Below are 72,089 nucleotides of genomic sequence, written 5' to 3' on the forward strand. Positions count from 1 at the left end.
TAAAACCTTTAAAATACACCACCTTTCTAAATTACATATATATTTTAGATTCACCGCTGTTCAGGTGCATCTGGTGCATAAGCTATTGATCACGGGTGAGAAATGTTCTGCTATCGCAGTTCTCCGATTTGGTGCAATGTGTGGCACTTCAATGGCATTGGGGGTCAGGAGCTTAATATGGCTGAGAGCAGGCAGCTAAGATTGCTGCCTTGTGAAAGAGATATCCGCAGCCGTGTTTTTATATCACCAGAATCGTAAATTGCTCGAAATATTCTGGGCTATTTTTTGTTGAGGAGTGATTCTACGGTGAAAAGGTTAGCATTTATTTAGCTTGACAAATAGTTTTGAGTTTCCTAAGGCTCGCCATTTAAAACTATGTACCTACTTAATATTTGATCTTAAATCCCAAGTTAAGTCCCTTGATGATTAGATGTTCTAGGACTGTAAGAAATAGTTCTGTGTCTGGGTAGAAATATATAGTCTGTCAGGACGAAAATTATGCTCGGAGGGACAAGCACTCAGCCTAGCTTTATATTTGCAGAGCAGCCAGCACAGCAGGGTCCCTATCTTGATTTGAGACCTCTAGGAACTACTACAAGATAAATATCAGATGATAACTCATGCCATTCTGCAAGAGGACTACAGATTTTCAAGGAACACCAGGGAGTTTTGATTTTTATGACCCCAAGAGGAATAGCACAGACTTTTCTCTCCATATAATGGACAGGGTTGGTTGGGCTTTCTTGTTCAGTGACAGGCCAGCAGGCAATGCCGACCCGTGCATCTGACCTGTTAGCAAAATTCCTCCATCTCCTCCAGTACCCTGATTGCAGAGCGAATGAAAGGAGGTTCAATGGCACTCTGTAAAAGGTAGGACATTCATACCTGTTGCTGGGATGCAGGCAGAAAGCGTCACAGCTCATGAGTTCTGCAGTAAAAGGCAATTAATTATCACCTCGATGACCTCCTTTGCTATCAAATCGCTACTCAAATGATTTTACTACTATTTATAATGAGGCAAGATCCATACTATTTTATCCAGTGATTTCAGTGGAGGCTGATGGGTGCTCAGCACATTAGAAAACCTCGTATTTTATAGTTCTGCCACATGACTTCACAGATCTGCTTTTATACTTGTACATGAATTTTAGTGCTGCTCTCCTGCTTCTCTCTGCCTGTGTGTTATTTAGGAATCCTAGTGCTTAATGTGATCCAGTGAATATAAGGCTCAGAACGGATCAGTATATTCTGATCTCCAGCTGTGTGGCTGGAGATCTGAGTAAAACCCTGCTTTTGTACTCTCAAGCGCTTCTGGAAATCAGATATTTGTTTGTTTGTTTTCCATTTTCAAGGAAATCACTTATCCATTGCTCACCTCCCCCAACCTCTCTGTCTAAAGCAGTCAGGTGGAAGTGCGAGTGCTGATAGGTACAGTATAAGGCTTGTAAAGCTCTAGTTCTTAACCTTGTAGGGTTCACCTTTGTGATGAGGTGTGGGACTACGAGCAGCAGCTTCACAGATTCCCTCCCTCTGCCCTCTCCTTTTCAGGAGAATAAAGCAGTGCCCCTTCTACCAGGTTTCAGTGTCAGCTCTGAGCTCTCTGGAGCTTTGCACACCCTGGAGAACCTTTTTGCTTCAGCTGCTCCTCCTGCCTCTGTTGCAAGTCCCAAGGGCAGAAGAGTTTGAAAGGAGGGGAGAGCAATCGCTCAGGCCAAGGAATCCTGTTTCCCAGAGCAGTTTAAGAGTAAGGGAAGAAGGGGAACAAAAAGCTATGGAAAACACAGGTAAAAAAGCTGGCGATTCGGTGTCAGATTCAGAGGGGAGAGAAAGGACAAGAGAACAGAGAAAGGTTGGTTGCAGACATGTGGACAAGGCAGAAGAAATAATGTTCTCTCCAAAAAAAGCTCGGAATCAAAAGATCCATTCCTGACAGTTGTGTTTTGTCTGTATCTGTGGCTGAAGCAAACAATTAGGGGAAAAAAAAAACAACAAAATGAAGCAAACAAAAAAAATCTTAACTTCATAGCATCATTGCAGTGCAAGAAGGAGCAAAAAACTTCTAAGGGATGACAGGAAGGCCACATGAGGGAAAGAGACAAGACCTGTTCTATCTCTGCTGAGCCCATGCTCTGTACAAGCTAAGGAGAAACCAAATTTGCCTTTTCTTTCCTGTTAGTGAAGTAGGGTCTGAAAGCAACATCTCCTGCAGTTGTTAGTGCTGCCAGTCTTCTGGTTTCTGTACCACCTGTAGTGTTCAAGGTCTGCTTGCATGGTCTGGAGGGGAAGGGATATGCCCTAGTGAACATGCTTTGCCCACAGTCATCATTCTGCGATCTACTGAGGAAGAAGGATTGGGTTCCATGGCTCCTTAGGTCATCAGCAGTCAAACAACAGAAAGCTCAAGTCAGTGTCACCTCTTGTGCAAGGAGCAGCCTTGACTGAAGTCCCAGCATCATTTCTATCTTTCTGCGCTTTAAATGCACTTCCTTTTTCTTTCAGATTTTCTCAGCCCTTCCAACTGTACCTGGTAGCTTTGTTAATGTTGGGTTGGGTTGAGAGAGCTCTCTGCATGGGGAATATGCATTCCTTCTTCAAATGTAATTTTGGGTTGGAGATGAGGGTTGGTTGGTTTGTTTTTCCATTTTCTGTGTTCCTGAGCTGTTGTAGTAGTCCCACTAACAGCTGTCAACGCCCTCAACAGAGAGACAGACAGAGCAACCAGAAAACAAACAACACACAAAAGGAAATTCAAAATGTGTTCAGAGAAACACACTACTTCAAAGGCGAGAGTAGAAGTCCCCCCGGAGCTCATTACTATAGTCAGTGGAAGGGAGGGGTTTGGGAGAGCACAGAATGGGAAACTGTTTTCTTTCCCAGCAACTGCAGCAAACATCACAGCTTGCAGATATCCCCCCATCTCTTCCATCAGCCCATGCACCCTGGTTTCTTCTTCATCTCTGCGCCTCTGTCTCTTCAGATCTTGGCTGACACAAATCCTCCTCCAGTAAAGCGTGCTTCATGTAGACAGTCTTCTTCCTGGGAGCCCTTGTCAGATTTATGTGCATGAGAAGCCTCACCACCAGTAGGGGAGGACAGAGTCTGTGATCTTTTTGCTTCTTGGTCTACCCGGGACTGCCAGCTTGAGAAACTGGGAAAGTCTATGGTTGTAGATGGTGCGAGGGGACCACTGGCCGCTGGGAGTTGGTTTGTGAGACCTGTCAAAACCTGAAACCGGTCCGTTTCAGCCTAACTGCTGTCTTGGAAACGTAGGCTTTCTCTGAGCTTCTTTAGCCAGTGAGCTCACAGGTTTCTCTCCAAAAACAGAGGTTATTCTAAAATGACCTGCACTTTTGTAACACTCTGCTGGCTCCTGTTTCATGACTCGAGACTGTCACTTCAGTCTGGCCAGTCTGTCTTTCATGACATCTCAAAAGGATGGTGAGGTAATGGGTCATCTCAGAAAAATTAGCTCTGATCACAGGAATATCCTGCATTGGGAAGGGACCCAAAGGGACTGTCGAGTCCAACTCCTGGCTCCATACAGCACCATCCAAATCTAAACCCCGTGTCTGAGAGCGGTGTCCAAACACCCCCTGAACTCAGGCACCCAGTGCTGTGCCCACAGCCCTGGGCAGGCTGTTCCATGCCCAGCGCCCTGAGGTGCAGCCCCTGTCCCTCACCCCCAGCTGCCCTCCCCTGACAGCTCCATGCCGTTCGCTGTCCTGTTGCTGTCACACAGAGCAGAGCTCAGCGCTGCCCCTCCACTCCCTGTGAGGAGCTGCAGCCACCATCAGGCCTCCCCTCAGCCCCTCTGCTCCAGTTCCTACTGAGGTAGTGTCTCACCGTACACAGTAGTTGCAGCCACGTGAGGGCTCTGTGAGGGGTGTACATTTTTTATTTATCAGGCGCAGAGGAGAGGGGACTTGCAGAAAGATAAGCCGTGCATGGACTGTGTGCCAGCATTGCAGCATGTTCCGTTTGGTCTTTGTTGGTTGCCTGGTATGCTGTACAGAGGTGGCTCTGAGTAGAATGATGAAATACTATTATTGGGATGCCGCAGAGAGGCAGAAGAACAGTGGCATTGTATGCAGGTTTTATTTACAGAAGGAGTGTTAATGGAGAGCATCTGAATTACTGCATGCAGAACTGCATGAGCTGGTGGGCCTACAATAACAAAATAAGTGTTTGTAGCACCGTGCTCAGGCTGCACTGGGAAAGCAGGAGGATGGTAGCATAGAAAGGCTACATGATCTTATGTGCCGTGGTGCGGTAGTGAAAAGCATCTTGTACATTAGAGCCTTTCCTCAGAGGTAGTGAGTAGATAGTGGGTGTGATAAGGTGCACAGTGTGAGAAGTCAACATGCTGGATACCTCACAAAGCAGACAGTGCGAGGCTGTTCATCAGTGGAGAGATTACAACAGAGCCAGCCCATGTTTGAAGGCTTCCAAAAGCCTTCCCTTGACTTTGATCATTTGCAACTCATTCTCCCAGTACACAGCCAAGACCCACTGATCTGGGAAAGTATTGCAGCTGTTGCTGTAAACCTCCAGAAGGATCTAAAAAGCTAATTGCAACAGCCAAACCAGCTGTTAGAATAAGGGCTACATTCTCAGTCCTCAGATCCCAGCATGTCCCTGTGGGATGGAGTTTCTTCTTCAGCTCTAGGAAGCTGAGGGGAAGCAGCTGGGCTCTTTGCTGAAGCTGCATTAACGAGGCTGGGAGAGACTGTTCTGCCAATCAGGAGACTAAAATCTTAACAGCTGCTGTCATTTTGGGCCAGAGTGTGGAAGCTTTTATAAGGGACAGGATTTTTGTGTTCACTTGAGACATAGGGGAGTTTGTCTTTCTTTTAACTGTTTCCTTCCTCAAACACAGTAGAGACTGACCTGACTGAACCCTGATGGGTTGTGCTATGCATTTCAGCTCCCATCTTTCCTTTCACAGCCGGGAAGGAATTTCTGCCCACAGCATCCTGGCTTTGCTGCAGCAAGACTGCTGAAGTGCGTGAGCAAGACAAGGGAGACAACAGAAAGCTTTTACAGGATAATACCAGTAATGGTGGGGAGTTTGATGCTCACTCTTGCGTTAAAACACTAGCTTGTGTATTTTTATGTAGTTTTTCCCAAGTGTGATAAACTGGGAGTGATTTTTTATCCCCATTCCTTGGCAGAAGCATTTCGTGTGTTACAGGGGAATATTCTTTGTTACAGGGTGGAGGAGGAACAGTGAGCTAAGGATAGTGAACGATAGCACCCTGTTGTGTGGTCATCTCTGACAACCAGGCAATCACATGCAATCACTAGATTCAGTAGCACATCTTGCTCTGCAGCCTGGTTAAAGCACAGAGTCCAGGTGGGTTTATTATGGAGGCACTGGAGTGTGTCTGCTCCATAGTCCCTAGGATGATCCACTTACTCAAATTATCCATTTTTTCCTCGTCCTGTAGGGCATCCCTGTTATCTTCCCTCCCTATTATCCAAGATAATAGAGAGCTGACTTGCAATAATGCAGTCACAATGGCTCCATAGTGTCTGAATGATTCCCATGTGATTGACATTTTGTGTCTGTCTGAAGCTTCCTGAAGAGCAATTCTCCATCAACACTTCTTTCATCAGTAGGCATTAGGCAGAACAGGGTCCTATAGCACAAGTCTATTAAAGCCAAAAAAGAAATCTATTTCACTGTGACAAACAGGAGATGTGAATTATACAAATGGATACGGCGCTGCTTAGAGTGTCAATTCTGTGTGTTTGTATGACGTACTGTAGCTGGGCATCAAGGTCAAATAGAAGCTGAGGGTCTCTGTTTTTGGAAGCCAGGTTTCCTCAGCTGCCCAGGCTTAACAAAGAGGGCAGACAAGAAATGGGGGGAGTTGAAGCATCTCCATGTTTTTAAGTCTGCTATTAAGCAAGAGCAGACTGTTCATTTGGAAATGACAAAGTCCCAAACTATCATTATTCCACTGTGGGGTTTTCTTCAACATTTGGAGGTCCTAGCCCATACTAGATGTAGTATTTAGGAAGATATCGCCTTTCAGTGCTTTTGTGAGTCAAAGTTTTATTTCTTATTGTATCTCTAAGGCCAAGAAGCAGCTCTAGAAGTCTGTGAAAAAGATTACAAGCTTGGTTTTGCTAGCTCAGCAGAGATGGGTATTTATCAAATTCAAAGTTCTGGTCAGTCAAGGCTTATGAGATTCAGCACCTTTAATCACAATCCACTACCTTAGTGCGGTAGGTGGACTAATGTGGGAGTGAGAGCAGGTTCCATGTTCTTCTCAACTTTGCTCTTTGTTCAAAAGCAAAATCTGAATTCTGTATTTACTTCTCATGTTAAGGGGGGGTGAACCCAGAGCCCTTCGTAGTTTACAGAGCCCGAGGAGCTTCATTCCGGCTTTTCGCTTTGCTTTGGTATGAGAGAAACATGAGCGATGGCCCATCTGCATTGAAAACCCTGTAGGTGGAGATTATTTATGAACCTGGAAATGCAGCCAAAGGCCAGCCTCTCAGCTGGCATAAATCTAAATGCTGTTGACAAAGGTACACTCAATTACACCGGCTGACCTGATGGTTTAAAATTTCTTACAAATTCAATATACTTTGTTCTCAGCAAATGTTTTGTCACTAGACTTTGTTTTTTTGTAGGAATATTTTCAAAGTAACACCAGTGTAATTTTTCAGGCAGCGGGCTGCTTTAGCTTTGACTTCCTTTGCGTTGTGAGAGCATTTTGCAATATCCTTACCTTTATGTTGTGGCACTTGCGACTTAAGTAGGCCGTGGTGATCTCTGTGGTGTGAATGGATGACTGAAACTTTTTTTCCCTTCCCTTCCTCCTCCCCCCTCCCCCTCTTTTTTTTTTTAAGAAAGAAAAAAAAAAAAAAAAAAAAGAAAGAAAAAAGAAAAAGTGAATTATGCACTTTCCAGAACTAATCTTCAGGCACTTGATCTGTGCTAAAATGCATGAGGCTTTGGGGATTTGTGAACATTTTCATGAATAATAAGAACTTCACAAATAACAGGAAAGCAAGCTTACTGATCTTATTCCTAAATCTTTTATACGTAGAAGAGATATGAACAGTTTTCAGAAAGAGTATGGAGGCAGGTCACTTTTTTTCTGAAGTGGAAAAAAAAAAAGAGAAACAAAGAATGGGGCATGCGGGAAAAGAAAATGAACCACATTATTTGCAATGTTCCCACATCCATGAGTATTCCTTAACTTTTATAGATTTTCAATAAATTAGCGTAACTGCTGTATCCAGGGTTTCTTGTTGTTGTTTTTCCCTTCCAATGTTGATGTGACTGAGAGGGAATCTAAATGCAACAGCTTTAGAGAAGAAGAGAGGAAATTATCATATTTAATATTTTTTATACAGAAACTGGTGTACTTTATGATTAACTCTTTTCAGCTCTGCAATGTGTGTGTGTGAAAGTAGGGAGGAGAAATGAGAATTAGGCCATATTTTTCCTGGCATGAGGTACTGTTGCTGCAACACTTGTATGGCTGGCAGCGTGAGACATAATATTACCTAGAAGAAAACTTTCAAGTGTTGAATTAATTTCCCACCATCTGCAATCTGTCTGTACTGGAAATCTAGCTCTAAAGAGAGAGAGAAGAACTGGGGAACAGATCTGGATATTCAGCAATTAGGTTTGGAGAAATTAAAATTATTTTTAGGAACTGTTTTCTTGTCAGCTGTTTGGTGGCTGGAAGGGCTCAGTCAGCTGGGGAGCTGGGTTTGGAAAAAGCGCTTTTGCTTAAGTGGCCTGAGAGCATTGGAAGAGAGGAGCAGTGCTGTTTTGCAAAGCTGCTGCCAGTTGCAATTAGGGACAGACCATGGGTGCTGGCAAATGAGCCCTGAGAAAGCATACATGTAAATTTAGCTAGTAGTTATGTCCAAATGGGATTTGCTCAATAGGATGGTATTGGGTAGGGATGAAATCTTACCATGATGCAGCTGTAGATGTTGGGAGAGGAAGGAATGGATGGTAGATCAACACAGAAGGCCCTGGAAGGAAGAGGGAGCAGCAGAAAGGAGGATGTCAAGCGCCTGTCATTTCTTTGACTGCTGCCTACATCACTGAAGCATGGAGAGAAAAACCCTCACGGGAGAAGATGAGTCGCTGAATATTCAGTGGAACTGCCTTGTGCAGAGAGCCTGGAAAGGATGGCCCTATCTGTGCTGCTACTCTTGCAGCCGGAGCATGACGAGCCCTTCCCAACCTACAGAGTGACAGGGGATAGGAGACAGAGTGAAGATGTGATTGCTGGTGGAAGTTCTGTCTCCTGTAATATGCTTACGTTTCTGTGTTCTCTTCTAGGTAAGTGTGTAAAGTGCTTTTGAATGGTTCTAAGGAGCTCTGGCTGATGCTGTACAGGCATCGTTCTGGTTTCTTCAAGGAGAAGGAAAATATCGAACTCTCTGAAGTGGTAACGTGATAACCTGTGCTGCAGATGTGCCAATGGTCACTAAGGAGCAGAAGCATGGTGGGCCCATAACCCAGAGATCGATGGATGGAAACCATCCTCTGCTAGGCTCTCATTTGATGGTTGGACTGAACGATCTTAGTGGTCTTTTCCAAATTTAATGGTTCTATGAGTCTATGATTCCATCTATCAGTGTGTTATTTGTATTTAGTTGTAACCCACTGCCTGTCAGAATCAGTATTCTTGATTCCATAGTGCAGCTTGCAGGCCATGTCCTGCATCCCATTGTGTGCCACCTCTTGCTCAGTTTCCAGTCCTTCTGGGGCCCTCCCCAGAGGATTAGAGGGTGTTTTCTAGAAGAAGAGCTTAAATATCAGCCCAGAAATATTTGTGACCTTTGCTGCTCTTTCTGTCTTGAGATATTCTTGGATATTTGAGTGTTGCAGCAATCCATATAGTCAGTTCTCATAGCTTGCCACTTCAAGTGCAGAGATCTCCCAGGACGAGGTTTTCTAAATTTCTCTTTCTCTGGCTGACTTTTCATTCACCCAGTGGGGGATTGTTTTGAGAACACAGTGACAACTAAGCAAAAGAAAATTCACAGCAACACTTGGGGCAAAGCTCCTTGGCAGCGAGATGAATTGAGCTTCTCAGGGGAAGTCCCGGCAATGCTGTTGTTTGAGATGTTCAAAACTCTGTAGGTCAGAAATCGCAGGGAACTGTTCTTTGCTGGCATATGGACATAGTGGTGGAGATGATGGGTCTGTCTCCTCTCTGACAGCTTTTATTTTTTTGTTGTTATTTATTGTTTTATCAGCTTCAGATCATTGATTTCACCTCTATTTCAGTCTTGCTGTATATACAACGCAGTCCATAATAAGCATGGTACTAAATGATATGCTTTTGTGCTGATGTGGTGCTTGTTTGTTTCCCAGTGGAACAAGGTGATATAAGCACATACATTAAACATATTTATGATAAATTTCTCATCTATTACTTTTATTTAGAGTGGTTTTGAAGTAGTGCAGATTGTGCTGGAAAACAAACATCTTTTTAGAGGTAGACAGCAAATCCAAAAATATATTTGCATCCTTACTCCTTTTTTTATTATTATTATTATTATTATTTTACACAGACAACTACCTTGCAGGGTAAGGGAGAAAAAGAGCTCACTACTTTCATACAGTCAGGACAATAGATTCTGGCTCATCTCTACTTGCTGGAGAATCTCTCCTCAGTAAAGCAGAGAGACCACAGTAAACTGAAAACAGTGGCCGTGTCCTTTCTTTATTGCTTTGAGTTGGGACAGCTCTCCTGAAGCTGGGAAACTCTTTGCATCTATATCTTTAAGCTTAGTGCATAAAGCCAGCAGAGCAATTCAGTATTCATGCACATGGCTATTATTAAGCATCTGTTTTTTGTTTACAAATAGTCCCTACTCCAGCAAAAAGGGAGTAGGGAAAATGACCATGTTCAGAGGCCAGGGAAAATGTGTTGGGTGGTAAAGGCAACTGTCATCTACTTTCTGTGCCCTAGAAAGACCACAGATATATGTACCTGTACGTGTCACCTGAGAGCTACTGCAGTGTGGTAAAGGCTGAGCCCTTGTGTGTTTTAGGAAAGCGTGTTTCTAAAGTGGTCCATGAAAGGAAATTGATGCTTATATTAGATAATCATGTCAAATAAGAGATCCCTCTTGAAGTTGAGTGCCTCCGTTCTTGGCAAGCCTGCTACCTCTTGTCCTGACTTACTTGAGGGAATATTCTTGCCTCCAGCTTTTTAATCTTCACTGATGTCTATCATTTTTCTAGTTTTCCTACCCTCATAGATAGGCTTCAGCTGGACTTAGCCTAGGTTTCAAATGGTCTCATCTGGCTCAACCATGTAAAATGTAGCTCTGGTGTCCTGCTGTTGGACCATGTCTATCAACATACTAAGAAACTGAGATTCATAGGGAAGAAATGCTTTTCAGATGCACGATTCCTTCTTATAGATATAGATTAGTCTTATTATAATGAATACTATTAGACGTTTTCTCTTAGGCTTATCTTTCATATCTTCTTTAGCTCTGGTAACGACACTAAAATGGCCAAAAAGCCCCTGTAACTGGAAAATTGTTAGAATGCCTTCAGCAAAATACCTTTGATGCTCAATTTTTATTTTTTATTTTTATCTTTGTCAGCCAGACCTTTCTATACTTTTATTATGGTCCTTTTGAATCAGGTATTTGGCTTGGTTTGCTATTTCTGAGCCTCTTTCCCCAGAGACTGTAATTACCAAGTTGTATGGGAATCCTGGGGCCCTCAGGAAGCCTTTTTTCCTGATCTGTAACCTGCAGGAATTTAGTTAGCGTAATAATTTGTATCCACATTCAATGTAGTCAACTGACTTTATCTCTGATAGTGACCTTTCTAGTGAACTGAGCTGACATATGGTGTTCATGTATGCAGTTTGAGGCAGGGCTCTTGGAAAGCAGCAGTATGGAGCAGTCTTAAGTCCCTTATGGAGAAGAGTCATGAAGTAGCTTGGAAAATAGTGAACATTTCTATACCATAGTAAGAGCCAAAGGCTTGCAGCCATGTTAGAAAACGCTTCCAAATTTGGTTACAAGAATGAGAGGTTGCAAGCTTTTGAGCTTTCCCTCTTCATTCATTTCCCATTGTATCCACCAATTCATTTACTTTTTCTCCTTTTTCTCTGGCATTCTTCTTTGCTTTCACATTCTGTTCTTTGGTCTTCTGCCTCGAATACTAAGTGCCTCTTCTGCCCTGCATACTTCTGTGTGTTTGCAATCTTTTAAAATTTATATAAAGCCGAGGCCTGATTGTCTTTGAAAGTAGATTCTAGCTGGGTTATTTATCAGCTATGTAGATTGCATTTCCTTAATCTAGTTAGCTATTTGGTTTATAAAGACATATTGCATGCAGTCAGTGGATAATGCAGTTATAAACTATGTTGCATAGAACTTCCATTTCTTGTCTGCTGTTTTGGGAACAGATGTGAAAAATTTCATCCTGACCCAGTGGTTTTCACTGGTGATGTTTTCTCGTGAGTGTATTAGGCATTCTTTTCCCTATCTGGCTTTCTGTTTTCTAAATGCTCTTCTTTCATGGATCAGTTTAGTTAAATCCTTTGCTGTATGGATCTGCCGGCATGGGCCCTTTCGAAGTCACTAAGATGAGCACAGTGCTCCTGAGAATGAAGGACTGTTTGCATTGGCAGGTAACGCCAAACACTTATGACTGAGTGCAGTATGTAGTCCTACCCTAAATTATAGCAGCAGAGCCCTCTTAACACCTCCAAACTGAATTTAACTTGGCGATTACAGTCCAGCTTGGCTTCTAATATTTGCCAATAATCATGTGAACCTGATAGTGATTTTGTTTAGTATTTAATACACTAACTCACTAAATCCCCAGATTGTATGAAGATCTCAAGAAGAGAAGATAAAATGTTTTGAGCTTCTCGCCATGTAATTATCAGTTTTGTCCAGTGCTGTCAACATTACCAATAGAATGGGCTTGATGTGAGTCAAAAGGAGCCTAGTCTGTGGCACAGCATCAGAGCTTTTATGGGCCCCTAGAGAGGGTATTTTGAAACACTGGCAAGTCTCATCAGACAATGATATGCTGTCTTTCAAGTGCCTCTCTGCAGCAGTCTGTGTGCACTGGTGGAACAAATCCAGTCAGCAGCTCTCTTGCTACTGTCCTTTCATCTGGTGATAAAGTAACAGTCTCCAGATGTCTGCCATGATGGTGTTCAAGTAAGGGGGGAAAGGAACCAATGGACAAGAGGACCTTTGATACAGAGATGCTAAATTTAGGAGTGGGACCTTCATTCTTGTCTCCTGGGCATGGGTCCAGGTGAGCACACGTGGGTGGAGCAGAATGCAGATATGTCTGTGCAGGCAGGGCAGTGATCTGGATCTGAGATGATTTGGAGGAGGTGTGTTACAGCAGTTAAGCACAGGACATTTCTTTGCTGGGAGCTGACTTTGATCTTGGAACAGGACTTCTGTGTGAAATGAGTTCTGCTAGGTGCTGGTCTCTTTCCAATTGAGTGACTCCTGTATTTGGAGATGAATGAGGCTGGAATTCAGCCCACTTTGCAATTGGGCGCGTGTTAACCTATGTCCTCTCCGTGAGACAGATTTGCCTGGCGCTCGGGCTGTATCACCCAGTGCAACTGTGAAAGTGAGAAGAATTTGAGAATAAACCTAGAAACAGAGGGTATGCATACCTGACTGTAAAGGCACAACATCTGCCTGTTTGACTCACAAGCTGAAGTTTCTTTCACAAATTTATTTCCTACAGTCTTGTATCCTCTGATTTCTCTGACATGTATGTTTATATCAATCTATAGGTTGGGAAGAGATGATATCTCTTCCCATGCACCTGGTCCAAAAATGCCTCTCTACTTCTGTCTGCCTTGTGCCTTCTGGTATACACTTTTGGCTCACAGGTACAATAGATGTACCTCAATTAAGTGATTGGTCAGATAGAGAAATATCTGAGAATGCTTTTGACAAAAGTGTGAAATTTTCCAGTAGTCCTCTGATGCAATAGTGACTGTAACATGTGAACATGTGTCACACAAACTGCATTTATGTGGATCAAGCTGAATGGAAATACAGCCTCGCCACAAATTAGAGGACAGGGGACTCTCTTTTCCCCCTACATTCCTGCTCGCCTGACTCCCCTAGCTCTTCACTCTTTCTCTCATTGCTTGCCCTTTTAAAACTGCTCAGCAGCATTGTATAGGATGCTGGGACTGGGTGTTTGAGCCGTGGCCATCCATGCCTCTGTTTTACAGGTGAAGCCAGATAGACTCCACAGCATGCTAGGAATGATGAGCTGCTCTGTTGTGAGAGGCTGTGCTGTGCGAAGTACCTGCTTCTCTCTGATCCAAGCCCCTGCAAACTGTTGTGCCCACCACAATGCCACTGCCAAGAACTCACAGCAAGGTCATTCTGTGCTTGCATTGTCCTCCAGGGAGATCCAAATGCTGGCGGAGTTAATTACACTAACAGCCACAGAAATTATATTGGCCCACCACTGGCCTAGTGAGATGAATATCTCCATTTCTTAGTCACAGGGGGATGTTAATGGTATTTTTATTAACTGGTGACCTGTTGACTGCTATTAGAATATAGATTGTATGCATAAACCAGGTCAGGGTACTGAAGATATGATTATAGAGCAATTACTGTGTCAGCCAGTGTGGCTTCTAATCAGAGCTGGCAAAGAGTCTTTGGAAGCCTGAAAACTGTTTTTGGAGTCCAGCAAGAAGAAACAGCTTTGAATCAAAGTCTGTATTGTGCCCTTACATCTTTCTGGAATTATATGTCTGATTTTCTGCGATTAGGATGGGCAGTCGAGGCAGAAAGAAGTCTAAGAAGGACAGCTTTAGTGGAACACAACAGACTAAGGGAGTTCAAAGTGTGAAAACTTTTTTTCTTTTCTTTTTTTTTTTGTTATATGGTTTATGTTTATTCCACTGAGCTGTCTGGGGATGCTAATTCTGCTCTTGCCCTTTAAAATGAACTGCAAGGTCATATGGCTGAGTGTCTGGGATGTCAGTAAAAACGATTACACTAATACATGCATTTCATTTGATGAGGGCCATAGCTACACAACCAGATTTAGAAATGCTCCACGTTTGTCAGAACCATTAAAGGAAAAAAGAATTGATAAAATGGAGAGCTTGTGCTTTAGATACAGAATCAGGGGCTGACTCTTCTCTGAGATGCAGCTGCTCATTCAGAGGTTGAACCGGATGCCTCAGTTCCTAAAGAGTAGCTTTGTTCCACCAGCAGCACCACTGAGCCCAGTGAAACGATGGGAAGAGGCAGAGGAGCTGCTCTGCAGGAATGAGAATTTGAGACTCACGTGTGCCTGGGCTGACACCTGTAAACGTATTTGTATTCTCTCATTCACAGACTAGACTTGAACATGCTTGAGGTCACCAGTGCACCTGCCAAATACATTTTATATTTCATGTTTTTCTGTGGTGAACATTGGCTTTACTGGAGGGTAGGGCGCGACAATATTTGTATGTTTATGATTATCCCATTTCCAAAAAAAAAAAAAAAAAAAGCTCTAAGACAGCTGAGATCTGAGCAGCTGAATAATGCCACGGTAATCTGAGGCAAAAGCCAGATTTGTGTGTCTGGTTCGCAGGTTTATGGAAAGAAAAAAGTTGTTGTAATTCAGGAGGAAACAAAATGGTTATAGATTTCATTTGATGATTAACATATAATATGCAGCTTAGAGGATAAACTCTCTTCTAGTTTGGAGCTGGAATTGAGCTTCTATAGAAAAAATAAAATTTGAATGATGAGTCTGCCTCTAGACTTTCTGCACAGAGGGAGTTGAGTTGCATGCTGAACCTTGAGGAGGAGGCATGTTTCTGTTTTTTCCATCAGGTCTTCAAAGATCTCTGCAGTTGCCATTGTTATCAATGTGGTTAGTAAGTCCTGAGTATTCTTGAAAATTCATCCATTGATCTTTTGAGATTTGTTCCAATTCTGTCTCCTTTTTTAGCTTGTGAATGAAAAGGATGTATTCTGAGGGGGCAGAAAGAGAAGGTGGGAAGAGCAAGAGATTAATGCGCTTCTTGAGCCAAACTCCTCGTGAGAGTAAAGGGAAAAATGTTCTTTTGCTGCTGACAGAGCTTCAATCCACCATGAAATGGTGGCAATTCTTGACATACTTTTTGTAAGTCTTAAAGTTGATTTTGCGTAGTGTCCTCACGAGAGTGTTTGCTTCTGCTTAATAACTAAATAAAAGGATATCATCATTTGTAATCTGAAACATAAACCATCAAGAATTACAATGGCACTGAGAGGCCCGATAGCACTTATTCTTGCAAGTGTTAAAATTTTTTTAGCTAATGTCATGATTCTTTAGTGTTTGACTTATTATCTTTGAATACTGAAATATGCTACTAAGGCAGATTTTCTTTCTTAAACACTTTTTCTCTGACTAACTTCCCAATCCAGCAGCTTGGCATCTATTTAATACTCTGTGTGTCAGAAATTCCCATCTCGGAGATGACTCTATTTCCATCAAAGCAGCAGCCGTACTTTACAATTTCACTTATTAACAGCCTACTGAGATAATTGGGTCTGCCCAGCTCATTAAAAGTAAAATATTGATGTTTTCTTAGGGTGGATGTAATTATCTTGCCCCCCCAGGGAACAGAAGCATGGAGGAGGGAGGGTGTGGTCTAATACACATCCTGTTATGCACCTGCTTGTGCTTTGCAGAGGAGGAAATTAGGAACTCCTAGCACCGTTACATCGTTAACAATAGGTGAAGATGGGGAAATGCAAAGAAAAATATTTTCTTTCTAACCTGACAAACAAAAAACAAATCGACTTTTTCTTTTTCTTTTTTTTTTTTCTTTTTAAAATTCATTTCAATCCTGGTTTTAGCAGAAGTGTGTCACAGTGTTTCTGCGTGTGGTGGTTTCACGCTGATGGCAGCTCAGCTCTACCACTCCTCTCTCTCATTTCCCCTCTTCAGCGCAACGGGGAGAAAATATGATGAAAAAAGATTCATGAGCTTCTGGGCTCTGCTCATAGAGGCCACCACCACAGCCACCCCACCAAAACCTTGCCGCATAAACCCAATATACTAATGTATAATACTATACTATAGTATACTCTTTGTAATATACATCTGCAAACATTCCATTCCAGGGAGAGATGTCTCCTTTATCTCTCCTTCGTGAGGAACTGCTGGTGGTGCAGGTTTTTCTTTTCTGCCCCACTCGATGCTACTCAGATGAGATTGATGGAGCCAGTTGTACAGGTAAAAAAACTGTTCCAGCCTTTTATTTCTGAGGGTTTTTTTCCTCCAGCAATTGTTGATGTCCTGATGCCTCTGCGGGGTAGTAGATAGGTCACTCTCAAATCCAGTAGTACTGGTTATTAAGTGTAATATTAGACAGTAATGACGTATAGCTATCATAGATCCACTGGTGAACCAGGAGCACTTGTACTCCCTTGCCGTGAGTTACCCAGTTTGCCTTGTCCAGCTGCAATTGTGAGATGTTTCAAAGGTGCTGTACAGGCAGTGGACTTTATTTCCCATTGCTGAAAATGGACACAGAGGGATATCAGGATTAAAACAAACAACAAAAAAGGACTTTTTCCTTCCCTTTCTTTCTGGTTGTTTTTAATGAGTGGTAGAAGACCACTTCAAAAGAAGATCTGAAATATAGAACACCGAGCAAGACTTAGATGTTCCTATCTCATTGTCCTGTCTTTGGTGCACAGAATCGCACCTCTAATTGAAAATGTGATAAAGGCTCCTGAGTCATTTTGGTTGCCAGTGAAGGTATTTTATATAGCTCACATACTTGGTTGAGAAAGTGTTGCAGCATCCAAATCAGTGGAGACAAACTGCGGTTTTCATGCCTGGCTATGGTTAGGCTGTAAGATCACATCAGTTTGTTTCACTTCCAAGATGAGCTGCACCAGCTTAAAAGCTGCAAAAATCTTGATGTGCTCTCTCTTCTGTTAGCAGCACTGCAGAGGCATTTTCTTGTTTTGGAGAAAGCCTCCTGTTCTGCTATGCCACAAATGATGTATACAGCTCTGCAAAATGGCTGGAGGCAGCATTATAATTTTTCAGGTTGCTTTTGCAGTCAACTCTGGAGTGCTTCATATGAAGGTCAGTGATAGATGTCTCTTGAGTAAGAATTAGGAAAATGGTGTAAAACCAGCAGGGCTTGTTCCTCCTGTGCTTTAAGAGCACGCTGCCTCAGATTTGGTTAATACAAAAATGAGGCTCTCTCACCATCAGTGTGACTTAAAAATCAGCCGCTTCCAGGATGCCAGCCAAAAAAGAGAGACTTTTAAGCAGGCCAGTTCCTGCTTAGGCAGACTGCAAAATAAGTGGTCATGTTTCTGAAAGAGCTCACCATGTTCTGGCTGTAACTGTCACAGTAGGAATTGCTGGGCCCAGGGCACTTTGGTATATCTGGCCTTTATTTGGATAATGGGAGCTGAGCAGTTTGGAAAAATCTGTCCCTAATTATTGGTGCAGAGCCCTTGAAAATCTGGCCCTAAGCTCTTCTCAAATAAAAAATCTGGCCTCATGGGCACAACACTGTCAGAAGCAGTGCCTGGCATAAAGTGCTTCTTATCCTTTTCAGTGATTCTGTCCTCCTGTGAAGTTTCTAATTTATTTTAATTGCTTTAAAACTTTTTAAATGAGGCTATTTAATGGCTAGGATTTTGACTTATGGATCGAAGCTTCACTGCACTCCACATTAAATGGCGTGCATTTCGTTATGCCTAAATTCTATTGTTATGCCTGCCCTTTGTGCTGCCTTTTCATTTTCCAGTTTGGGGGTAGTTACGTTTCTAGGGCTCCCATCTGTCATAATTTAGTGTTTCTTCAGCACTTTTTCTCATCTTAGGAAGCCATTCAGCATGTCCAAATATTGCTTTATGCCTGCATGGACAATGCTCTCTATCTTTGGAGGCGTCTATTCTGTTTCACAAAGGGAAACATTGCCGTACATCTGACTGTGGACCGAATGCAACGACGTCTCTTTGAGCCACTGGGTTGTAAAGAGATGAACTCGCTGGCTGTCCTCTCTCAAAGCCTTTCATGAGCCTGACTGTTCCTGGGGGTTTCTTTGCATGGACCACAATTGAGCCTAGTTCTTCCTGTGATTGCTGTTTCACAGAGGGTAGTGCTACGCAGAGCTAAGAATGGAGTTTTGTTGCATTTAAATTCATGTCCCCAGTAGCCATTGGCTGGAGCTAAAAGGCTGAATCCACGTCTTGTTAATTAAGTCCTCCTGTCTTTCTTGTGAGAACTGTTTTGAATGGCGTTTCTCTTGCTCCTGTCTTCTACCTGGGGTGACAGTCTGCTCTGCTGTTCCTGGCAGCAGAAAGAAAGATCCCTTTGACAACATGCCTGTCTGAAAGTGGGGAAGGGGAATGGTGTCAAGAGAGCAAAGAGCTAAAAGTGAGATACAGGAAGCTAGAACTGGGCCAGGAGACTCATCATCCATCTCAGGTCTTAGAGAAAGTGGTTGGAGTCCATAGCAGCTGAAGAAGTTGGGACTTTTGCCTCTGTGCAGCTGAGGCCACTGTTGTCACAGAGTTTTTGTGCATCCCATGACAGACTGTGCAGCTGTTCCATGCCTCAATTTCTGTTTGTAGCACAGGAGTCACAAAGTCTGCTTGTCTTTCAGAGCCATTCTGAATGATTTTTGCAGCATTTTTTTCTCTTGTGTTTTTGTTTTGTTTTGTTTCTTTTTCCTTTGCATTTGTAAAATTAGCAGGGGCAATCTGATAAGAAGGCAGCTTTCACAAGGACCTTCAACTTTGTGTAGAAGACGGTATGATTTGCTTAATTATGAGAGCAGAGGGTTTCTTTGGTGCATAGAAGTCCATTGAGACCTATACCTGGAGTTGTTTTAGCAAAAGTGCCCCACATTTCCTGACCAGAGCTACTTCTTGTTTACTGACCTGGCCAGATGAGATTCCAGCATAGGTTTATACTGCTGCAGAAACTAACACTGAATTTCTTGCTCCAGGGAAATCAGCTGCTGCATTCTTCAGTTTCAATGAAACTGAAGTTTCAACTGAATTTCAAGGGAGAGATCCTTTGGGTTACATCTGCTTGTTTGTCAGATAGGTCTTTCTGGTGTTCTTGATTTTGGTGAGGGATTGATTTTCCCTTCTTGCACAGCCATTGTGCCACAAGTGGCAGAAGAGCAAATGCTCAGTAGGAACTGAGGTACCATTAATGCTCTGAAGCCAGTCAGAGGTGCACGGTAACACCTGGAGATGACTGAAATTTGGAAGAAGAGTGTGTGTCATTGAGGCAGAAGTGCTGTGTGCTTGCTGGAAAGGTGGCTTTAAGGAAGAGTGGTGGTCTCTGTATTTTCTCATTCAGTAGCAGTATCCAGTCACTCATATCCACAGTGGCAAGAAACCATGAGTAGAAAACAATCTGGAGATGTTTCTCTGCCAGCATCCTAGAAGTTTTCCTGGGGAAACAAGGTTTGCATGCTAGGTGAAATTCAGATAGGTAGGTGGTTAGCAGCCCATCAGATGCATTCACCCCATCCTGGTGCTTTTATTTATCTATTTATTTTAAAGGTATCCCCTTCTCCCCTCACCATTTAAAATACAAAATAATAATTAAGAGTTTCTGCAGAGGCTCCAGATGGATTAGGGATGTCTCCCCAGAGGTTGGCTGACATTTCTGTTCTCCGAGTGTCTCTGCTCCACTCTCTCTTCAAGCAGCAAACCTCAATTCCAGCGGCCATCTGATTAAACAACAAAGCATCAGCAAGTACTAAAAGTCACTTCTCTTGGGCCAGGCTGCGCTGACAGTAAGGGCAGAAAGAGAAAATGATGAAAGGGGAGGAAGTCTTTTGGTGCAAAACATGTCTCTTGCTACTGCATGGAGAGCTGGAAGATGAAATGTTTTCCTTCGTATGATCCTGGCTGGGCTGCTGCTTGCTGTGTCCTAATAGCCTGGATCCTGGCTGCAAGTAGACAGAGATTTGATTTGTATCCTGTGCGCCACTGTGTGTGTTTGTGTGAGGATGTGCAAATAAGGGCTGTTAACTCCATGATTAGACTCAGTTATCCAAACACTTCTCCACGTGAAACATTGTTTTACAGAATTTCCTCTGGAATACATTACCACACCTCCCTGCCACATCCTTGCCCCATTTCTCTCTGATAGTCCTCTCTGACTGCAAGCTGCAGAGTGCTCTGCCTCAGCTTGCTCTACAACCAAGCCAGTGCTCCCTTGCTGCTCTCCCAGGGCACCCCACACATAGCTCCGCCTCGATGTCACATTGCCAGACACCAGGCATCACCAAAACAGGCACTGCTTTTCCACACTTGATCACTGTGTGCTAAGGTGGTAACACTGCTTTCACAACTGAATTAGTATCCCTCCTAAGCAACGTGCTGGGGAGAGCAGTATGGGACAGGGAGCAGAAATACCTGCTTGAGTTGGTTCTTGATGTGCCTGCCCTGTGTGACATGCAGCTCTGGTAATGTGACCAATTTTAGGGCTTTTATCAAGAGTGTTGTTATAGTTGGTATATTTCTTAAAGCCACAGCTCTTGGTGACATGCTATTACACAAAAATCCAACCTGCTGTTATTTTCTTTTCAAAGGAAGTTTCTAGTCCTTCTGGGTGAAAAGGTGGACAGAAGAGATTTATATGAAAAGGAAGGAGAGAGGAAAGAAAATCTGCAATGTTCTTTTTAAAAAGAAGTTACACTTTTTAAGTCAAGCATCCTGCATTTGGAGGAATGTGATTTTTTTTTTTTTTTTTTAATAGTTAGAGCCCCCTATATTAAGACAGCTTTACCATTTCATCATAGCCCGCAGTAGTCTTTTATTTTGTGCTACATCTTGCAGTAATTGCCCCCCAAATGTGGATGTTACTGCATTCAGTCTTTGCTGATGCTAGATGGCTCTGGTTTAGGTAGCAAACTGCCTTGACTTTTGGTTTTGTAGCCCTCAGAGCAGGAAACACTTTTTAAGCCACAAGTGAGAGCCCATTCTTTGCTCATGGGAGGCGGTTACAGCCTTCATTGGGCGGGCTTTGGTCAGCAGGCTGAGCAAGCACACTTGCTCTGCTCCTTCTGCTCTCACATTTGACTTTTAATTTTTGCAACTGAATTATGAAATGCCATCTCCACTAGCCGCTGCCAGGAGCAAGGAGCATTAATATTGATGTTGGAAGGCCCTGCTGCAGAGCAGTAAGGTGATTTAAGGGTGAGAATTATCAGGGATAGCATCAGAGTAAATAAATTCAAGGTCCAATTTATTTTTTCTTTCATCTAGCTCTGTGTTTTTGTGTTGTTTTTTTCTTTCTTTCTCTTTTTTTTTTTTGTGTGTGTGTGTGTGTGTCAAGGCAGATTTAATAAAATAAAATAATTTAAAAGATGGAAGAAAAGGTGTATCGACAGATTCTGTAAGCTGCTGACTCAATTGGTTTATAGTGCTTGTGCCTTGTTCTTCCCATTGCTCTTCAGGAGAGAGGCAGCCCCGCGGAGCCCAGTGGCCAGAATCTGCCTGTTACTTTGTCAGAAAATGGAGTGAACTGGGCTTATTCTGGGCATTGTGGCGGAGGCTGTCACGTCTACTGCCATTACCTCTTCTGAGGCAAGGCTTCTAAGCTTCCAGCTGTGACAGAGATGGTGACATGTCCCTTGTGCTTCGCCTGTGCTGCCGTACAAGGCCCAAGCTGGGTAGTCAGGTGCACGGCGGGATGGGCAGTGCGGTGCCCACTGCACAGCCACTCTGCTCTGCAGGCAGGCAGAGCTGTCAGGCCAGCAGCTTTTACTTGTCTCTCCCCAGGGACCTCCCTGAGTCATTCCCTTTCCATGCCAAGCTGAAGAGTGAAGTGACTGCAGGACCCGCAGTGCTTTGTTTTTGCACTGAAGTGTGCAGACAGGGCAGCATCATGACACACTGTTCTGTAGAGTTAATGGCTCGTTTTGTTGCTGGTGACTGATGCCAACGCTGGGACATTTCCCTACAGAGAAGCTCTGCAGTAGTCAGGGCTCACCACCACAGTGCAGACCAGTATCATGCTCGTGGGCCTGCAGGAAATAAATATGACTCAGGTAGGATGGACTGTTTTTTTCTTTTTTCCCACAGCAGATGCCAACAATACACAGAATCATAGAGTAACGCAAGTTGAAGGGACTCATAAGGACCATCAAGTCCGATTCTTGGCTCCAGACAGCACCGCATGATGCAATTTCCGTTCAGGTTTTCTTCCCTTAGAAACCAGAGATTGCAACTGTGGTTCCCTAAGACACTCCTCTTTTCCAGAGGCCATCACACTGGCATTCCCTGACCTTCCCACATGGTAGCAATAACTACAAATGGATTGGAAATGACAGTTCATGGGGGATGCAGATATGTAAACTTGTTTTCCATGGCACTGTCCAGTTTGATATCAAGGCTTCTGCAGCTCTTGGAGAGCTTTACCTTTTTTTTCTTCTTAAGAAAACTGTGCTTACTACTGTGTCTGCCTCTAGCATCTTCCTTCCCTCTGAAGGTTCAGTTCGTTTGCCTTCCACAGCTAGGGCATCTCTGCCTCAGATGTTGCTTTTGATGGATTTTTTTTTCCCTTACCCATCTTAGTTTCTTCTGACCCCTATTCTGTTTTTATAATGAGGCCATGTTAATTCATGCTGAGTGCTTATGAGTTTTCTTTAAGCACAGGGAGAGGTCACTGAGAAATGTCTGGGAGTGTTTCTTTTCTTCCCATGGCTGCTGTTCAGAAGGTCTGATCAATTTATTTCCCTATCACCATCAAACCATTTCCTGGCACAATTAACAGCAGTGCCTTGTGCAGGCATTGTGAAGGGAGGGGAAGAAGGGAGCAAATAAACTGACAGAAGAGATAGGAATAGGAAGATAGGGTCTATGAGAAGATAGGTCTGCACCAACAAAGGTCTTTCTACGCAAATACCAAATGCTTTGCTGTTGTGTGGCAGAGGCCAATGATTTCACATAGTGTAACTGGTAAGGGAAAAGCAAATTAAACAGTTACTAGAGAGAGAGGCTGGTGGTTGGTACCTTGCAGCGGGCTATAAGCAGACCTGTCAATCTTCTTCATTAATTGAAGACAGGCCTTAAGGGGAGCACTTTTTCGGGATGTTTACTTAGTTACATAGAAGGCCCTGTCCCTTAGCGAGAGCCTTATCATCCTTATTAGTGGTAATACAATAATAATAATGCTGACAAATATTACTTCCTCTTGAATGAATCCTCTTGGAGTTGTTTTTATTATTATTATTGTTATAAAAAAAATCAGCCTCCTCATGCTGGGCTCTAATTACCATTTTTATGAGAACTGCATATTCTCCTATTTGTGCAAAAAGGTTTATCAAGAATTTCTCTTCCTGTACTGCATTTTTTAAGTTTTCCTCTTCAACCTGGGCAATAGGTGTTGGGATTTCAGGCTGCATGAGAGAGCTGGGTTGCTGGGATGGATGGAAAGCTGAAAGATCAGATTCCTGGTTAGGTTGAATTGGTACACATCCAGCAGAGGTTCTGTTGCTGCACTGCTTCCTGCCATTTGAAACTTTCACACAAATTGAGAAAAAGAGAGTGAAATAGTTAATCCCTGTGAAGCATTTATCCAGGCTCAGCAACAAACATCTCACTCCGATTTGGGGAGCTGTTTTGTAAATGAAAAATAAAACAAGCTCTTTTAGTCACCCTCTGAACTTCCTGTGCCTTGGCTTACTCAAGCAGAGCAGTTCAAATTAGAACAAAACCAGAGAAATTTCTCATGAAAGTGGGTAACCAGAATTGTGACTTCTTTCAGATGAGATCTGACCGGTGTTTTCTGTAATGACGTCTCCATTTCTTTGTCAGTACAGTTGCCCCATGAGGCATTCGTACTCCCAGCTCTGTCTTCTCCATTGTTCTTTCCTACTAACAAGCTCCCTGCTTGCATGACAAACTTCAGCTGTAGTTCTTGACCTTGCACTTCATACTTTTCTCATTTTTGTTTGTCCAGTCCTCAAGGTCAGGTGGTTCATTGTTTATATGTCTCAGTCTCCCTCTGCGCTGACAGTGTTTTCCAACTATGTGTCATCCGTTGACTTCAATAGCACGCTCTTACTTTTATGCTAAGATCAATCATGAAAATATTAAATAAAGTTGGTCTCAGTCCTTGAGGAGCTCTATTAATAAACTCCCCTTTCAGCCTGACCGGTTGTCATCTCTTTCATCAATTTCTTATTTGCCTTACAATTCTTTACTAATGCCATAATCTGCATCATAACTAATAATTCTCTTTAAGACACTGGATCCAACATTTTACTTAAACTGTGATAGATTAGTTTACTACTGTTAGTCTCTTTTGTTTAAAAAATCAGTTATCAGAAAAGGCAGTCGGTTTGTTTAGAGCTTTCACAGAAACTATACAGCATTTTATCCTATTTTCCGCTCACCTTGATGTCTTTAATTACTTCAGCTTGTATTCCAAAGCCTTGCGTACTGTTGGGATCATGTAAATAAATCTGTAGTTGCCCAAATCACTTTCTCTTTTTTTTCTTGCATTTATGCTTTAAATTGAGTATTTTGCAGTAACATAAGACCCTTCAATTTTGATCAGTGTACTGAGATCCTTGCAGCTTACCCTGCAGTGTTCCTTATCAGTTCTTCAAATGTTCTGGGGTGAAAGTTCTCTTATTCCACCTACTTGTGTGCGCTATGAACTCAGAGTTTTGCTCCACTCCAGGAATTATTATTTCCATTTTCTCATTCCCATTAGCTATACTGCCCTTGTTCTGTACGCAGTATCACCATTCGTATTAAAACATTAAGCCAAGTCTTCATTTATTTTTTGGCATACGCACAGATCTTCCTCATTCTCTACACTATGCTGACTGCATGCTGACTGTACTCCTGCTTAGTTTTTCTTTGCTGTCCTTTTATTAATATGACCAAGGAATCTTTCTACTACTACTGTTAATATAATTTGTGAGGTCTTAGCATACCCTGACTTTTGGCAATCATCACCTTATTTGTATGCTTCTGGACCACAAGAAATATTCATTTGTTGATTCTTTCTTCCTTTCCTTTCACATTTTACCCCCTCACCAATATCCTTTTTACAGGCATTTCTTGTTCCCGGAGCTCTGCTCTATCATTCATGAGAGAGAACATACAAAGTTTGCACAGGACATCAATGCCTGAGTATATTAAAATAAAATTGCAAATTCCCATCAACTTTTCATTACTTCCATTTCATGTTTTAAAAAGAGGGCATAAGCTTCCATATTTTAATAAGCAAGCTTAAGCCATAGGTACAAAGTCAGCCTCTACATCTGAAATGTGGAGAAACTTCCATCAAAATTCCCAACACAGAAGCTTGAATTTGTGTGTATTTTGAGTATTTGTGGACTCAATGATACAGAAATAAATTTTGCCTCTGCTGCTCCAGTAATAGGTGGGTGGAGTTGTCTCATTGTGAATGATACTTCCTGGGACAGATTATAGCTATTGAGGTAGTGAAGAGTCAGGAGACCTTGAGATGTGAACAGGTGAGATCAATCCAGACTTCACTAATACTGGCACTGTGGCTTGCTCTCCTTCCATACGAAATGAGAGCAAGGAAGGTGCCTCCCAGATTACTGCTCAGTGAAGATTAGACAAGATGGAGTTTGCTTGGATTTGAGCTTATTTGTATTCATTGGAGTCCTCGACGCCCACCTCAATTCCAGCAACCTAAAAAATAATGGTTACGTTAAAGCTTTCCAGCAAATGCCCACAACACAGATCATTATCATCTGAGTGACAGAAGGGAAAGAGATGAGGGGGAGGAGAGGCAAAGGGAAGCAGTACCCTGCTGCTGCTGTCTGGATTCACATTGTGCAACACCCCAATAGTCACAAAGGGAGAGTGTTTTTTCCGATAGAAATTGCATGCATCTGCCCTAATAGTGAAAGCAGAGACTTGCAGCTCCACACAAACATTCAGGTGTTCACAAACACTGAATTTAATGGAACAGCACACAACTACCACAGAATCTGCAGTCACTGTTGTCATCCAGACACACTCATGCAATTAAAATAATAATAATCATTACTATAACAAAACTGTGCTTTCATATCTATTACCTATGGGTTAACCATTTAAAAAGAAAAAAAAAATAAAAATAAAAATAAAAGAAACAAAAACCCAAATCCTCAAGAACAGAAAGATTTAACATCAATACAGGATACATGCACAAGAGCTGAACCTTACATCTCATCTCCCCAGATACTTTTCCTTTCTTTAATTCTTCATGGTCTGCTCTTTGCTCTTCCATGACTTGAAGTAACTTGAGGCTATGTATTACATGGGTACAGGGTCAACTAGGGAGCTGTGTCTTTTGAATTACTGAGGGTTATCTGTCTGAGTTGTAAGTTGTAATGTGAAAAAGTACATGGACAATTGTGCATTGATCGATATGGACCCATCTGGGCATACAGAGTTTGTTCTGTCCTTCACCTTTACCCCAAAGTCTTATGCTATTCTCAGTTTAATGGTAGCTATTCCCCTCGCTTGTCCTTAGTTAATCAGGTAAAGGCAGGTGTAGGATATCCATGACAAAGAGCTGTATTCTGGTGCTTGTCTCCTGAAAGGATCAGTACCTACATGGCTGGGTTGTCTATGTATGGGAACCTAGTACTGGTTTATGCTCTTGTGTGTGTGCCGTATGCAGTGAAGGCTGCACATGTAACGTAGGGCCTGTGCCCTTCAGGAGAGCCAGGCAGCGTACACTGGGGTCCCTTAGATGGCATCAGCTGCCTGTATTTACAAAACTGAATCACACCCTGTTTGATTCACGGGAAGACAATGTAACGGTTTACTATTAGATTTCAACAAAGCCCGAGTACACTGCGATGAAAAATGTTTTATAGGGTTAATAGCTGATATCTGTGCTTGCACAGAGACAGACGTATAACTGCAATAAAAGCCAACCAAACAGGCAGCACATGAAGGCTAATTATCTAAATGCATTTTCCCCTTCTCTGTTTTTATTTGCTACACTTTCAAATAGCAGAGAGAAAAACTGTACATAGAGCAGTTGTTTTGACCAGGTTTTGTATCTTCCAGATTTGAGCATGTTGGGCTTTATAGCAATGCTATTTCATTGTCTCAAGCTTCAGTGCCAGTTTATTTGCTTTGCTACACATTTTGAGGGGCTGTTCTTAATCTCAGAGGCAACGTGTGTGTTGTTGTAGGTAACAGTGCCAGGGGACCTTTCCAGCTGCCCCTGGATGTAGCAGTGACAGAACAGTTAGTCACTACTTGATATTAGCATGTTTTTAAGAAATTTGAGGAGATTTATGCACCTATGCATGAAATTGTTTGAATGTCTTTTGGCAGTTTGGGAATGAAAAGTCACAAACTAGATGTGAGATGTAGAATGCTTGGCACAACTCATATCACTTCAACTTGCTTTGCTTTTGTATGGCATCAGCCCATCACTGACTTTTTAAATGGGAAGAAAGAGATGTTGGGAAAGTTGAGCTATCTCACCAACGATGGGAACTGATGTGCAGTATTTCTGAGAAATGTTCTTTGTTGAGAAAAAGGCTAATAAACAGCAGGCCTGTGACATCCACTGCTAGAACATCCATGAAGACTGGCATTCCTCCCACTGTGTAACTTCTGAGGGATGGACAGAGGAAAGAATTCAGGTCTTTGGAGCATCATTTACACAGGCGGTTTTTTTGTTTGTTTGTTTGAGGGTTTTTTTTACAGTTTTTTGTTTGTTTCTTTGCTTCTTTTTTGAAAGAGCTCCTGCAGTCTCCCTTAAAAGCAGTTTTCTCCTGGTTGGTGTCACCTCTGCCCACCACCAGCAGAGTGTGTATGCTGGAATGAACAAATGCTCTTCCATCATCTGCCCCTCTAGAGGGATGGTGCAGTCCTTAACTTCAGCTGGAACAACATGGTTCTTCAGCTCTCTTAGCTCTAGGAGATCCGTAATGCAGCCTCAATCAATTGGCCATTTTGTAGTAATTTTTAAGACTCTAACCTATTCTGTGACTGAACTTGAACGTAATTTCGTAGCCTCTGAAGGTGGAAAGCAGGAACATTTAAAACTGATCTTAGAAGATGTAGTTCAGGGAGTTTCCCTTGAGGAAGGGAGGAAGGAAGGGAGGGAAAAGGGTAAGAACATACAGTAAGATCATGACTAAAGGAAGTGGGGCTTCTCTTGTGCTGTGTAAGACTCTGATAGTTGTATTTAGTTAGCCTTTATTCCTTCAGCTTTCCCTCATAATGGCAATATGAAAGAAATGACACTTATCAACAAGTATGCGGTGTGAGCTATGTTTGGCAAACTTCAATGTAGGGTAACAAATGCAAGAGAGGATAGCAGATTTTCTTCAAAGAGGACAATGTGTGTGTTTGTATGAATATCTTAGGATATCTCCTCTCAATACATATTGTTCTCTTCAACGTCAAGAACATCATTTTCAGTGAAAGTTTATTGAATGCATGAGAGTGCAAGGGAAGCAGCACAGTCATAATGCTGATGTCAGCAGCAGGACTGCCACTGTTCCGATCCTGCCCTTGCTAAGCACCTGTTCAGGCATCCATGGAAATTAGAGTCTCTGAGTTGACTGCATTTCTTTACGTGACATCTCTTCCTGTTACTGTTATCTTACACAAATATCAAAGATCCCAGCGGTGTGAGACTACCCTGTATGTTGAATGTACACAGTGCCCCCACAGTTTGACTGGAACAGCTATCCCAATTTATAATTAGGATGTTCCAGTCAAGGAGTTAAAAGAGTAATGATATGGCTTTGTCTACATAGGCAATATAGCAGACCTATTGGAGAAGATCTGTAGAATGAAATGTCAGGACCTGTCTGCAAAAATTTCAAGGCTAGGAAATGTGTTTTGAATTAGATCTGCCTGTAAATTAAATACCTACTAGCATCTGCATCTTATTTTCAGCAGAAAGAAATCCAGTCTGTGCACTCCTAGAGTACTTTGTAGTCCAGACTCAGGGAATGGGGATGACCTAGAGATGCACTTCAAAATCTCATTTATGCCGTGAACTGAAACACTGCTTCCTTGAATTCCTGGGAGATCTTTCCATTCAAGAGAAATATGGGGAAAGCTGGCTCCTGGAAAGGGGAAGTTCTTCAGTATTGTCATTCCTGTATTGTCATTCGTCACTATCAGTAAATATGTTTCTTGGCATTATAAATTTAATTATAGATTTCTAGTGATGGTGACCAGGTTTCTTGGGTTTCAGAGGAAACATAGTACTTGAAATTAATGGCCCCACTGGATTTCACTTCATCACTAATGATGAGTTCATGAAGATCTGTTTGGAAATAAACTCAGTGTAGACAGTGTTGTAAAACTACCCAAATTGGATCCATCTGCAGTGATCAAGCCTGGAACTTCAAACCTAAATGCCTGTGAACTTTAGAGCTTTATTTTACAGTTAGAATAAATACCTGCCAAGTTTTGGAAGTCTGTATTCTCTCTGAGCTTTTGAGTTGCAAGCATAGGTCAGTGCATGCTTCCATAAAGTATTCACTGGCAGTTCTCCTGGGTTAGTATTGTATTATAACAAGCCTGTCAGCGTTTGGATAATACCCTCCATAACATGCTTTAGCTTTTGATTGGACCTGAAGTGGACAGACATTTACACTTGATGGCCTATGTAGGTCCCTTCCAACTGAACTATTCTATTTTTTATCTTCTCACAGCTTGGATGAGGCACTACCATAAGCAGGTTCATCACTGCAGAAAGTAATGCCAACATGGCTTGATATGCTGTGCTGTGTTTCTTCCTGAGGTGGTGATGCAATATACCACCATGGTGTGGTGAAAGGGAGTCACAGTGGTACTTAGTGAGACAGTACTGTATAAAATCACAAAGTAATGTGATATAGATTACGTGCTTTTCATGTAAAAGTGAGATCTGGTCATGGATGTGCCTGTTCACAAGAACTAAAGATGTGAGGATGCACCATCCTCAATATTCCCTAATTAAATCTACCTGAAAGAGGCACCAGAGCCACACAGTAAATTTTGCTCCTTTCACGACCAAAGTTAATAAAAATACAAAAGGATCCCACCTCTTAATTCCTCTTGGTGGCTTTCACCATAGCTGTTCTTTCAGCTTCGGTTAGAAGTATTCTGGGGAGCATTTAGTGCAGGTAAGCGTACCAGAGAGATGAAATAAAACTCAGTTTAAGACATGCATAGATTGCAGGACTTGTCTCCTACACTGTATTTTCCACCACTCTAATTGCAAAAGCATGTAGAAAGTCATGTTGCTGTAATGAAGGATAAATATCTTACAACTGGAAGCACAGATTTTTAGCTGTAGTATTCCAGCAGCAAAATTTCAGCTTAGACATTTACTCTTCTTGAACTCTTCTAAAAATTTTTAGTAGATGCAGAGGTCATCTGCACAATTTCCTGTGATAAGCTTGTCCCATGATGTGACCCTTAAAAAAACCACTGACATCCCACTCCAAAGATGACTGCATTTTAGCAGCAGGTGTAAGGAAATGCCAGTATTCTACAGTGTGTATTTAAATCTTCTGAATCCTTCACGATAAAGTGCAATATAAATGTCTGATGATAATAGGGTTTGGAAACATTGTCCTTGCTCCATACCTTGTAGCTGGTTGAATGATTTACTGACTAATTATCTGATAGCAGGTAGCAGTAACTTACCCCCAAAGCACATATTAGTGATGTTGATAAAAAAGACAGCCTTAGCCAACATGGTTCACCACGATACCTACAAGGTGGGGATCCTTTTGAAATAATAGTATCAGCTCTATACATTAGAGTTGATACATTCCTGCCTTTAGAGGCAGGAAGAATCCATACTTCATGTAGTTTGGGAGCAAAACTGTGATAGTGTAAAGAAGGAGAGATCTTCCAAGTGTTACAGTTATACCTATCTGGCATTAGATTTGGTATTATCTAGTATTATTTGAGAGCTATATTTGATGAGAAAAAAAGGCATCAGAGTCACAAAACTGATGTTTCATCAAATCAGATTTGGGGGGCAAAGGGTAGCCTTGAAATGCCTATTTGGGGCTCTCTGATTCCTTTCTGCCACTGTTTCTGATGCTGTGCCCAGCAGTTCCATTAATGATGCCAGCATACAGGTCAGGGATGCTGAAGGAAAAAGTGGAACCGCTGCTGAAAGAGCAGGAACCTGTTGCCAAGTGAATTAGAAAAGGAACTTAATATTTTCTTCACCTCAGCCTTTGCTGGTAAGATTTGCTTTTGGGAATCCCATGCCTCTGAGAGCAGTATAAGATACTAGCACAGTGAAGACAGGATTGGTAAAGGAGATTTGAAGACGTTTAAACAAACCAGAGACAAACTAGTCTGTGAGACCTGACAAAATGCATCCTTGAGTGCTGAGGGAGCTGGCTGATGTTCTTGTGAAGCCAATCTTTATTGCTTTTGAAAGGAGTTGGTAACTGGGGGAGGTTCCTGGAGACTGGGGGAGAAAAAAGTGCCATACTCATCTTCAAGAAGGGCAAGAAGGGATACTCACAGAACTATGGGCTGGTGAACTACATCTCAGTCTCTGGAAAGGTAAAGGAAGAAATTATCCTGAAAACCCTTTCTAGATGCCGTTTTGGAGTTGTCAATGCAGATTTGCAAAGAAAAGACTAGTTCAGTGAGTGATGCATATTGGGGATTTTGACAGTTGATATTGTTTGATATTGTTTGGTTTTGTTTTAGAAAGGCTTTTGATGCTGTCTCTTCACTGACAAACTGATTAAGTACAGATTAGTAAGTGTACAGGAGGGTGGATTAAAAACTGGAACCAGTCTTCTCTGTGACAGCCAGTGAAGGTATAAGAGATGACAGCCACAAGCTGCAATACAAGAAATTCCATTTAATTACAAGAATGAAAAGACTTTTTAACTGCAAAAGTGCACAAACACTGTAACAGGCTGCTCAGAGAGTTGTTTGAGACATTAAAAATTACACATGGCTCTGAGCAACCTGCTCAAGTTAACCTTGCTCCAGTTAACCTAGCAGAGGAACTTTCGAATCTCAATGACTATCCTAGGAATCTGAATGCTTATGTTTGATGGACAATATCTGTGTTAGGTTCAGAGCAGTAAACAGAGAATGAAGATGGTCAGCATGCTGTATGTGAAAGAAAACTAATGTACACTTCCACTTGTAGCAGTTATCTTGAACTCATTTAAAAATGTCTGAACAGCATCTCTTGGTTACTCACTTTTCCAAACTTCTTTGGCATGAAAGAACTGCAGTCACATAACAATCAAGGAAACTCTTGCATCTTGGTAAGATTTCTTACTTATCTTGGCAAACATTGATGTAAGCACAGAATTTCATTTTTTTTAAGTTGTTTCACTCCCGTTTGAAAAGGCAAAATTATGTGTTGGCAGAATGGACAGTGAAGAGAGTATGCAAAGATGCTCACTTTCCCTTTGAATCTCGGATTGATGACTGTATATTGACCCATTTGCGTGATGCAAAAGCAGTCCTTGGAAGGACTGCAAAAAGAGTAATTATTGTAGTTCATGCCATATAGATTCTTCTGAGGTATTCTGGTGATTCATTTGCACATTGAGACAATCCTCCTGATCTTTAATCGGTAACTTGCTCTTGTGTGTTTTGGAATTAAATCTGCTGGCTAGGGCAACAATGTGAAGGTAGAAAGAAGAACCAGTACTGCTATAGGAAAAGCTTATTTAAAACACTTATGGGGAGGTGAGGGCAATTTGGCAACAGGTTCCTTATCATGTAAATGCTAAATGTTCCAGGAAAGAAAATCCAGGAAAGAAAATTGATCAGTGCTGAAGACAATTTTTTTGGCTTTGGCAGTCAGGAGAGGAGCAAACATGTAGTTGTTTCATTTATAAACAGAGCCTGTTTGTTGTTAAGCCACTGCAGAACAATAAACTTCCTGTCTAAATAATTGTCTATTCCCACCACAGCCCTTGTATGCTGAAGAGATACAGGAACTCAAGGTTCTGATAGAAAATATTGATCTTTTGGTTGAGGTCAGCTAGTGGTGATGAGAAAGGAAGGGAGAAGGATGGGAAAGTGTGAGCTCTCTACGTGTTATTTTTTTTTTTCCCAAGAGCATCCACTTGAAGAAACCGCAGGAAATGTCCTTGTTTCATTAGTTCATTGTAAAGCTCTCCCCTTTGCAATTGAGACATTCAGCCTCTTGGGAAAGACAGCTAAACAGAAATCCATTTACCTTTCACGTGTTTTTCATAATTTCCCCTGCTACTTTGGTTAATTAATTATCACCGCTATTTGTGTTTAAACAAGGGGTCTGCCTCCCTCCCTCCTTCAAAGCCCATCTGCTCCTCCATGACCTTGCTGTGAAGTCATCACACGCTGACTTTGTGAAAGCACAAACATTCGCACGGCAACAGACAGCCGTGTGACAAAACCAGAGCTATGACCTCACAGCAGGAGGGGCCAGGCAGCTTCTTGGGAGAGATTTCTCCCAACAACACTGAAGCTTTTGATGATCGCGCAGAGGAAGGCAGGACGTTACATCCTGAACAAATGATCCTGCTGTCTGAGTCTTCCTGCTTTAGAAGTTGTCCATCGCTTTAAATCCTCTTCTTCAAAGAGACTCTTTTGACTTGCATGTTTCTCATGCAAGGAGAATGGCTTCTCGCTCAGATTTCGTCTCAGAAGACATCGTCAGGAGGAAATAGGGATGGATGTAATCACAGAGATGGGCCTGGGTTTCTAAAAAAACCTTGTAGGTATATGGATCCAAATTTTCATTTGTTCAGCTTGGGCAAACAAACCTAACTCTTGAGAGGCGGCCTGAGCTTTATTCTGATTGCACATGGATTTCTATCTTTGTCTGCCCCCACCCAAAAAGCTATCTTATGAATGAGATCAGATGTTCCTGTATAGAGCAATCTAGCGATGAAAGCTTTTCTCCATAAACATATTTGCATGACTGGATGGGAAGTGGAAATTGAGTCTCATGATCACAAAGCATTTTTAATGTAGATACAGCAAGACACATCAAAGCTGAATAACATATAAGTGGTACTTCACAAGCAATCTGCAGAAACTGCCTCAGTATGAGTTGATTGTGAGAGCACAGAAGATGTGGCTTGATCAGTCTGTTGCTATCTTCATCCTTGGCTGATTGCTTGGTTGTTCCATGAAATGGCAGTCTTCAAATCTGCACACCTCCTTCGTTAACTAAAAGTAGCCAGTGTTTCAATATCATTCATTACTGTTTATTGCCTGAGAACAATTCATAGTGCGGTTTGCTACTGTGATGGGCTAATCGTGTTGGAGTAACTCTCCCCTTTGGATCTAATATACGATGATGCCATGCTTACTTAGAGCACGATGGGGCCACATTGATTTGACCCACAGCAAACTTAACTTTTCTGGAGCCTGTTTTCTTTCGTGGTAGCACCTCCATAATGCCTTCACCACAGCCGTTGACAGGTAGGAGTCAGCATCCTCAGCAACCCCATTTTGCAAATAATGATACTGAGTCACAGTGAGTGGAAGCAATTTCTTACAGTTCTTCCATCCGTTCCCAAACTAGGGGGAAAAAGAAGAAAAGCCTGCACAAACTGCATGTTTGTTATTATCTAAATGCCAAACTGCCATCTTCCATGTCTGATATTATTTGGGGGATTGAGAAATTGGTAGGAAAGAGGACAGAAGATTGAAAGGATAGATGTCAGTTTACATTGGGATTGTTTTTCAACATTTTAGGGAAATGAAAGGACTTACCTCAAATTTTAAAGATTTGTCTAGTCAATAGGTGGAGGCAGAATCTAAGGGAAAATCAAACCCTTTGTGTCTCATTGAATGGCTCTCACCCAAGCATCATTTTACTTCATATCTGATTTGTCCTTGGCATTCCCTCCAGCTGCTGCAGCTGTTTGCTTTGAGTCCCATCTGATTCTTTCTTTATGTCTTCTCATCTGGATCACTTCTTACGTGCTGCTTGAGAATGAACCATTTCCCATCATTTGCCAGCATCCTGATGTATGTGACCTCTCCTTCATACACAGACTTTCCTTTCTATGATGGCTTTGCTTACTTGGATGTTTGGACATATGTACATGCATAACACATAGAAAATATTGATTTTTTTTTTTGCTGGAGGTCAACTAGCGATAATGAGAAACGAAGGGAAGTATCTCCCCAGGTGTTAAAGCAGGCATTTCTGTTATGCACTAACAGTGCATTTGGTTTTGCTGAATTTATGTTCTTGCAAAAGTAGTCTTCTCGGACTCCAGTACCCTGCATAGCATGGAAAGATTATTGCTCTCAGATCTGGAAATCTTTCTTATCATTGTAATAGAATTACTGGTGGAATCCTGTAAGAAACTGGCCTTTCTGTTTTGCAGTGCAGTCCTTCTGCAGGTTGTTCCTTTGTTCTGGTGTCGTATTCAGCAGAGTACCATGGAGAGGCTTGTTGGGGGACAGCAGTAATGTTATACTTAAGTATGCTTTAAAGAAAGAAAAAGGGCAAGAAGTTTCTTTAGTTTGGCATCTTCTATCAGAGGCAAGATAATAGAATTTCTAAACCCATTGATTTTATGGCATTAAGAATCTGCTTGATAAGTCAGTCTCTGTACACTGGTGATCACTATCTCCAGCTGTATAAGCAGTACTGTCCCCATTTCATTTTCAATAAGAAATTGAGGGAGACTTAGCTTTGCTGAAAACTATGGAGAAAATAAGTAGCATAAAATCTCTGTGCAGTTGGCTACAGCACAGCTATTTATTATTAAATACTGCAGGGGTCAGAGAGAAACAGTGTTGGAGGAAGCATGAGCTAAGAATTCTTAACGGAGCCCCAGGCAGCGCTGGGGCTTTGGGGCAGGAGCAGTGCTGGTGGTGCTTCAGCAGACCTTTCCAGTGGCAACTCCCAGAGATGGGCAGGGGATTTTTGTATGAAGATGTAGCAGGGAAAGGGGCAGGAACTAGGGTGGTGGGAAGGTCCCTACATCCTACAGATATAAAGCATCTACAGTATTGAAGCTCCAGGGAAAAAGGATTGTGTTCCCCAACCCCTTTGCCAAGACTCTGAAAAAGAAAGGGAATAAATGAGGGCGAGTGGAGTTGCAAGAAGGCCCACGGCATTGCCAGGTACCTTGGCCGGATAGATGCACAACATCCCGTTCCAAATGCTGCCTCCCTCCATGGGGCTGTCCAAGTCTGTTTTCTACTTGGCTGGTTGTGCTATTGAGTCCCATTTGGAAGGATTCACATGTGACTTAAGACTGTCCTCTAAATGTCTGACTCTGTCCTCTACAACATAAATAATGCAAAAACAAACATGCCAAACAGTAACCTTCACTTGTCTCCCTGACACTGCTGGAGGGAGGGAGGGAAGGAAGGAGCGAGTATGAGCAAATGAACTAGTAAACTGCATGCTAGGCAGGCAGGAGACTGGCAAGGAGAGGCAAGGTATGGCACAAGGAACTGCAAGAGCAATTAGATCCATTCTGCAGCCCAGCTCCACTGTTTTAGATGATGCTGCCTGCTGAAGGCAGGGGAAGCATCCGTCCCCACGCTGGTGTGAAGCAGCCCTCCTCCCTGAGCAGGATGCAGGGGAAGATTCAGCAACCTCCCTCCTGCTCATTTCTGTTCTCTGCTGACCATGGCTAGAGCTGGGTGAAAGCACTCGTACTTATTGAGTTCAAGTCTTCGTTGTACAGCTTGGCTGCCCTGCTAGCCTCCAGCAAGTTAGTTAACATTGCACAGTGCGTACTCCCTTCGTTGTGCCCTCTCCCAGAGCCCCAATTCTCTAAAGTGGAGAAGAGATTCCCTTTTTCTTATTGAATGTACTTGTGATGCAAGTATTCATTAATTGCAGATACAGTCATACGCAGCTCGCATGCTAAAGTACTGTCAGCTTTGTGTGGAAGACAAATGCACACTGACTTAAAAAGCTGAGATTTTTATCTCTCTCTCCTCGCATGGAAAATATGCAGCAAGTTGTCCTCGTCCAGGGACTTCGTAATGAAGAAAAAAAACTTCTATCTCTGTTTCCTCTCCCTGAGATAGGAGGAGGTAGGGAAGTGGCCTGCATACTCCTTCCAAAGAAGAGGGCTTCCCCATTCCAGTAGTGGAATGCTTCTGTCAGGTTGAAAACTATGAAACTTTCTCCATTTGTACATGGGAGAAAAGCAGAGGCATTTTTCTTCTTCTGGTGCCTTGCAACTTCACGAGGGAGTGTTCTAGGGTAGAATGTCAAAAATACAGGTTTTGGACAGAGAGAAAGTATTCCCTCTGTGTAAATAAAATACTCTGCCATGGAAATGTGGGTAAGTGGAGTCCTGAGGATCTCCTGAAGATGTGTGCTTTGGTGGGCACCTAGGAAGAGCACACGTTGAGGTGATCATGGAATGAAAGCTTGCCTTTCAAAGAATGAAAGCACAGTGATTCATTCAGGTTGGCACGGGCTTGAACCTGATGGATTGGAACGGGACATGTGGGATGGTCTCTTGCTGCAAGGGAGCCACCTGGACAGATGGTGAAAGCCAGGCCCCAGCTCAGCTTCTGATCAGAGTCCAGCAGCCAGGCAGGTAGCTCTCTCCAAACCAACTGTGAGGCAGGCAAGAGGAGAGGATGGCACACAAGGAAATGCTGAGAAGGGCTTCAGCCTGAGAATCTTGGCATCAAGGAGTCTTTAGAGAGGGGCTGTCCTGCTCCCAGTGGACTCTAGGCTGAAGGAAATCCAAGTTTCTGAGCATCTGCTAATCAGGTGGCACTGCTTAAGTATAAAACCGGAAGCCTTTTGTTTTGAGGAGTGCAGAAGACAACACTTCAGGAACAAAGCAGGTGAGATTGCTGGCACACAGGAGCACTGGGTAACTAGCTGCCTTGGAAGCGAGCTATTGTGGGCTGATTCCCTGGGTACCGCTGCCCCTATTCTGCTGAGCTGTGTTTGCACAGAGCCGGTTCCAAGCCGTCATCTTTGCACTCAGAACCTGCCTCCCCATCTGCTCACCTGCCGTCCATCACTGCCTACACTCTGGGATTAATGTTCCCAGCCCTGCATGCCAGCAGTCTGACTCCTTCAAGCTTTTGTAGCTTATTTTCTTGAGGATCAGAGCAACTGTTCTCCTGTCCCACTGTTCAGTACACACCAACTCAATCTCTGTCATACTCACACACTCTTGTGCATACATGCATGCGCACACATGTACACACACACACTTAAGTTAGAAAACTTTTGCTTGTTGTGTCACTCACAGCATTAAAAGAGTGTTTGCTTCAGCAGTGTGATTATCCCATGTGTAAGGAATTTTTTCTTCATTTTTCTTCCTTGGTTGGAGGAAGGCAATTCTGTGCAGAGCTTGCAAAAATTTGTTTGCGTCTTTATTAATGGGGAGCGGAATGTTGTCTCTAGTGTGTGACAGGAGAGCCTGAGCCATTATTTTAAATTTTTATTTAAAAGGCAACAACAGTCACAGAAACCTCACAACAGAATGTCTGCTTCTTACCAACATAGATCATCATCATCTTATAGCTATATGCAGAATAATCTGTTTCCCCTCAGTCTTGTGCCCTAATGGGATGCAGTTCCTAAAGAAATGGGATTTACAATTCATGCAGGTTTTTAATATACCATCAGAATGCTGCTGTGTCTGAGACTTACTTTGGATCCCAGCAGACCTTCTCACCAATATTGACTTGCAGATGAAAACTACCACGTGCTATTAAAATAAAGAAAGATGCTGAGCTTTGTCATCATACAGTTGCAGGACAGAAGCATTAGGCTGTACCACAGCAATGGTGGCGGGGGATTTACAAGCCTGGCAGAGTGTCTTCAGGCCTCTGATTCCTTCTTGGCTGGACAGGAGATGTTTGTGTGCAAAGCGGTGGTCAGTGCATGGCATAAGCCCATGTCACTGGTGCATGCAGTTAGGCAGAGTGTGCACTGCTAAGCACATTCCATGCTGGGGTGTTTAAATAAATAGCTTTGATGCAAATTTATTGAAAGGCTCTGACCCATGGTTAAACGATCATGGTTTTATTATTGGCTGTAGTTTTCTCACTTCCCACATGTACGCTCTTAGCTAGAGCTGGGAGAGAAAATAGAGAAGTGCTGCATGTGATGGAACTAAGGCCTGATTTTTAGCTTTTGTAGCATTTTAATAATACCTCTTTTCAGCCTTGGAAACAAAACAGAACTTAATCACCATTTTTGACTTAACTGTAGGTCCAAGACAGATGTTTCTGGTAAACTGTTTTCAGAGTCCAGGATGGGTTAGAAACAGGAAAGATAATTAAGGTGGAGTATACATGAATTAAGAAATAATATGGAGGGAAAGGAATCTGTATGCACGTGAGATACAAATGTGTGGGAGGGTGCAAATAGCCACTGCTCTCTCTGTAACTGCATGTGTTGTCTTCTTGGGTTAATGAGCTGCTGTGCCTTAGGAAGCCACTCAGCACTGCCCTTATATGCTTACATTCCTGCCCTCAGGGAACTTGATCCAAAGTGGTAGAGTTAAATTGGGCTTTAGTCCCTTGCATTTGCTAAGATTATGCCCACAGAGTTGTACAACTTCAGCACAGTCAACTGATTATTTGTGTCAAAGCTATTTATTTTAGTCTTTTATCTAGTTCTTTTCTTGTTCCCATTGTTGCTGCAAAATGAAAGATGTTTGAATTTTTCAAGCTGACCACAGATAGTGCTCCAGGACCTTTATATCAAAGTGAAGAAGCAGGAGGAGATTGTAAAGGGAAGCTGATAGCATCCATCCTCACAGTTGGCTGCTGGGGCTCAGCACCAACTTCAAGACTGTGTAGCTGAGGCTGGCCCCCCTTTTTTTGGTGGCCTTAGACCAAAAATCCCAGTCAGCTCTGCAAAAAGCCTCCACAGGGCCAGTCTTCCCTCTTCCATGTGAGCTGCTTTTAAACTGAAACTCTACAGTTCAGTCCTTGTCTGAGCTACATTATACTAGGAGTGCCTGTCTCCTTCTCCAGCCACAGCCATGCCTGGCCATGCACACCTGCATCCTGGCCCCATCCCCAGGATCTGTGTCTGATGCTGCATACTCTCACCAGGCTTGATCCTGCTTCTTTCTTCAGGGTGCCTGAACACAGAGATATCAAGGCCTAAGATGCACATTGATGTGGACCAGAATGAAAAAATAGATTAAATTATGTATGTGATAGTAAGTATGCTGAGGCAAGCTCACAGCTGCACTCTCCAAACTCAGCTGTCTGTCCTGTATCTTGCTGTGTTGAGGACTGTGCAAGAGAGGTAGGGATAGGTTGGCTGACTGTCTCACAGATGAGAGCCAGGCTCACTGGGAGCAGTCTGCATTTCTTGCTATAAGATAAGAAAAATATCGTAGCACATATGATCATTCCAGCTGGACAGAGGACTGATACTCAGCTGTATGCGATCATTAGGAACACATGTAATGGCTACCTGGACCTTGAGTTCTGGGAGAGATGTAATGTTGTGGCATGGATTTCATTTAAGAGTAAGCTGATCAAAAACTCTGAAGATACTTCTTATGGAAGTGCTAGCATCTGAGCAGGTATCTTTCTTCCCAGTCAAGAAAAGCAAGCCAGAATAAACAAACGTGTCTTTAAATGATGAATATTCTGATGAAGGAATGAGGAAAAATATGAAAGCTTGCTTCAGGTTCAGTTGCCAGATATCCCAGCCTCTTCAGGGCCTCACAGAAGCTGTGATGCAGGGCCCACCACATGCTTGTCCTCTCCTCAGGGCTTCGGACCCCATCTGACTACATCTTCCATAAAGGATTAGAACTTCATCAGAAAGAACATCTTTATTTCATCGAAACTTCATCTTCCAAAGGGAAAATGTTGTGGTCAAACTTAGTTATGATTATGCAGCCAAGCACAAAGATTATAAACAAAACAAAACGTATTTTCAGTATGAATAGCTTTTCATTCTAGATTAAAGCAAACAGCCAGAAAGAATATTGGTCTCCCATGAGAGAGCAATGTATTGTTGAATCTGTGGTAAGAATATGCAGCAACTCTGAGAATAAAATGGCTGTTGGGGAGAATTTTGGAAACATTTTTAAGAGGAAATACACAGAAAGCAAAGAAGCAAGAATTTCATGCTTCTTCCACCATAATAATAATACTTTGCCCAGTGCGTATGCTTTACTACTCACTGCAGCCAAGAGCGAAATTCCCTGCCCGCCAAACAAAATCAGCAAAAGGCAAGACTGACTTTACAGGCAGGAAAACTTCACAAGTGCATCCATCAAATCCTGCAATGGGACCAGTGAAGCACACAGGCTGCAAGGCATCGGTAATGAGAACAGGAGAATAAAAAACCCTCAGCAGTACGGGCTCAATAATTAATCAAAGCTGAAAATCTTTCTAACGAAGGCAGCAACCCCAGCAAAACAAAAAGAGAGCATTTAAGGAGTTAGATCTGAAAAAGAAAGGAGTTCTCACAAAAGTCATCAGTAAATGGGGAAAGAATGGCTGCAGCACTTCTCCTCCTGAGATTCTTGAGAATGCAATGAAGCTGGTATAGCAATAGATAGGAATCTTCTTGATTTTCCATGATCTGATCCATGAGTGCCTCTACCAGTAGCTAGCTACTTGCATAAGAAGGAGGTCATTCTGCAAAAGAAGAGTTCTGCTCAGGGAGCCTGCATCCGAGAGATGTCTCTAGTTTTCAGGGTGACACTGTAAATGTGTTTTTTAAAGTCCCTATTCTAATGCATAAAGTTGTCTGGCAAAATTCCCAGGTTGAGTCTCAAGACTTACTTAATTATGAATCAAAGCCTTAATATATACCTTGCGCTTCTACCTCTTTCAAACCAAGGACCTAAGGTTACTCCTTGCACTAGAGGAGGGAAGTGTTTCATACAGTTGGTTGTGAGGGGTAGATGCACTGTAGTCATAGCACATGCGAAATAGGAGCCATGTCATCCTACTCCTTCCAGTCTGCATGGATGCCTGGGATTCCTCCAACCCAAGTGCAAAACCTTGCTCTTTGCTGCATTGAACCTCATTGGATTCACCTGGGCCCACCTTTCAAGTCTGTTGAGGTCCCTCTGAATGTCATCCCTTCCTTCCACCGTGTCAAGTACACCACTGAGCTTGGAGTCATCAGCAAACTTGCTGAGGGTAACTTGCTGACTCCCATACACTTTGTGAGCGACCGGGCTTCCAAGGCCATAGAAAAACAAGCTGATAGTCACAGCCAAGTTTTCACTGAGCACTTGAAACTTTTCTTTCCTATGGTTTAATGCTTCTTGAAGGTATAGAACAAGATAATATAGAGATGGCTTCTGTGTAGAAGCCAAGCAAGTGAAGTAGGTTTTTTAGCAAGAATGCTTTTCTGTGGCAATGAAAATATTTGTCCAGCTGCCTGCACTGCACTCTTGTTTTTGCTATGCACGTGCCAAGGGGACTGCAGTTCCCTTTATGGAAATGAGCCCTTACGACTGAAGAAGCACCCATTGATTGAGAAATTGGCAGCAAACCTGCTCAGAAAAACAAGTCTCTAAGGACACATTAGTGTTATCTACCACGCTCTTCTGCAGCTGTCTCTGGGACACATGGCCCGTTTCAAAGTCTTTGATCAAAATCCTGAGAGATCTACTAGTTTCTCTGTGAGGTTGTATCTTTTCTACGTGTAGCCTTGTGATACAGTGATCAGGTAGAGTGACACAGGTGGCACAGCAGTCCCACTAACTGAATGCGTATTGGAGTTCTCTGCTGCATAAAGAAAAGATCACTAAATCATTGGTCTGCCAAAGCTAACTGTGGCACCTGTGTCTTTGTGTCATCATCTCCTCACATTCATTTCCATAAATCCTCTGCATTTAATCTTATACCTCTGTACTGAAAAGCACACCACTTCTTTTTCCCCAGCAGAAGAAGAAAACATCATTGTTGTTGTTTACACTAACTAGAAACAAGCAAATAAAAGTGGGGATGTGGTCAAATTAGAACTGATAGATAAAATAGATTGGGAAGATAGATGGAAACCAAATTAGCTGTGAAGCCAGTGTCAAATAGAATAGAAAATCATTTCCACCCAATAGCCAGCTGAAAGATTTAGCAAGACAAGAAGGAAATAATCAAGATTGCCTAATTGCCAAGTAACCTTTCGGTCTTTCTTTTACTCCCTTTCTTCTCTGATACAATCTGTCTCAGATTCCTCTATTAAAACGGAGGAAAACATCTTTTGATGTGGTCTGCAATGTGAACTGCAAGACAGGCTCACAGAAACTCCTTCTGAAAGAAAGGTCCTTTATGTAAAGCTATCTCTAATGTGCCATACAGCTGCCTCATGAGATTTTTGGCCAAAGGAAAGAAAAGACAACATGCCAGCAAATACTATGCATGCTGTTCCCTTCTGGGTTGGCTCTGTTATCTAGCATGTCACATACAAAGTTTGATACGCAAACAGTGGATGAAGAATTAAGTAAATAGCAGCGATATATGGGGTGCACTTTATCTCCATGAATTGCTGATAATCCCTTCCTGGGGGTGGAAAGGGAGAGCTTTGAGGAGCCGAAGAACAGCTTTGTAATTAGTGGGAGCCTCTGGTCACATTGAGAAGCAGTGTTCAACAGCAGTGTTCTTGGAGAAAGCAAAATTTTACAGGGTTGCTGTGATGGAAATCTGTTCCTACAAGCCTGGCAAGAGGGGTTCTATCCATTTTTTTCTAAAGGACTTAAAGGTATGTAAAGACTATAATATATTCTGTTGGTAGAAGAAGTAGGTAAAGAGCTGTGTGTGTCAGGAGATTGATAACAGCATGCCTGGATTTTCCTGCAGGTGACTTGTTCAAACCTCAAGTAGGAAAAATTGTTAGAGGTGCCACTCAGAAGCAAGCTTACTTTTCCTTGCAGTGCATATTGAATGTTAGTGTTAAAGTCCCTCAGAAGCAGGCTGTCTAGATTCCTGCAATCTGTGAAGATACCAGGTGACGCCAATAGGAATCAGGCACCATCTAGATGTCGGGTGCCCATACATTTTCCATTATCTATGTACTTTTTTTTCCTCCCAGCCTGTTAGGTGAAGGAAAACTGCCTGGCTGGTGGTCACTTTTTGCTGGTTCAAAGCACAGTACCAGGAAAAGCCAGACTTGAAAAGCCAGACATGAATGCTGAGCGCTGATGAGAGCTGTGCATATTGGGTTACAGCTCCATCTGGGAAGGCTTTCCACATTTTCCAGCTTCAGTGGGGTGATGACCACCTGCTTTCCACAGAGGAGGAGGCTTTGGCCACAGGCTCTCAGGTGGAGGAGGAGCAAGTCTGGAGCTCTTGCTGGGTTTCTGTGTAAACGCCAAATGCTATTTCTGATTGACTGAATGCTTCCTTTGAAGTAGGAAAGAGGGGAAAACTTTATGTTAGACTATACGCTTCTCCTAGGCAGACATCTATGACATTTTCATTTCTTTTTTCTAAATTAAAAAGAATAGAAGGCTCCCTTGAGAACATCTTGGTTGTGTTCAGGGCTGAGAATAGTTTTTAAGTCTTTCTTCGTTACTGAAAACAATAACAACGTCTTGACAAAAGGCGTGATGTTACCGAATGCTGTAAATAGAAAGTTAAAATAAATCTCCGTGATTCAGACCTGAGTGCCTCTGAAAGGCATGGAGGTAAAGACAAAGTGCTTGGCCTTTTCAGCAAGGTTGGAGCAAGGATTCTGCAATAAACGCTTCCCACTCAGCACTGCTCTGAGTCCTGTCAGAGCTGAGTCTTCAGGGCGGTTGTCTAAGCAGGTTTTTTTGCTGGGATTGTAGAGCAGTTTGGTTCTTAGAGGCCTACGCCATCTCAGTTCACCAGTTTGCAGAACTGTGTAATGATCTATCACTGCTATGAAAGTCTATAAACCCATTTCCTTACAGTGGCCTTTACATCGAACAGAACTACATGAAAATGTTGACATTTTCACTCAAATTGTACTCAAGTTGATACTGAGGCAGCAGTAGTGGCCAAGGGGATAGCAGTGGGGCCTTGACTGGACCTCCTTGGAATGCGTTCTCCGAGCCCCCCAGGACAGGGCCAGAAAACAGAAAAGCTGCTGCACATCAAGCAACCGTGTTTCCCAAAAGTGAAGCAGGTGAGGGAGGCATCTGTGCTGATAGCAAAGGCAGCCTGTGAAGTAGTGCTGTGTTTCTGCCAGGAGCCAGAAAGGCCTGTTCTTAAAGTAAGTACCTGTTCTGAGAACGTGGTTTAATTTTTTCCCCCCTCAGGGAGGTTGCTTTGAAGAAGAGAAAAGTGCTTTTACAGCAGAGTTGCAAGCGAATCCTTTCCCCTCAGTGTCATTTCCTACTTGTTGAGAAAGAGAGAGCAGTTCTGGGGAAAGGAACATTGAAATCATCTTCTAAATCACTTTGGTTATGGATCTCTTCGGTATTGTATGAAAACCCGGTGTAAATACACCATTAAGAACAGGTCTGGTTGAAACAGGCCACACATAGCCAATGTATTCAGATCAAATGGGTACAGCGAAAGCTCTAAGTAAGTAGCAGATAAAGGGGGAAAATGCCTATTAAATAAATAAGCACACATACAAAGACACGTACAAAGCAAGCAAGAGAAAAATCTCGTGTGACTCTCATGGGAAATAATAGCATTACTGTAGGAGACTAGGCAGAGGAATGAGGCTAATAAATGAGAAATATCTAGTATATCAATTCTATACCCCAGCAGTGAATTGTGCTGTTTTATACTGCAACTGAGGCTCTGGATTTTATTTATTTATTAACATAAAGAGTCAAAATAAATACTGAAGATTCAGGGAGAAGGTGTGAGCTGAATCCATTTCTTCGAAGTTATACTAACACATATGTGTGGAGAATGGCAAGTGCTGGTGACTGTCGGATCTACAGAAGATCTTTCCACTTCAAGCTTTATGACATGCAGTGTGACAGTAATGTGAGAAAACCTGCCTCAGTTTTCCGAGAGTGTAGGTCTGAGTGATGCAGTAGAAGTATAGCAGTGTCAAGGGCACCTTTGCCAGACAGAATAACTATTTTGTATAAGCCATTTTTTTTCTTTTTTTTCTTTTTTTTTTTTCTGAGATCCCATTTACTGCCTATATGTTGTTCTAACTTGGCCAGGAAACAGTTATAAGTGGCAATATAATGCATCTGCTATCTGATAAGGACACAGTGAATTCAGTTTGCACAACGCAGAGTCAAGCAAGGCAGCTAAAAACTATCAAGAGGTTGGAAAATAAAGTAGCGGGATGCTTTTTTTCTTCAACCTTACAGACATCTTAGGATTTGCCTAGTTCTTATTTTCCTGCTAGAGGGCTCATGTCACCTACCATTGTGCACATCAGGTATATAAATTAGATCTACCTAAATGATCGCTGAAAGAAATGGCAGCATTTGCACATTTTTAACATTTTGCAGCTTAGCTTAGATGAAATTCACAAATTAAGAATGAATATTTAGTTTAAACTCGCCTTTCTTGTAAACATGCATTATAATAAAGCCCTTAAAGGCAGTATAATAACATATCCATTCTCAAGTAACATAACACAAGGCATTCATATTTTTTTCTGTGAGCTTTGACAAATGTGTAGGATCTTGCAGCTGTTCAGTATTCTGGTTGTTTCAAACAAACAGAGCTTAATGATGGTTTCTTATGAGAAAAGTATCTGAACAGTGCATCATAGATGAAGAGGTATTATAGTGAAAAGCATGTGTGTTCTAACGCCTATGGAGTTTTACAGATAGGTTGCAAAATCAACTTACGACAAACCTAGGTAATGTCTTCTTCTCATTGCTGTCCATATCACTTTTAGCTGATAATGTCAAAAAACATGGCCATGTATCTTGACATTTTTCTCCATCTATGTATTCCAGAGTGATTTTGCTACTGGCATTTAATACAATTAAATGCATTGGATTTCCATGGTTTAGCGCAGCACTTAAATGTAAAAAACTGCTCTTCGAGAGACCATTGCTGGAAGGCTGTCTGCATTTGACTGCCTCTTCTAGGACTTGTTACATTTCTATTCCTTTTCTGATCTAAAACTCCTTCAGTCTAAAATTTCACATATCAATCTTTTACTGTCTCTTAGCTGCTGATTTTCCCACTATGAAACCAGGCTTTGGCCTATAATTGTGTAACCTAGGGAGTTTTTGGATTCCGTTCTGTTCATAGTTATGTCCTAGCCTCTTTAAGCAAAAATCTTGTGCACTTATACAAGTGAACAAAACATTTTGCGAAAAAAAAGATTGCAATTCATGAGCTTTTTATATGAATATGTCTAACCTGACATCATGTGTCTTATAAAGGGGACTTCAGAAAACCTGTCTTATGACAGATTCTGAAGTCTGCTCCTTTTATCAAGAAAATTGTCTTCCTCTTTTTGGTGAATTGCAGTCTGCTTCTGCAGTGATGGATCTTACTCTGCTAAAGATTTTATTATGCTTAAAGAAATTGACTGAGACCAGCATGAGCTGAGGGTCAGCCAGGACCAAGTATAACAGTCCCTGCATAATCCTTTGGTATTTGAGGTTAAGTCACCTCATCTACCGTATTACCTTTCCCTTCCTAGAAACAGCCGTCTTCGAGTTAAATCAACATATGCATTCAGAAAATGTCATAAAGATAATCAGTCTTTCATGCTGTGTGCACAAATTATTTCAGGCTACTTCAAATTTGTCACAGGCTTCTTGCTTGCAATACATTGAGAGAAGCCTCACCTCTCTCCTTCTTACCCTCAGTGTCAAGAGGACTGAGGATGGGGGACAGAAGCAAGGACAAGTTTTTGGATAAAACTGCATTAATTTGTTGAAAGTAGCAGTAAGAGAAACTTTGGAAAGCTGTGAATGCAGATAGCTTCGGCAATGCGTATTGAGCCCCAGGGCTGAAATCTATGATTCAGGGGATGCAAAGAAACAGAATATTACTAGCAATTTGAAAAGAAATAGTTGATGTTGTTTTGCTGTGGTTTGGATGTATCACACACATAGATAAAAGCTGGCTAGAGTTTGTTGATAGAGTTTGATAACAAATTGCATGTAAGGCTCAAATCAGTTTATGCTTCTGCACAAAAAGGTTGGCAAGATGTCACAAACCATACACACTTAATACAACTCTGTGCATCTGTTAATCTAGCTGGTAGCTTGTGAATTTCTACAGTAATAAATTGCTATTGTGAAAATCTACGGTAATAAATTACTACTCAGAAGTGTTTGTAGTCTCCAGGGGAAAAAAAAAGAAACTAAATCTTTTGTTTAAAATATAATGCACAGTGCAGGCAAAATTATTATAATACATCCCTTAAAAAGAAGGTAATTTACTGTTAAAATCTGTCAATTATTACAGTCAAGCATACAAGTATAATAAAATAAGCACAACTGTCAAACAAACAAAAAAAAAGAAACTCGTGGAAAGGGCAGTTACACATTTGAAGTTTTAGGAATAAACATCGGATACATTTGAAAAATCATTCCTGCTGGTTGTTTAAGGCAGTGATTAAAAAAACGCATACACAAGTAGAGAATTAAGGCAATATTGCTCAGTTCTAACAGGCACTTTGTGGTGGCAGTGGGGCTTATTTTTTCTTTTTCTTGCTTGACTATGCACACGTCTAGCTGATTTATGCATCTCCGTCTCTGAACCCTATACAGAGGCGGGGAGAAACATTACAGTCATGTTGCAGATGGCATAAATAGAACTGCTTACAATTACAAACCATATCAGCAGCAGAGCCAAGAAGAGGAGCCAGACGTTCTTTCTTCTTTACTTTGAATCCTGTGTCCAATTTAGTGAAGACTGTGGTTCTAAAGTTATATTAAATTAGGTCTCTGATCCCCATCTCCCCTGACCTGTGTAAAAATAATAACCTAGGCCCTCAGCTGCTAAAATCACTGCAGCTCCATCTGGCCCATTAATGTGCGTGTACATGCCAGTGGACAAGATTGCAAGTTGTTACCTACTCCCTGCCTAACAAACCTGGCAAAAAAACAAGAGTAATAAACACATAAAACTGTCATTAAATTTCCAGCTTAGGTGGCAGAGATTTTTCCCTCTGCAGCACAATGGTGAAGATAATAGGCAAAAATTCACCATTTAATACTCTATCAAGAAATGACTATTCTTCTGGTGAATGTTGAGTGGAAGCCTATGTACATATAATTGTTTTCTGAGAGAGACAGAGAAAAATATGTTGGGCTTTATGCAGGTGGTAGGCTCCTAATCTCTTGTCCCAATAATTTTAATAATGGAATTAATGACAAGATTACCACAGCCACATCGAGATGATCTCTGATGTGAAACCAACAGAGTGTCATGGAAAAGGGCTGGTCAGCAGGGATGCATGATGATAACTTTTTTCTGTTTTTATTTATTTATTTATTTAAATTGGGCGTGGGGAAGCAGAGAAAGGGCACTGCTCTTGATAGCCTTGGCTCTGTGTTCATGAAAGGGCTTGCACCAGTCGGCCCCTCTTGTGGGGCAGCTCTGGGCTCTGATGCAGGGTTGGCTTCCTGTGCCCCAGCAACAGAAGGGATGTTGAGGCCCAGCAGACAGTGAGCCCCCTCTGCTGCACCTCTGCACGGTGAATGTGATGAGTGGCTGTGTGAATAGCGCCGTCTTGCTGTCCAAGTCAAAATCCAGGATTTCTATCAGGATCTCTTCCTCCAAGCCTGTGAGGAGTAGGGGCTAGATGATGCTGTACACCAGCATGTTTATGTGCGGCTGTGCTGCTCATCCCCCCCGGGATGTCCCAGCTGCCTGATCCCAGTAGGGTCAAGAAGCATGAGTGGCTCTGAGATGGGTACTGAGAGCTGCAGTAGCAGCAACCACAGCACATTAAAGCACTAAGGCTCATCCAGTCCACACTCCAGTCCTCTCATATGCTCAGTTGGAGGGCAGGTAGAAACTGCTGAGCTGAGCTGCTGCAACCATATTAAGGCAGTGTTGGCCACACAGAAACAATCCATCACCTGGGGATGTTACAAACCATCACTTGGTCACGTTGCAAAGCATCATGTTCACTCAACCTTCACTAGGGAACTTCAGCACCTGTCTCACCCAGATGTCATAATCCATTGCTGAGTCATCACAGTGAGCCATCCTCACCTGCAGCATGTGCATCAGCAGCACTCCAGACCCAGCACAAGTTCTCCAACACTACTGCCCGCTTCATTCCCCACATATCATGTGCTTGGCATCAGTGTTTCACAGCAATCACCAAGGCCTTGGCCATGTCTTCCCATGTGCCCCGTTAGGTCGCTCTGGCCATGGCACGCAGCTCCAGGGATGTACAGCAAAGGTTTTTTTCAGTATAACCTCATGCTTCCCTCTGAAATCTGTAGCCTCAGTGCCTGGGACTTGGCAGTATTCAGAAGTGTTTTGCCATGTGGGAAATTAAAATCTGCAACTACAAAATTGCTTATTTAAAAACAAAGAACAGCAACAAAACCCATGTTAGTTCAATTAAAGGGTCAGTCCAGGGAAGCCAAAATAGATTTTTTATTTGCTAAGAAGCAAGGGACTGGAAAAAGATACATCTATGTAGCAGGTATTTCTAATTAACCAATGAGAGTAAAGGCACTTGTTCCACTTAATCACAAAGCATCAAAATGGAAAATAGCCCTTCTCAGCTTAAGAATATGGTCTGAAAAACAACCCAGAATGAAGGAGAAGCTTGTGGCATTTCAAGAATATATTCTACTTCCCTTCTCCATCTTGTAATCAAGACTGCTTCAGCCTAAACAGGTATCTATTTTTAGTTTTGTTTTAGGACAGGCTTAGTGCTTTGTGGTGAGCAGATGGGAATTTGATGTTACATTCTGTTTCAATTGTCTTTCACTGAAATTAATTGAAATAATGATCCTCCTTATTGATGTAACTCCTGTTTCTAGAAGTGTCCTACTGTAAGAGCATTAGAATCTAAAGAATTTAGAATAATGTATCTCAATACAGGATTAACATGAGAGATGGTCCTTGAAAAACGTCTTGGATTCAGGCAGCGTGATACTTGAGAACTCAAGCAGCATTTTACATCTTACTCTTAGGTCTTTAATTGCTGCCACGTCAAATAGAGCTATTGGGTTATCTATTTTGGGTCTCCTATGTTGTGCCTAGAGGTTCTTGCATTTTGGGCTGCTTTCTCGGAATCTCTTATCTGATGTAGTCCCTGTGCCCTCTTCCATGCTGTACACACCTTGTCATCTTTCTGCATATCAAGAGGATGGAAATGGATTCCAGTGCCTATTAGCAGTTTGGTGGGGTAGCAAAATGGCGCCAATGTACATGCGTACCTCCATGGAGCTCCAGCAAGACCCGTGTTTTATATCCTGCCTCAAAACCAAACAGGGAGAACTGCTTTTTAATTCACCAGTTTTATCTCTCTGGGCTTAGTGAATTCTGTGCTCGTAAAAAGTGAGAGACAGCTATTGCAGGCTAAAGGCTAGCACAGCGCAAGTTTCATGCATACATACCACTCTGCTAAATACACCTTACTGCTGACCCTGTGGCATGTCCTACTCTAATAATTCATCCTCCCCTGGTTCCCATCACTCCCCTCACCGGTTCATTCTTGGCATTTCTGTTGTGCCTTGCACTTCCCTTTTAATATTGCAGGCTTGGATGCTTCCTGATTAGTGACTGAAACTTATGCTGAGCTCTGCAGCAAGTTTTGTGAAGGGTCTAGGGTGAAACCTTCTGAATTCATTTTCACTCTTGATAGAAACCAGACAGTGAACTTTAGTTTCCAGATGAGGTAATGATTCGCCAACTGATCCCTTGTGCTCCTTTCTGATTTAGGATCTTCCTCTGGGGAGATGCTCGTACATTTAGGAATGAAGTCACTTTTATAGCACACTGTCCTGAATTGGAAATCATAAGCATGGGCCTCTCTGAGCCCGTTTTCTTTGTGCTAAATGGGAATGTATTCTCCAAATGAGAAAATTCTCTTTTCAGCAGATGGTTCTTTTTTGCTTTTCTTTCCTTTTTAAAAACACAATGAAACTCTAAAGACTGGAAAAGGTCAAATATTTTAGTGAGCTTTATTCAAGGAGGAGGAAGAGATCTATCACAGCAGAGCATACTGAGACCCCTGAAATGTCAAATAAGCAGATTATTTGGTTACCAGAATTGGGGCAGCTGGTCCCAGGCGAGGACAGTGTCACAACTTTTTAGCAGTCTTTTTCAACGCTTAGCTTTAAGATTTCTCCAACTCAGATAGAACAAAAAATCAACAAACTATGTTTTTTCATATGGAAGAGAATTTCAGATAGAGAATAAAATCCCAGCCCTCTTTAGATCAGACAGATGTAGCCATTCAGTTCAAGGAGCATGGATTTCACCTGAAGAACAATCACCTGTGTGTCTCCTTTGATGATGTAAAGTGACACATTTTGAAAGATGAGAGAAAAAATAAGCATTCATTAAGGTGTGGGCATAGACCAACTAGGAGATCTGCATCTCATCTGTAGGATAGACGTGACAGCCATAGGTCTTAAATCATTCTGTATGGACTTGTTGATACAATCCAGAGATGCAATAGCCTCTAACAGTGGTGGGCATTATGTCCGAGTGCAGGGATCATTGACACAGGAAACTAAAAGGATTTAATAAATATCTACCCTGTATAAAACATTTTCCCTCCACAAATCTCCAAGCACTTTGTGCAGGAGGTAAGCATCATTATCCCCATTAATGGGTTTTTCAGATTTTTCCTGCAGACATTTCTGGTTGGGTAAAGCCAGGTTAGCTGAGAGAGAAAGTGACGCTGTTAATGATCCCCTCACGCTTCATGGAGACCTAACTGACTGCTGCTGTAGGCCAAGTTGCAGCATGGGCAGCTCCAGGTTTTACCTTGCTTTGCCACATGTGAAATGAAAAACAAGTGAGAACAACTCACCGTGATGTTTTCGTGTGGTTCCAGTAGGTTTCTCCCAGAGGTCAAGAGTTTCCACGTAACCCTCCTTTATCTTTGAGTCTAGGGTGACAGTTTGGGGTAATTGAAATACAGTGATGGATTTTGATCACACTTTCCTTATAATAGCAGATAAAATCCGTGTATCCTGTCTTAGACCTGTCCTGTTACTTCACAGTGCTGGAGTGGGTCTGTGCAACACAATGCAGAAAACCACATAGGTAACTCTATACTGTGTCGAGTTTCAGATATATGTGGTGTGGAAAGTGCTAGTGGACCTGTGGGTGGATGCTTTGCTGCATGGTGGTAAGCATGCTTTGGATGCAGAGGAATTCTTGTAGGTTTTTTTTTTTCAGGAGTGTTACAGCTGAATTAGCTCACAATATTATTTCAATTTACTGCCTGGACAGCCACCTAAAAGAAAGTCTTTGCCTCCTCCTGGCAAAGGTTTCTTCACTCATTTTCCATGCTCAGTCTGTTGATATTTTGTGACTAAGATTGGTTGGCTCTAAGTGGTTGGAATTATATTTATTTCTCTGACTTCTATGACATTCACAAGGTGAATGTATAAGCCAAGCATGCCTCTCTTGCTAAACACTAGATGAAAGAGTGGCAGCTATGGTGCCATTCTTTTTTAATATCAGAGACATTCTTAGAATGAGTTGACCATTCTTAAACATCTTAAAGGGTCGAGAAGTCCTTGTCAAATGCTATATTTCACTATCATCAAGCCATCATTCTTCTAGCTTTATGGAGAAAAAATATCAATAGGCTTTGCCTGAAAAATTCCAGTTACACTAAGACCTGCAGTATTCATGCTTTTGACCTTTTGGTTGCTTAAAGTATACTAGCCAAACTACAGAATAACTGTTTAATGACTTATAGTTCAAAACTGGATGTTATATCTTGAGCAGTTTTACATTAGAGTGGTTAAGGAATGTTTGCAGGAAATGCAGATGTTATTTCAAGACAGGTTGTCTTCTGCCTTTGTAATGCTGGACAGCACGTTTCATTTTTATACATCAGTAACAATTACGAAGATGTTTTTGGTGAGTATCGCATCTAATATACTGAAGTTGTGAGGCCAAAGAGGTACTCCAAAATATCTTGTTCTCTCAGCTCTCTCTTGCCATGTGATCTCTTTGTGTTCTTTCTTAAGATGGAAAGTAGCCTCATTCCAAATGCAGTAATAAAATGACAAGTAGAAGAAAAACAAAAGTAAAAACAGAAGATAGGAGCGGGCAAGACACTACAGGCAGAAGTTGTGGACAAGGAATGGATGTGGTTTGTAATGACACCAAATGGCATCCCTCTGAGGGGAATGTTGAGCTTGCCTGAAAAGGACCTGGAGCCCATTGGCACCTGCGGCCTGAAGAAGCACAGTCAGTTGACAATATTTTCTCTGTGCTTTTTTAGAGAGTGTTTCTGGAGTTCAGTGACTTAGATTCTCCTAGCTGACCACCATGAACGAAGCAGAGGACTCTTGTCACTCATCTCCTCCTGGCTCTTTGCAGGAGCTGACAGCCCCAGGGACCCACCACCAGCCTTGGTGTATCTCCTGTTTGGTGCCACGTGAAAGTCAGTCTTTGTGCAAAGCTCTGCTTGCCCATGGCATCCCCAGATAAAACTCTTCATGGGAGGATGTTGCTAGCTCCAGTGAGCTCTGCTCACTGCCAGTCACCGGTGGCATTTTTACAGATGGATTAATACAGAAAGGATACAGAAAGGATTAATAAAAAAAACAAAGTTCATAAGAGCAGTAAGAATAATGAGAAAGCAGAGCAGAAATCCCAGCCAAACATACCTTCTTTAGTGGAGGAGAGAGGGGAAGCCTAGAGTTGCAGCACAAATACTGATTATTCCTGTCAAGGATTTGCTGCTGTTGCTATGTTACTGGCCTCTTTGGAAAAACCTTGAAGTATGGGGTACATTAGGAGCTCATTAGGGTCCCGGGGACTTGTGCTAAATGTACAATGTGTCTTTGTGCAAAACACACGTCAGAAATAACAACATAAACTTTCTGCACTAAGGTTTGCTTATTTCCCTTGTTGGGTTCTCTGCTCTCCTTCACTCCTGCATCGCTCCAGTTGTTCTTCCCTGGCAGCTGCACTGTTTGACAGGACAGCAGAGGTTACCTAGATAGATGAAGATGAGCTCCATTTCACTTCGTGAAGTTTTCCGCTTTTCATGCAAGTTCCCCTGTGGGGGGAATGCAGGAAAGCAGGGAGCGTGATTGGAGACGCATCTCAGATCTGTTCAGAGTAGAGGTTTAATGACACTCTGGGGATTTTGTGTCAAGTTGGCAGAGCAAAGAAGCCTGAACCTTAGGAAATCATGGGTGCACACAGGCCCATTTCAGTCGGAGGTGCTGGAGCACAGAGCAGAGCAAGCAACCTGGAGCTGGCTGCTCAGGTGTGCTGGAGGGAGCCCAGCACACCGACAGCTGGTGGGAGGACTCAGGGCTGTTCTCAGGGGAACCTTGGCAGCGTGCTTGCATCCGGAGATAGCGCACGTGGGCTCTGCAGGGAGTTAGCAACGTGTCTGGGCTGAACAGAAAATGTGTATCTTCGCTGTTTTACATAATATTTAATGAATGATATATTAGTAGCCCCAACAGGATTTTAGTTTTATTTAATGTAATTTGTAAATTAAACAGTCCAGACTGGGCGGAGAAAATTAACCGGCAGGCTTACTGGAAACAAACCGCCGGTCTTAGAAACAGACAGCAGTTCCATTACATGGATCATGTGCCATTTAGCTAACTAGGCATGAATTAAGCAGAGAAATACTCTTTTAGATTGCAGAATCATCAGTTTCCATAACTCATCAACCTGGAATCTACATCTGAATTGGGAGCAAACCTCAGACTGTTTGTTTAGGGAGCATTTTGAAGAAAGAAAAAAAGCAAAAGAGCTTTCTCTGCACAGACCAAAACAGATGCACAAGGGATCAGCCAACAATTTTCCAGACGGGTTCTTAGAATTCAAGCATAAGGGCAGCACTCAAAGGCATGAGAGAGTTGTTGTGATCTTAGCATCTTCAAATCTGGTGGCTGAGATGGTGAAAATATTTCTAGCTGAGAAAGCAGTAACCAGCAACATACCTGATCAGAAGGACAAGGCTGGGGCTGTGCTGTGTCTTACACATACAGACTCGTTGGCTGTTGCCAACTTTGTGATTCCTGTCTGCAATGGAGGAAGCCAGCTCAAGGCAGTGTGCTTGTATGAACCCTATCTGGCTACCTATCACAGCTCAGCCATATCAGAGATCTAGGCAAGACCTCTATAGCAAGATGGGAACCCCATTCCTAGGTTGTGTTTTATATTTCTTTTTGTCATATTCTTTCTGTTTATTTTATTTTGGTTTTTGCTCTGACTTGTAACTTAAAAGCCTGACATGTTAATTGCTGCTAAGTGAACTTTTCCTTTGACCTAAATATTAAGTTTATCCTGTGCTGATAGAATGGGAAAGCAGTGAGTGGGGTAAAACAAACAAACTTGAAGTGAGCAGTCTACACGGTGGCTGTGAGTCGGAGAAAACCACTTACGTGCAGGCAGTCCTCAAGGAATGGCACCTCGTGGTATCTTTAATGAGCATGGAGGCAGGGACAGTTTTCATCACTATGAAGTAAACTGGTACCTTTTTTTTTTTTTTTTTTTTTTGCAAGCCAGTTCCCCTTGGTGAGCAGGAACATGCGTCCCTCTGCAAAACTCAGTTGAGAACAGGCATCCTCCATACCTGGCCCTGAGCAAACCTGAAACCTCCTTCAAATTTTCCCATGTGTTGCATGTAGGAAATTAAGGACCTCAAAATGGCGCTCACCCAAATAAGTGCCCTGGACAGATATGCTTAAATAAACATCTTCTGCTTCTAGACTGGGAAGGACAGTACCTGACCTTCTTGTTTTCACTCTGTGAGATTATTTGACAATTTAGAAGCTCATGACTATTTTTGTCTAAGAGAGCAGACAAACCCGGCACTTATGCCACCTTCATACTGAGCTTGTAAATTGCCTGCAGAGTCCAAAAGCACTTCCTCCCCATCTGCAGAAAAACAAAACAAAACAAAAAAACACCATAGATTTTTCCCCTTTTCATTGATGTAGTTTCATGTAGTTTCAAAGAAAACTTTCAAGCATGGAGTGTGCCTAATTAACATAATATCTGCCTGAAGCAGTTTCTCTAAGGTAGATTTGATCTATATCCAGTCATTTGTATTTGATGTTAACCCTGAAACCTAATGACTCTACCTGCTCTTCATGCTAGTAAAATCTTTCAGGGTCATGGCTTACCCACATCTACTCTGATGGCTGGCATCAAACAAGTGGACATTTGTGGAGTCTTTCTTACATGGAGGAGTTTAAATCCATGTTTTTAATTTGTGTTCAACAGCACCTCATTGCTAAATAGGATCCTGGGACCGAGTATTTAACTGTTCTGCTGTAAACCTGCCTTACCCATGGTTCCTCAGTAATGCAGGCCCACAGTTTCCATAGGGAAATGTATTGCATGTCAAAAAGGCAAGAGCTATAGAAAATAACTGGAACATAATGCTGAAATAAATAACAGCAGAAATTCAGTACTAGATGCATTATTAATTATATGAGTAATGAGGACATAATATTCAACTGGCATCCTTAGAAGTGCCCCTAAATCTGCTGCAGCACTGGAGGTTGCTGTAACTAGGGGCTCTCCTCTGAGCTTCAGTCTGTTTTCCTGTCTGCACAGGGCTCTGGCTCCCCTGCTTTGGTGGTTGGTATGGGGGGACTAATGAACTGGCATTTGTAAAGCCCTCAGAAGATAGGCATTTGCCTTTCCGAGTGATGAAGCCCCCTGAAATAGCTGTTTGAGAGTACCTGGTCTCTTTTGCCTACTGATTAGGTGTGATGAGAGCAGCTTCACCTCAAGGTATCTGTCCAGCCACATCCCCTTAAAAATCTGCAACCTCAATTGTAGTATCCCTTAAAAGCCAGAATTATTTCCATTTCTTGCTTATGTATGCTGACGGGCAGCGACAGCAACAGCCTTGAGCATTTTGGCTATAGTGGGAACTATAACAGTCGTTCACTTTGATGAGCATAAAATTCTCGCAGAATTAAAACCAACAGATACCTTGAGAGCCCCAGCTCTGCTCTCAGGGTGGGTGAGTGAATGGATGCTGCCATCTAGCAGCTGATCTGGGCTCCTGCCGAAGCTCCCCGCCTTCCGTGCCAGGTCTCCTGCCTTGAAGCGAGTTTGTTGACTATTAATTAGTTTCACAGGTGAAGGGCTTTTCTTTTTCCGTTTACATCATCATCGCAGCATGTTGGACTAAACACATTGAGTGGTCCTTGCTGAAAACAGCAGTGCAAAGCTAGGAAGCTGTGTGTGCATCTGTGAATCCTGGCATCTGTGTTTGTATGAACATGTGCTTGCATGTGCTTGCATGTGAATTTATGTGCACCCAGCTTTTCTAGGAGTGAGAGATGCCTTTCAGGGGATGGCCACCATTGTGCAAGAGACAACTGCCAAGTCCAATAGGCCTCAGGTGAAAAAAAAAGAGACAGCTGACTTCATGATTTGCAGGAATAAAACAAGATCACAGGAAATTCAGAGGGAAAATAGTTGTGCTGCTAGATTGACCTTTACAAGAGTAAATGTAGTCTCTGTAGATCAGGCTATCTGATGCAGAGTGGACACTTGACCTTAGGGATGAGGACTGAGAGATGCTGATGGTGCGGGTGGAACACATTTAATTCTTTTTCAAAAACATGAATGATCTTGACAAGGGTCCAGCCTCTGCCGTACCAAGCACATCCCAAAACTATGGTCTCTGCTTTAAAAAGCTTTGGCCAAATTTCAAAGGGTTGGAAGGTAAAGGACTCAGTGAACTCTTCAAAGGAGCAGCTGGAATAGTCAGAAAGTGAAATTTCAGATTCACGTGAAAGACTCTATCCTGTTAAAATGTGTGTTAGGGATGGCATAAGCAGTGCACTGCCCTAAGTTGTATATACCATTTTAATGCTGGAATGGTTTATTCTGGGGAGGCCAGGAGAAATTAGGAGATCCATGCTCTATCTTCTCCTTGCAGTCCTGCTAGAAGTGTCATGTAAAGCACTTAGACCATGCATGCTCTCCCAGTGCCAAGTAGTTTAACTATATCACTACACACTTCTAAGCCACGCACTTTCTTAGTTTCACTATCCAACCATCTCTACTTTTACCTATGTTATTACTGCTGTTTTGCTTTGCTTTTGCCTGTGGCTTTGTGTATAAAATGGAGTTAATAAGCAGTTTTCCATTCTAACCACTGGAATTGGGTGGTTTGCCTTCTTGACCATCTGCACCCCATTTATGCTGGCCTTTGCTGCTGTGCTGTGAGACCTCGTGGATGATCATCCAACTGCTTCTCAGACTCTTTAACAAGTCCTTCTGCTTCCTTCAGTGCACATTCCCACCCTAAGCTGCCTCCACCTCTGCTTCTCACTCTGGTGCCACATGGTCATAGTCCTTGCTCTTTACCTTACCTCCTCACACCTTTCAGTACCTGCTGTTTTTGCCTCACCACATCTCCAACCTACCACCCTTTTTCTCCCATTTTTGATGCAGAAGAGCAGAATTTTTGTACTCACCTACCATGGAGCAGAAAGCCAGGAGAAGACCTGTAGCTGCTGCCTCTATTGAGAAGTGGAAAGGAAAAATCACTGCAACAACAGAGGAAACGGTGTGCTGGTCTGTGGTTCAGTTAGTTTTTCCGTGGCCTCATTCTTTCTTTCACTGGATGGATGAACGATGCAAGTGCAAATGATAGAGGCTCCATCCTACTTTCAGGAGATTTCTTTACTGCTTCCATGCAGAGATTCTATTTTGGTCACGTTTCCACCAATGCTGACCACCTGAGTGACAACCATGAAGTTAGTAGGTGGTGATCACAAAGCTGTAATAGAAAAATTTCTTACTCCACAAGATGCCTCTATTTGGGATCTAACTGCTATTCTGAACCTCTGTATGTCCACAAATTGCTCAAGCAATGACATGTTTACACTTGAATTTCAATTGCTTGGAGTGCATATCTGTTTGGAGAGCAGAATTCTCCCAGGAAATGAGGGCAGAATGGTATGGAAAATTGCTCGTCTGTATCAAACTAATGGCCCATCCAGTCCAGTATTCTGTCCTAACCATTGCCAGTGCTAGATACTTTAGAGAGAGAGACTTGTAACAACCCCCTAGTGTGCCCAGTTTTACAACACAACATAATAGGGAGACATTGCTTTCTGACCCCTACTTGCGATCATTTTATACCCTGAAGTGGGAAGACTAATAACCCATATGGTTTTTATTCTAGCAAGCCTAGCTGCAGATGCTATTCTTGTAAGGTCTAATCCTTTTCTGAATCTTGCTAATCTGTTTTTCTCTATAATATCCTCTGGCAACAAGTTTCACAGGTTAATTATACGCTGATTGCAGAGACTTTCCAATCATAGGCACAGTTCTTTTGTACCTCATCCGTGTATTTTTAAGTCTCTTTCAGCATCCAGAAGTGCCTGCAAATTTCTTTCTGCAGAAAAATAATGAAACTCACTTTATACTGAATTCTGCATGCATAGGCCTCGAGTTACTGATATTATCTCAGTTTCCTTTGAATTCAGAGCATGCTTCTTTCCAAGTAATCTATCTGGTGTAGCTATAAAGAACTTCTCCCTGGGGTTCTGTCCTGCAGCTCACACCTCTAAAATTCACTCTCCCAAGTCATCTATAACGTAACCCACTCTCAAGTCATAGGTAAGTCATCTAGTTAAACTACAGCCAAACCAAATCACGCCTTAATGTGTTTGTATTCCACTTCTCCCGATCTTCACAGCTCACTAGATGCTACATACTAGGATTTTCTGCATGCCTGGAAGACAACCAGCCCCTTTCAACCAGCCTGTATTCCCCTGTGGTCCCATTGTCTTTCAAGAGAGAGTAGGTGATTACTCCAAAGAGCGTAAGTAATGCCAGAGGTGCATTTCCCTGTGGGAGCAGAAAGAATTCCCTGAGTTAAACATATCTGCTCTGTGCCCAAGTGCAACTCTTCTTCTAGAAGCTCATGGTGTGCTGGCTGCACTTTGTCCCCAGAACTCCTTGGCTTCCTGACCAAAGCTGTATTTGCAGTATGTCTTGCGGATCTGTGTGTGTGCAAGAGTGATGCGCTGTATCTGCACTCTTTCTCTGTTTGTATCATCCAGATGACTGTATAGCAGGAGCTGAAGGGTGCTTTAATCTCCCACATCGATATTGGCCAGCGTGGTATGATTGCCCAATATTGTGAGGCCATGCCTCTATCCCATTCAAACCGATACTGCATTGTCAGACTGTTTTCTAGGCAGTGCACCTTTTGACAGCATTAGGTGCAGAGTAATTTAGGGTTTCCAAGTATATGCAGTGTCAGTGATGGAAGACAGACCACACTTGGCCCTTGCAGCCTCCCTCTTGCCGTTCCTCCACTATCCTTCCTGTTGTGTAAGGATCAGCTGAGTGAGTGTCCCATTCAGATCCCTTTACATACTGATTACACCTGTCAGACAAAGTAATCATTAAGGATCTCAGCTAAACAGAATAGGAAAGTGAGGCAGAGGGAGGTTTAATTACTTGCCTGAGGTCATCTTGTTTCTCAGCCTAACATCCAGCCCTTGTCACATCTCAACTACTGGGCCAGTTTTCCTGCTGACATGCAATTGAAATATTGCTGTGACTCTCACACTTCTCTGTTAAATGGCTGCTCTATAAATAAATTTTCCATTGAAAATGGCACATTAGAAAAATGCTACTGCATAATTATTATTTCGTGTTGTGAGGGTTTTAGTCATCACATAGAGAACTCTCCATCTCAAAAGTCAGCTGCCATAGCCATTCCTCTTTACTATTCAAGGAAGAGTGCTTACGTGTAACATGAGCCAAATTAGATGTACCAACGCAAACCAGAAGATGCAGAAGGGAATAACTGAGACAGTCCTCTTGGATTCTCCTTCAGTACAGGCTAGAAAGGCGTTTTCTTCTCACCTGATGGGCTCTGGTAAGCTTAACTTCTCCACTGGAACACATGGAAGTGGACAAATGAGGGAAGTGACTGTAACATGGGCAAGGCTCTGGAGTGCGTCCTGAGAAGGCCAACAAAGCTGTGCAGGCTCTGGAGCACAAGTCTTATGAGGATGGTCTGAGGGAACTGGGATTATGTTCAGGGAGAAGAAGAGGCTCAGGGGAGACCTTACCACTCTCTACAATATGAAGCAATTAGAAAGGAGGTTGTGGTGAGGTAGGGATCGGCTTCTTTTCCCGGGTAACAGCGATAGGATGAGAGAGAATGGCCTCAAACTGCATCAGAGGAGGTTCAGGCTGGCTATTAGGAAAAATTTCTTCTCTAGAAATTTCTCCAGAAAAAGTGATGAGGCATTGGAATAGGCTGCCCAGGGTGGTGTTCAAAAAACATACAGATGTGGTACCAAGGAAAATGGTTTAGTTGCAATACTGGTGGTAGGTGGATGGTTGGACTAGATGATTTCAGAGATCTTTTCTAACTTTTCTAATCTTTTCTAATGATTCTAAGATTCTAAGTGCATTGGAAAGGGAAGTCTAGCATCTTGTGTAAATAGGAAGACATAAGGCTGGGAGAAAATAGACTCGCCATTTCATATTTTCAAGCTGTCTGCTGAAGTTTTTGTCAAAGTCATTCTAATCAGATATTTTCCTCTAGCTATTAAAGTACTAATACCTCCTCTGCTGGAAATGTCCTTATTTTCTATATGTGCCCAAGAATCCAGGTAGCCCATAAAGAAAAGTCTGGTTACAGAAGAGGCTGGAAGTTTGAAAAAAGAAGTGTGAGGCCATTACATTGGCAGTTAGAGTCTGTCTTACAAGAAGGACATGTAGCATGGCAGATGTTGGAACTGTTCTTTCTTGGTTTGATTTTCATGGGGCCTCTGATGGGGTGGATGGACACAAACCTCATCTTCCCATCTGCAGCATGGTCCTACTACTTCAGAGCGTGCTGGAGGGATGCACAGAGTCAGGAGGGACTCAGCAAACACAAACTGCTTTTCAAAGCCTGTTGGCAGACACAAGGGATTCATGCTTCTCTTCTCTCCCGTGGTAATGAACTCCCACAGAGAACGTACCAAGTGTTCTGTCTTCCTTCAGTCCATCTGTGTGGTGAGGTTTTTATGGCCCCTTCCCTCTGTCTGGGAAACAGAGAATTTAACAGCTTCTTCCCAGCAGCTCTAACCCCTCCGAATTAACGCCGGCACTACAAAAGGAGGTGGCCACCTGGTTCTGTGGCTCCCTGCTGTCAGGCGGTGAGTCCTAATGAACCTCTCAGGGGGAGCACCCGCAGGAGGAGGCTGATGAGCCTAATAGACACTTTGGTCCCTGGAGCTGAGAGTCATCAACAGCAGCAGGGATGGTGATTGGGAGGGAAGAGATGAAGGGCTGACGTCTTGCCTCTCAGCATTAAAGGGCTGACGAGCCTTCACGCCATCGTGCCTCTCAGCATTAAGCTTCCGGCATATGGTGGCTAGTGATGTGTGAAAGTGGGGCTGTGTAGCTGGCACAGTGGGACTCATCATTCCAGAACTGCTTCTCCTTCCTGCTTGCCCTTCCCCCTGTGCCTATGTGCTGCCCTTGCTGGTGACTCATCAGCTGCTCCATAGGTACCTCATCAGCTTAAAAAACACCTGGGAAAGCTGGGGCGTCTCTATGGGTAACCAACTTATAAGCCAGGAAAAGCAGAAAGGTGCCTGATATAGGAGCATCTGCCCTTGTTACATCTCTAGCCGTACGTAAGCATATCTTTTTCAAGTTATTTGCTGGTTGCTGGTCTAGCTACATGCAAAGCTCCATCAGTCAGCTAACCCCTTTCAGAAAGAGACTAAGGACTGTGGATAGTGTTGGAAATAAATGATGCTTTCTCCCTCTGTCCGTATCACAGAAGATCTTTAGAAGAGGTGTACTTAATGGAAAAATCTCTTTCCACATTTATTAAAGGCCTGCCATTTTCCAGTAAGATTATTTACAGTGTTCTAACCTAGTACTATGAAACACCTGAATTTTGAGAGTTAGAGAAGGAACTACTGCTTTTTGTTTTTATTTTTTTTACATTCTGCAAAATGATGTGACAGTGGTTTATAATCTGTAATGAATGTGATCGGTCCTGTTTATACCAGTGCAGTGATACCAAGAGTGCCTGAATAACATGATGATGGATATTGCACAGGAAACTAGAGAACAGGGTAAATACTATGATCCAGGTAAATATCCTGGCTTCAAAACACACTCGTCTAATGTGCAACATCTGCCACTATCAGGCTGAAAATTGCCTCAAGGATTTTGGAAATTAGGTCATAACAGGGAATAAATTTCCATATCTTGGTAGCATTTTATTGCCATATGGAATTCATGAGACGCATTGCTTTTTGCTTTTGGGAAAGATTGGTGGACAAGGTTTGCAATACAGTTTCAGCCCCAAAAGCAGCTAAAATGCTAGGAAAGCTAAACCTTAGCAGAAAGCCTTCAGGATCTTTTGAGCGCTCTTCCTCTCTCAAAAATATATTTAGGTTTCTGCACAGTTTCTTGTGTAAGAGGGGAAGGGGGACTCCTAAATCTCTCTTTGAGCAGCCATTCTCTCTCCCTCTTGCCCTGCAATTGCTTGCAGAAAAGTGGCCCTCTGTTATGGGTGGATGGGAAATGCTACTTTGTCACTTAATTTCTGTGACCTTGTTAGATCCCTTTGTCCTTCCTTGTCCTGTTTTCCTTTCTGTGATGGGAGTCTTATGTTGAGAAGTTTTGTACTTTTCTCATTGATTTGGGTTTTTAAGCACAGTGAATAATGCAAAGTAAAAAGCAATAATATTTCTTTGTTTTAGTATTTTAATGTTCTCACTCTTCGTATCTTCCACACTTGTGTAGGATGAAGGATAATCAACTCAATGTAAACTCTGCTTTGTGAACAGAACTCCATTTACAAAGCCCCAAGGTCTCTTGTTTGTTAGTTTTTTGGGTTTGGTTTTGTTTTGTTTTTTTACAAGACTTCTTCATGGCTCCCATTGGTCCCAAGGTTGAAAAGAGCATGATATGAACGGATTTCACCCCCAGAACAATTAGGAAAATTATAATAAATAATAAAAAATTTCTCCTCTTTAAGAAGCCATATCTTCAGCTTCCATAATGCATTCCTGAGCATTTTGAGCATTTTAGCTACTTGAATTTTCTGCAGTGTAAGAAATCCTCTTGAGAGTGCCACGACCTTTCAGGTTTGGTATGCTTGGAATGAAGACACTATCAGTCCTTGCAAACAGCTGATCTCTTTTCCCTAACTCATTTTGTTTGGAAAGTGAACTGTCTGCTCATCAAGGAGATCATTGCAATGTTGTTTTCCAGGCATTTGTCTCCCATGTTATAAATGGTATTAAAATTACCAAGGGCAAAAAGGAAATTGAAGTCCTGGCTGTGAATACATATGGCTTCCTGCATTTGAGTACAAACTTTCTATGCAGCAGTCACTGGATGCAGAACTTGGCTGTTATATCCAAGCCTCTGTGAGTTTTTTGAAAGCTTAGATCTGTGTCGAAGGCCTATCTATAACAAACAGTCCTACATAAAGATAATTTGTTAACTGTTAGAGGCTGTCAGGAATCCTAGATCACTCAAAGTGGACTTAAGAGTATTCACCCGATTAATTAAAACTGAGCATGTGGGCTCAGACATGTGGTGGTTGATTTGCAGAGAAGGAAGATGTATTAGAGTAAGATTCTAACCATCTGCTGTAGCAAAGGAGACCCTGGCTGACAAGACAGAGTTGAACAAAATGAGTATCCAGTGAGACCAAATAAAAATATTTGATCAGATTCTTAGAGTTTAAGAGAAATCTGAGATTTAGAATTCAAGACCTTTCCCGGTTATAAAGGCTGTCGGAAAGGCAGGAACCACTTTAAAAGATTGCACAGCCCAAACTGTCCCTGTCTCACAGAACAGAATTGTTCTCTGTTCATTTTTATAGCCCTGCAGTGGAAGAAACTAAAGAGGCCTAATGGCTGATTGGTTTTCTGCCACCACATTATTTCACTGTTTTTCTCCAGGCAAAAGAAGGCAGAGTCTCTTACTGATTGTCCTTTTAGGTTTTATTTTATTGCATCCATGTGGCATCGCATTTCTGGATGCATGTGCCAGGGAAGAAGTCTGTAAGATAGATTTTCATACTGGACTTACGAGGATCAGTTGATAGAAGTCTCTGTTCTGAATTTAGGGTGTGACACCTACAGTTTAGGAACTGGTAAGAGCTTGAGTCAGTGCCTTATGGTCATGATATGCAGTTTGAGTTTAGAGGAATTGACCAAGCTTTTAGTAATGAAGAAACATATGATGAAGAATTATGAAATGTATTTATAGTGTGAAGATTTAGTGTATGCTACAGAACACTTTCTAGATTTTCACAGCATTTTTAATCTGTAGACTGAGAAATTTATATTGTTCAGCAAGATTCAGGAATAGAGACCTACTCACGCTTAATAAGCCAAAAAGCACCTTATTTATATATCCTCCGTGCTTTGTCACTGTGCAGGTAGAGAAGCATGGGCTAAACAAGAGGTTGCTGATACAGGAGATACGACATAATGCTTACAAACCAAATCAGGACTCAGGCAACCTGAGTTGTAGTCATAGATCTGCCATGAATGTTTTGTGCGACATCTAGCAAGCATCTTAAGTCTGTCTTAATAAATTAATTGTACCTTGCAGCATTTCCTAACAGTAAAGCCAAGTGGCATGGAATGGCCCAGATCAGTGGTAGTAAAACACTAAAGTACCCCAAAGAGTGTAGCGCTGAGCAGCCCTTCCTGCTTACAGGTGTTCCCCTGGGCCATTCATTTCTGGGAATCATTTAGGGTAGGTGCAAATTTTAGTAGGGCAAATCTAGGCAAGCAAACTTGCTTACAGTTTATTGACTTACTGTTTATTAAGGTTAATGTATCTGGGATCATTCTTGGACACATTTAAATTTACTAGTAGAGCACAGTCGTAGCTGCTGTAGTCAACTGATGGCCTGGGAAAGTGTTCAAGGAGCTGCTGGGGCAAGAAGCTGGATCCACCATCTCCTGTTTTCCTTTCACAGTCCTTTGTTTTGTTGGGAAGGAAAGGAGCCTTAGCTATATGGGCTGACAGGAGCTATGGAAACTCCATCTGGGTCTTACACTTACACTAGGACAATCAAGGGACCAGGCAAACCACTGCGCACCACTCAGTCCTCTGTCTATAAAATGAGAGTAATAGAATTTCCTGACTTAGAAAATATGATTTAAGGCAGCACAGTAATAGTCGAGGTTAAAATACTCTGCTATATAATTGCTATGCTAGCCAAGCACTCTTTTTGCCTTAAATTGCTCCTGGGTTTTTGGAATCATTTGTTATGGGCAGGTTTTTCTAAAACTGCCCATGGCGTGTTTCTCTTACAGTCAGTTCTCAATTACAAAAAGTAATAGGAAGTAGTATATCTGTGTCCTTTGCTTCATCCAAGCTAATACAAGCTTGGATGGCAGCCAGATGAACCATTCACTCATCCACTATAACAATTTCTAAGCCTTTATCATTCGTAAGGATTGTATGGTATTTCTGACAGCTGTAGAAAAGCAAATAGTAGGCATAATCCAAGTATCTAGATTTTCAAGACTTAATTGGTCTTACCTTATTTAGATTGTACCTTACTACTAACTATGAAAAAAAAAAAAAAGGTTTAAATTCTTCTTCCAGCAGCTGCATATGTATTATTGGAGGTCTTCAAAAGCTGCCTGGACATGGTCTGGGCACCCTGCTCTGGGTGTCCCTGCTGGAGCAGTGGTTGAGCCAGATGGACCCAGAGGGCTCTTCCATGATGTGATTCTGTGATTTGCTGTGGGGTCAAAATAAACTCTAACGTGCCAGTCGTCTTCATCTCTTTCGCACTCCCTGTGGGAGCGCAGTGTTGAGAGTTTTCAGCAATTACCTGATGGTGGTTACATTAAATAGATAAAAGAAACCTCCATTGTTTCCAGTGAAAAGGCAGTAGTGTAAAACGTCCGTTCACGGGCTTTGGCACAGCTGATTCTACACATACCAACAGTGCTGTTTATTTTATTTTTGTCTTATCAGCAGGTGAGTGGCTTTTCTTTCTTTTTTGTTTTTTTTCAGTGATGCTCTCTGCCTTAGCCATTTTTGAGAAACGTCCTTTGCAAAGCTGAAAAAAATCTTAATGTGCACTTTGTAATATGGAATTATAACTTCACATTTGCAAAATCAGCTTCTCCTTTTAAGATTCCCTTATTTTGGATTACACAGGACTGTGATATGAATGCAGCCTGCTGAGTGGGAAATTGATGTAACCCTTCCCCACCTCTTGTCGTTTCTGGCTGTCACTCTCACCCCATTTCCACCACGTAGGTTAAAGCTATATGCTGCTGTATCTCTTAAAGGCTCTCTGGTATGGCTAGTCAAAGTAATTTTAAAATAAAGCACTGCTGCTTGAGTCACAAAAGATATTTCCAGGACCTTTGGCAATTCTGCCAGCTAGACTCCTAGAATGTGACCGACTTCCCTGATGCTTGAGATTCTAAAGACCTGAAACTCTATGAATGTGAAAGGAAGCTGCAGTGAAATTCAACTGTAAATAATATTATGTAATAATAATACATATAATAATATGTAAATATAATATATATATATATATAATATTATTTATATATATATATAAACAATATAATAATATGTAAACCTGACGGACAGGTCTATGCTGTGCAGAGGAGCATTTTCCTGTATCTTACTTAAAGGTGGCTGTTTTTTGTTTGTTTGTTTGTTTTCACAGTAAATAATGCTCTCTCTTCCACTCATCCGCTTTGGTAGCTGATGTTCTTGTTTACTCTGCTTCTTCGTGGATCTTTGCCAAGGTCCTGACAACACAGTGGCAAAGCAACCTTGTGTACCCTCCCATTCTATGTGTATTCTGAATGAGCTCTTTGCTCATTTTTGCCTCCCACCAGAGCTGTGTTCCTTTTCCCTCATCTGTAAGGATGGACAAATTAAAATAATTTGTCAAGATGTATACAGTATGAAGGAAGCTCCCCTGAAATGAATTTGTTAATAATGCCCCTATTGATAGCAGAGAAAGTCATCTTTGGCATAAAAAATTCCCTATCTCTTCCTATTTCCTACTTTCAAGTCAGTAGCATCCTCTTTCCTCCATCTAAATTGTTAAATAAAGGTTTGCATTTCTTATATTAACATTCTCGCCCTGAAGCTTGCTCTTCTTTGTAATCATGTTGTCAGGGAGGTTTGCTGGAATCCCACACCATGTCTGTTCCAGCCCCAGCTCAGTAATTGTGTTTCTTGGTTTCCTTTTGTATCAAATAAAACTGTTTTCCTGAGTAAACAAACAGTATTCCCACTCCCATCTCTTTATCGGTGTATACCTTGTTTCAAAAAAACTTCTTTGAAATCTGCATAAATGCCGTGTTTACTGTAAAAAATACATTGGCCAGAATAACGATCATTTGCATGTTAATAGCTCCATCTCAGTAGGTGGCTGTTAGTTATTGCCGGTCTTGCTTGTTACAAAGGATGTGAATCCTTTTAAAGTCCTAATCTTAATTGCAAAATGATTGTAGTTTTCCATAATTCCCTATATTTCAATAATTTTAATCTGTTTCAAATGAGATTTCTTGACATGCTATCACCTGCTCTGTATGTTATGCCTGAGCTCTGCACATCTTCCAATAGACATGCTCATTGCCAGGCTGTTTGGTGTTTGAACTGCAAATGGGCCGTTAGCCAATTCTTTCCCACTGAACTTCCGTAAAGAATGGATTGAGACTTGAACTTGTGCATTGTGTCTGGACTCCATTTCATTCTCTTTGCTCTTCATTTCTTTCGCTGTATCTGACAGAGAAGTGACTGACATGGCAACGTGCTGCTGGCATCATTTCCACTGGGGGAGTGGGGTTACTGGGGTGGATGGCTCACTGTCATCATCAGTTTACGTGGCCTTTGTAGCACCAAATAGTTGGTGTTTAGCACACACAGAAATGTGGACTCTGTGTTTTAAAGGGGCTGAAAACAACTGTGTACAAGAACTTCTATGAACGCACCAGTGGAGATCTGTAGTGCACAAAGCTGTAATGGCTCAGCATAGAGGATAGCTTAGGCACAACAAGGCTATGTGATGATGTGCTTTCCTATGTAATGGGCAATCTTAGCTCCAGATGGCTTGCATCTGGAGATATTACAGGTCTACATGAAGTGCTCGTGTGCTTTTCCTGCACTGTATAGGAATAGTGAAATGTAAAGGAACGTTACTCAGGAAAGTCTGAGTGCAGAAGAGAAAGCCTATTAAAGCAGTTGCTAGGTATGCTAAGCAAAGCAGTATGGTTTTTACTGTAGGCCTCTTAGGGGCTTAGCTATTCCTGCTCTTAATTCCTGGTTTTGAACTTGAACATCCCAAGATAATATGAATCTGCTGTGACTTATCTTCTATCCAGTGATGGAAACTCTTTTCAGATTGGTTGTGTATCCATTGTAGAAGTCAATATTCTCCTGAGCTGTACATAGACAGGCATGCTAGAGGTGCAGAAATGGCGTGTGGTGGGGATGTTATGCTTTAAAATAATCCCTTCTTTTTGGCTTGTAGCTCACTGAATTCTTGTAAAATTATTGGAGCTAGCCTTTTCCAGCAGAAGATTTTCTCAAGTTCTGTCCCAGACCTGTAAAGAGGAGATCATCTGTATAACACAGAGCTTTCCAAAATGCATCCTAGTTTCATGGCTCTTTCAGGGAACAACAATCCTCACAAACAGACGATGCTTGTGGAGGTCAGGCATTAGTGTACACAGTAGCGTATGCATCTTGTGCATTCATTCTGCTTTAACGTCAGAATTCAAGAACCATATTCAGGAACTAGAGTGAGTTTAGTGGAGGCAGTTAATACGGTGGTTGGGGCCTACGGTACAACTTAAAAAAAAAAAGACAGAAGGATCCAGGCTTATTTAATGTAGTCAAGAGCACTTGAAATACGATTACAAAGAGAACAGAACCAAGTGCTACTAAATAACAACAGACAGTAAAACAAGGAGCAGCAGCCGCAAGCTGTGGCTTGGAAGGTTCAGAGAGGACATAAGGAAAAGCCCTTCACTGGGAAGGTGGTGCAGCACTGGTAGAGGTATTCTGTAAGTTCTCAAGTTGTCTGCGTTGGGGCTTTGGGGACCAGCAGCAGCAAGCTAGCTTGGGAGCCAGCAGTTCAGCTACTTGGTCTCTCTTGCAGTGAGCAGGGACTGAATCTAGCAGAAGGTATATTCTTGAGGCTCGTTCTGAAATTATTTTTTTAATGACAGGAAAGCTTACTTTAGCTCTTTGTAAAGTCATCTTTTCCTGACTTGCCTGTGCCTTTTAAGGTGATCTTCTTTCTGTCTTTGTCGAGTGACTGTGTCTTGAGAGCAGCATCCCTGTGAGCATTTGTGGGGTATAGCTGTCGTCGCTGTTTTAGTGCAGTTGTTGGAAAAGATTGGAACAGATTGGTGCTGTGTGAAACTCATGTCACATGCTTTTATCGAATACACTCATAGTGGGATCTAAAAGTTTTAGCAGCATGAATTTGGGAGGGTCGTTTCCTTTATGGCTGGGGAAGTGGAAAATGAAAAGTGCACATAAAAACCTCTTTAATTCTTTCCCTAAGTCTGTCTCCAATCTTCTGTTATTCACAGAGGATTGTTTCTGCAGTTACAGAAGGTAGGCTGGAGCACGTGTGTTGGAAGAGGGGGACAGATCACCAGTCCTTTGGAAAGCCCTTATAGAGAAGTGATGAAGCTAGAAAGGAGAGGGAAAATAATCACAAAGAAATTATGCTGGGAAGAGATCAATAGCCAGAAAATTGCTCTCGTCACTCGACACCGGGACAGATGTGTTTAAAAACCTTCTCTTTATAGAGGAGTAGCCTTGAAATTGACCCATTCCATCCAGTCTATTCTTTTCATGTTAAAGCAACAAAGAAATTATTGAAAATGCAATGCCACCTTCTTTCCAGCATAAAAGATGCAGCTGCCTTCCTTCCCCAGGTATGCAGACTGATTCCACTAACTGGGTTAGGAAGGGTCTGGAAAGACCTGTCGGGGGTCTTCATAATATAACCACTGAATACAGCTTATCTGTATGGGGAATGATCTAAAAAATGAACCCCATGCATCCTTCAAAGTGTGATTGCAGGGAACACTTCCAGAGGTTAAAACCTACAGGCACATAAACCTGGTTTTGTT

Source organism: Tympanuchus pallidicinctus, unplaced genomic scaffold (assembly GCF_026119805.1).
Source record: "Tympanuchus pallidicinctus isolate F22 unplaced genomic scaffold, pur_lepc_1.0 scaffold10, whole genome shotgun sequence".
In the NCBI taxonomy this organism is placed as follows: domain Eukaryota; kingdom Metazoa; phylum Chordata; class Aves; order Galliformes; family Phasianidae; genus Tympanuchus; species Tympanuchus pallidicinctus.